At 33.7% G+C, this 72,089-nt stretch overlaps 1 protein-coding gene and 1 pseudogene across 3 annotated transcripts; one reads left to right on the top strand and one right to left on the bottom strand.

The window, feature by feature from the left end:
• Window positions 1-46,109: 46,109 nt before the first annotated feature.
• LOC149563931 (uncharacterized) lies at window positions 46,110-52,118 on the bottom strand. 3 transcript variants are annotated; one of them, XM_089827039.1, is made up of 8 exons: window positions 52,064-52,118; window positions 50,855-50,960; window positions 50,195-50,396; window positions 48,876-49,153; window positions 48,294-48,725; window positions 47,484-47,951; window positions 47,061-47,211; window positions 46,110-46,936 (listed from the first exon to the last, which is right to left on the bottom strand). In XM_089827039.1, exons 3-8 carry the CDS (start codon window positions 50,349-50,351, stop codon window positions 46,392-46,394), a joined length of 2,031 nt encoding a protein of 676 aa, XP_089683165.1. In that variant the 5' UTR covers window positions 50,352-50,396; window positions 50,855-50,960; window positions 52,064-52,118; the 3' UTR covers window positions 46,110-46,391. The 3 variants fall into 3 exon arrangements, with proteins under 3 accessions (XP_089683165.1, XP_089683166.1, XP_089683164.1); XM_089827040.1 differs by lacking the exon at window positions 50,855-50,960 and having other exon boundaries at window positions 49,281-50,396; XM_089827038.1 differs by lacking the exon at window positions 50,855-50,960.
• An 8,370-nt stretch (window positions 52,119-60,488) lies between these two features.
• Window positions 60,489-66,391, top strand: LOC149563930 (putative pectate lyase 21; annotated as a pseudogene).
• Window positions 66,392-72,089: the final 5,698 nt, after the last annotated feature.

Genomic DNA, 72,089 nt, shown 5'->3' with positions numbered 1-72,089 from the left:
CAAACAATGTCAAATGGGAAAAATGACAAAGTCTAGTTTCAAGAGCAAGACCTATCCTTCTAATGATATTTTGAAGTTGGTTCATACTAATTTATGTGGTCCTATTGGAGTGAAAAGTTATTATGGCGACAAGTACTTTATCCTATTTGTTGATGATTTCTCTAGAATGATGAGTGTGATGTTTCTCAAAAGAAAATATGATGCTTTTAAAATGTTTAAGTGGTATTTGGCTAAATTTATAAAGGAAATAAGTAAAAGTTTGAAATGATTGAGATCATAGAGAGGAGGTGAATTCATATTAGATGAGTTCAATACAATTTGCAATGATAAAGGAATCAAAAGACAAATGTTTGCACCAAGGACTCCACAACAAAATGGGATAGCTGAAATAAGAAATAGATCAATCATGGATTGTGCAAGAACACTGATGATGGAAAAGAGTCTTCACAAAATTATTGGAGATAACTTTTAAGCATTGTTTTTTATACACTCAATAAAGTTCAAGTCAAGAAAGGTACAAACAAAACCCCTTTTGAACTATGGTATGGTTATGCACCTAATGTTAATTATTTTAAAGTATTTAGAAGCAAGTGTTATATATTAAAATATTCAAGGAATGGAAAAATTGATGTAGAGTGATGAAGGTAGATTATTATGATATTCCACTAAAAGAAAGGAATACAAGTGTTTGAATACTAGTTGACTACCAAAATTGTGGAAAGTAAAAATGTTAGAGTTGATGAATTTGCATAAAAGAATGAAGAAGAATGCAAGAAGGAAGTTGAAGATTATAGAAACTTTGTATACATCTATGAAGGAGAAAAAAGTACTTTACCTAAATAAGAGAAAGAGGTCGTGAAGCATCAGAAGTCAAGCACAGTTGAGCTACAGCAGAGAAGCTTTGTCGAGCATCACCAGGATGTCGAACATTAGGCTATAAAGGTTGAATCATAGATAAAGGAGACTGGGCATCAGACAGAGGAAGCCAAGTTATAGCAAGAATTACTTGGAGAAGATGAGCAAGATGGACCAAGTGAACTACAACAAGGAGAAAGAAGATTTGAACTTATTTTAGCAAAATATGTGAGAAGACACCACAAACCTAATCAAATAATTGGAGAAAAAGATTCAGGAGTCATGACAAGAAACAAGTTGAAGAAGAATACAATTTTATTATGTGAGTTTGAGCCAAGAATAATTAAAGATGCATTGGAGAATGAATATTGGATTAAAGAAATGAATGAGGAGATAGATAAAATAGAGAAGAAGAAAAAAAGGGCATTGGTACCAAGGTCAAACAATAAGAATGTGAATGGAACCAAGTGGGTACTCAAAAAAAAAAGTTGAATGAGAAAGATGAAGCCACAAGGAACAAAACAAGATTGATTTGCAAGGGATGTGCACAAGAGGAAGGAATTGACTATGGAAAGACATTTTACCCAATTGAAAGGTTGGAAGGATTAAGAATATTACTTGCATATGTTTCTTATGAAGTGTATAATTTCACAGATATTATGTGAAATATATTACCAATCTTGTTGAAAGAAAGAGACAAAAATTGTAGATAAAAATTAGGGAGAAACATAGATCTAGAATTAAGAATGAATTTCCATTGATCATTGATTGTTAATATAATTCACAGAATATCTATGAAATTCTACATGGCATCAGAGAAAAAAGAGAAATTGCTATATTCAAAAGTGAACAAATTACAAAGAGAGATCAATCCTTATGAAGGAGATCAAAACCCTAAAAAGGTAAAACCTAGGTTGCATGATAATAATTAATAAATGAATTAATTATTATATGACTAAAGTTTAGCTTAAGAAAAATAGAGATAATAATTGATTTAATAATTAAATCAATATGATTTAATTAATAAGAAAATACAGTTTAGCTTAACCAAAGTAGAGATAATAAGTGACTTAATAATTAAATAAGAAAATATTTTATTACTCTAACACCCCCCCCCCCCCCCGCCCTTAAGATAAACTTAGGGAGTAGCTAAAAACCTAGAAACTACTACTGAAAGTAAATTTGGGCCCTAGCAATAGGGCTTGGTGAGGTACTTAAGCACAACCAAATCTCTGAAAAGAGGAGAAATGGACAAAACCACATGGAAAAAACCCTACTCCAAAAAGAGATGAAAATAATGTTGAAAATAACTAGTGAAGGACTAAAGAAGTCTTGATACTAGGGAATGTCCCTAGAAGATAGGAACAAAAGATGATCATGAAGAACACCATTGAAGCATGTAGAAGTTGCAAAACTTTGTCAAAAGTAATTTTTGATCTAAAGAACCTCCACTAAAATAGAACCTGACTAGGTAGAAAAGACTATAATCTACATGAGTTCTCTTAGAAGACACTACTTGAATCAAGAGGCAAACAAGGCAAACAACTGAACTCAAAGATATAGATGGTATAAAATACCAAAGCCTGAATAGTTGATCAATCAAACATGGAAGGTTGCATCCATAGTAAAAAATAAAAAAGAAGATTTTCTATATGGTAAATTATTCATCTCACTGAAATGCATAGGTATCTAGCCACTACATCCACCTAGTACATAGGAACAAATACTAAATGCATAGCTGACTCCATTGAACTAAGGAAGCATCAGAAACAAAAGAAGAAACCCCCCTAATATGAACAAGAGTGAGGTGATAGGTAACTAGAAAAGTGGGCCAAAAAATTTTCATGTTAAGAAACTGCAATCAAGATGCACAAAATAATGCATATGTGTGTATTGAGGTGATCAATCTCAGACATGTCATGAGGCCAATATCACAAAAGGGACACTCAATAGACAAAGGAAGATGGAAAAAAAGGAAAAACATCAACTATTAGGATTAACCATGGATAGAAATAAAAACTAAATGCAAATAACCTAGTGTTTCAGCCCCTTAATGTGATCTATTGGCTCCCAAATTAACAGTTTTTCAATAACCCAATGATAAGAACAAATACATCTAGGGGCAGCTAATTCCCATCTACAACATACCCATTTAGACACCAGGGCCAACTATAAGGCTATACTACTTCTTCTTCAAGCTCTGCAAGACCTAGGCGGGTGAACCTCAGATTCTTTCATATGGTACCAATTTCTAAAGCATACAATTTGAACCTTATAAATCAAATAAATCCTTATTTCCCCTATAATTATGCAATGATAAAGGCATGCAATAGCGGATTGAAAATCCTATGAAATCCATAAGCTAGGTGAGGTCAAATCTTTTCAGCTCTTCAACATTAAAAGGGAAAGGACTTTGATTAATGATGTTGATTATCAACAAAACCAAAGTATGAACAATAATAAGCATGCAATCTCCAAGATGATCAATCCCTTATTCACTGGGCATTAAATAAGTTAGAACATACACAAGGATACCCAAGATATACTCATTTACGTAGATATCATATCTATCCATTCACCTTACAAACATACATCTATCTTCAAAATGAAACTCATACTTATCAAATCCTCCTATGATCCCTACAATTTTGTCAATGCATTTCAAACAATTTACTCAAGTCCTTGACCCAACACTAGAACACACAATGGAATACAACTTCAAAGCCAAGTTGTAACTGGATGATATGCACCTTGTACATATATCACAAAAAATTACAAATCCATAAAGAGGAGACAAGGTTCAGATTGAAACTTTCAAAAAAGTTTTGTATTCATTTCCTTGAAACCAATACATCAAATGTATGTAAAAAACTCAAAAAATACACAATAGATGATTGTATCGTCTAAAATGCTTATAAAAAATTACAATGTTGTTCATAACAGAGAAAAATGTTGATGATTGTGATATCATAACAATGGAAAACCATCCAAATTGAAACCAACCTTGCTATATCAGAGTAGTGAAAGAGATTTTCCAAAAACCAAAACCCCTTGTGGTATCATAGTAGTTGAAAAGATTTTCAACAAAATTGGAACCTTCACTCTACTTATTGGAAATCCTTATATAGAAAAGGATTGCAACAAGCTTTATATGGGAGGACACATGTCAAAATCTTACTAAAAACAAATACAAAGATATTTCTATAATGTTATATTTAAAACTTTCTTTGCATTTGGATAAAATGGGGAAAGTAGTTGCAAAGCTGGAAGGAGGCACTTAATGCAAGAGTCTTCAACTTAATTATGGTTTTCTTCTACATCATTTGATCATGGAAATCTTCAACTACCTTTGTTAGCATAGCCTTAATATTTGTAATTGCCTCCAAAGTAGTTATCTCTTTCTTGATGGGCCGCTCAGAGTATCTGATCTCTTACTATCTTATTCTATTTGAGAATTAGATCTACCATTAAGGCTATAGAGCATCAACTCATCTCTCTTGGCATTGTTCAATGCTAATCTATACATTGTTCTATTGATTCACTTTGAAAATGAAACCCCTCATATCTTCGTAATCTTGGAAATTGGCCTTTACAATCTCATGATCATAAACATATCACAACATCGGGCTTTGTCTTTTCCAACCTTACAATCTTATGGTCACAGTTAGCAAACCTTTTGTCATGACTTTGGAAGCATCCTCTAACTACTCCTATGATCTCATGATCTTCCTTCTTGCATTTTTCTTTCTTTGATCGCGTGACTGTTGTCTTCGAGTATGCCACATGGCATCATCTAATTTTTTGGATCTGCCACATTGTTGTTTCTTGCCACATGTCATCTTATCGCACCATCAGGGCCTTTACCCTTGACTACACTTTAACCCAATAGAACATGCACCTAAAACTTTTTCATGCCACCAAAGCTCATTTCTTTGACCATGGGTTAACTAGAGTGATCATGCAAAATAAGCTTTTCGCACTCTCAAAGTTGATTCTCTTATCCTAGCATTAACTATTGTAACCATGCACCGGGTGCTTAACTAGCCCTCTTCGCATTGTCAAAGCCATTAGCCTTAACTACAAGTTCACCCTTGTGATGCTATGACTCCTCGTATTTGACACCTTGCAATTATATTTCCCTGTTGACTATGATGACCTACGATGTTGCAAACCACTCCATACTAACCATGATCATGTCTTTGCCTTAGTTTATGCCTTAACATTATTCTTGATTGTGTCCATGCAAAAAGGCTTATCTTTAAATTTTTGCAACTTTGCCAGCCCTTTTCTCAACTGTTATGCCTAAGTTGCAATGATGTGATGGCCTTGAATGTTAACTACTACTTCACATTGCAACTTCACCACTTAGACCTTGAGACAAAATTAACTACATGTGACAATGCAATGGCCTTAAATGTTAACTATCCTAAATCCATCTTGCAACTTAACCTTTAACTCAACAATTAACCCTTGTGAATGTGCGATCAGAATACTTCTGCATTTTGCTACTTAGACCTTTGGTTATCTTTAACTCTATGTGATGCCATAAAACCTAACTACCATTGTAACCATGCAATGATGCAATAAATAGTTCTTCGCCACTTTGCAACCTTAAAACCTTTGAGCCAAGATTAAGGCACAATCATGCAACTACATTGATTTGCACCTTCATGACCTTGACCCTACAGTTCTTATTAATACTTATGATGTTGCGACAACCCTCTGATTGACTGCTTTGTAGCCTCACAACTGCTAAAATAGTTAGCATTCAAAATGGGGCGATGTTGCGACCAAAGCAACTTCGCAACATTGCAACTTGAACAATTATAAAGGCATGAAATTAAGACATGAAAAATAGCCAAGGAACCTAGGGATATCAATGTATAGGCAATATTTTTCATTGATCCTTATTAATTTGTAAATCATTTCATGGACAAATTATCAGAACATGAAATATGACTATCTTCTAGGGTTTTTCATGAGGAATAACATATTTTCATAAAACCCTAAGTAGAAAAAGCACATTCCTTCCTAATTTTCACATGGTATTTCAAAACTTTTGGCTAGGTGAAAAACCATTGTTGAGGTGCTTGCTTCAAGCCATATAAACTTTTCTTCAATCTGCACACAAAGTTATCTTTACCTTTAATTTCAAATCCCTATGGTTGTGCCATATATATCTCTTCATCCAAATCACCATGAAGAAAGGTTTTTTTAACATCTAGCTGCTCCAAATGCAAATCTTTCATAGCCACAATACTTAAAATAATATGAATAGAAGTCATTTTAACAACAGGAGAGAATATCTCATCAAAATCAATGCCCTTTTTCTATGCAAATCCTTTTACAACTAACCTAGCTTTAAATAGTTTCTTACCTCCATCCTCTTCTTTCAATATATAAACCCATTTATTCTATAAAGTCTATTTACCTACATGCAACTTGCATAAATCCCAATTCTTATTTGTTAGAAAGGAGTCTGTTTTGTCTACCATTATAGACTCCCATTGAATCTTAGTATCCACCTGCACAACTTTATCATAACATTCAGGTTCACCAGCATCTATTAGTAAAATAGAGTACAAAGAAGGAGAAAATCTTTCTAGAGGTTTACTTAGCCTTATTGACCATCTAACATTCACTAAGGTGTGTGGTATTTATTGTTATGGTTGTTGTAGATCATGAGAGATAGGTAGAACATCATCTTTTGGAGTATCATCCTACACTACATAATCATCTTCTTTCTTCTCATGTTGCTACAACAGATCTTGTAAAACACTTTCTCATTGAATATGACATCCTACTTGTTACAATTTTACAATTTTCAATATCTTAAATCTTATAACCAAATTCATCAATGCCATATGCAACAAATACAAAATTCTTTGACTTAGCTTCTAGCTTGGTTCTATTTTCAGAATCTATATGAACTAATGTTTCACAACCAAAGGTTTTGAGAAAAGCATAACTCACCTTCTTACTAGTCAATGATTCCTCTGGAATACCATAGCCTAAAGGATTAGATGGACCTCTATTAATCAAATATACAACAGTATTGACAACCTCCACTCACATGTTTAAGGGCAACCCAGCATGTAACCTCATGCTCCTTGCATGCTCTATTATTGTCCTATTCATGCATTCAACCACTCCATTTTTCTATAGAGTCCTTGCAATAGTGTTTTGTCTACGAATACCATTAGTGGGGAAATAATCTTCAAATTCATGACTAAAATACTCACCACCATTATCATGTCTAAGACATTTTAATTTCTTACCAGCCTCATTTTCAACCAAGTATTTCCATTTCTTAAAAATTTGAAATACAACGTATTTTTGTCTTAGGAAATAAATCCATACTTTTCTAGTTGCATTACCTAAGATGGTCCACATGCATATGTATGCACAAGCTCTAATCTCTCACTTTTCTTTTCCTTCCCACTCTTCACAAAACTCACTCTCTTTTGTTTTCCATACACACAACTTTCATAGAAATCCATATTAACACATTTCAAACCTGGTAAAAATTTCTTTGAATGAAGTAATTTCATACCTTTCTCACTCATGTGCCCAAGTCTGTGGTGCCATAGCATTGTATCATAATCTATAGCATGTGTTTGTTTACCTTGCTCAACTATAGCAACTATTCCTAAACTTTCATTTTTCTCTAAAACAATCAAAGTAGAAGGATTAGTATGACATGTACAAAGATATAAGGTGCCTATTTTCACACCTTTTTCTACTATAGGGAACCTTTTGAAACCTTCCAAATTTTATCATTAAAAGTAACTACACAACCCTCATCACCAAGTTGCCTTGCTGAAATTAAATTCCTACTCAACCTTGGAACATGTCTTACCTTGTGCAGTAGCCACTAATTCCCATTCTGCAACTTACTCTTAACTTTTCTTTCCAACAATCTGACAGGGTTCATTATCCCCCAAACAAACAAGCCCAAAATCTCCTTAGACATAATCAATAAAATAACCTCTATGAGGTGTAGCATGAAATGAAGCACCAAAATCTAAAACCCATGAATCATCAACACTTTCTAAAGGAAGAAGCAAAGCAACCTCTTTGGATTTGTTATTTACCACATTTGCCTCCTTGTTCCCTTCTAGTTTGTCTCCATTGTTCTTTTGAGTCCAACAATCTTTCTTCTATGCCCCGGTTTACCATAGTACCAGCAATCTCTTGGTCCTCTAGATTGAGACCTCTTTCCCTTTGACTTTGTTCTTGATTTCCCATGGTTTCTAGAATTATTTACTCTCTTAGTCATTCTACCTTTTCTTTGTGTGCTTAAAGAATTTTCTAATGTAGATCCACCTGAGTTTATCCTATGAGTTTCCTCATTCAAAGTAACACCAATCACATCATCAAGTTTTAGGGTATTAGATCTAGAAACAAAATTACTCATAGCTATTACCAAGTCATTCCATCTTTGAGACAAAGAACACAAAATTAAGAGAGCCCTAATTTCTTCATCAAAATTAATACCCACGAAAGATAACTAACTAGTAATAGTATTAAACTCATTTAAATGATCCGCAAAAGATCCACCTTCTACCATCTTCATATTAAATAAATGCTTCATGAGAGATACCTTGCTTGAAGCAGAGGCATTTTCATACAATTTCTCTATGGTTTGCATCAACTTTTCCATCATTTTCCTCTCTCAGTCGTTCTAACTCTATTTTGTGTGTTCAAAGAAATTTCTAATGTAGAACGACCTGAGGTTTTCCTACAAGTTTCCTCACTCAAAATAACACCAATCACATCATCAAATTTTAGGGTATTAGATCTAGAAACAGAATTACTCACAATCATTACCAAGCCATTCTATATTTCAAGCAAAGAACACAAAATCAAGACAGCCCTAATTTCTTCATCAAAATCAATACCCACAGAAGATAACTGACTAGTGACAGAATTAAACTTGTTTAAATGATCTGCAATAGATCCACCTCCTATCATCTTCATATTAAATAAGTGCTTCATGAGAAATACCTTATTTGAAGCAGAGGGATTTTCATACAATTTTGCTAGAGTTTGTATCAACTCTTCTTTTGTGTAATGTCATTGATGGTGCTAGGCATAACTGAATACTTCCAAGTGTCTTTCTATCTAAAATCTCCCAGTCCTCATTTGTCATAACTCCTTTTTTCTTGGCTTTTCCTTCCAACAGCTTCCATAAATCCTTCTAATAAAGATAGTTCTCCATTTGCATCTTCCATAACTGAATTTTTTTCCCATTAAACTTCTCCACCTTCAACTTACCCTTGTCTGCCATCCCTCTCACTCAACTCTGAGACTTTCCTATAGAGGATAATTGAAAAAGAACCTCATTTTGATACCACCTGTTAGGATTAAGCACTAATGGAAATAACAATACATGTAAATATAAATAATATCAAAAAATAATAAATCGCATAGAAGAGAACACAAGACACCAAGATTTAAAATGGTTTACCCAATCCCTAGGCTATGTCCACCAAATAAAAAATCTAATATTATTATGATCCAATGATTACAACTTGATTACAATCTGTAATCCCTTACAACTCAATACTACCATAGGAAGCAATTTTCGCATCACACATTTTGAAAATCCCTAACCCTAAGCTCTTTTATATAATTATTTTTTTTGCTTTAGGGTTATAATTAATTACAATATGTTGGCTCAAAATTCCTAATAAAATCCCAAAGAATTATGAAGTATATATGGTACTTCCCTGATCAGTCACCACAAACTAACATCAACCCCCCTAGTACTTTAATTAGAGCAGTGCATGTATAATAAGACACAAGATATAGTGAATCCCAAGAATACAATAATCTACATGAGTGTCGTCAGATGACATTTCTTGACTCATAAGGTAAAACAAGGAAAAACTATTGAAATAAAAATATAAATGAAATATGACACTTTTTCTTAGTGTGTTTGCAAGAATGCATACAAATGATGTCTATGTTAAGTTTCAATATTTGCACCCTTTACTGAACTAGAAAATTTCAGTAATCCTTACTTAACATGGGATTCATTTCACTACATAAGACTGGACAATGAAATGAAACCTCCGGATTCTAGGTCGGCTCCTATTAGATCCTTCAGTGATAATCTCTAAAACTCAATGAAAACTTGAGGGAAAAGGGTAAGAAATTACTTAAAACAAACCTAAAACCTAAAGTTTAAACTAAGAAGGTGATACACAAGAAGTCATTATGAAGACCTGAATACACTTGATAGAGAGGATTATATAGCTCTAAGAAATACACATAAAGCACGACTTCCTGTAAAGGCTTGCACAAATGATTTATAATGAGGTTTCAATAGTGAAACTACAAAAATGAGGATGAACTAACACCTCACTTTGATTTATTTCACATAAAAACACATATTATAACCTACAAGAAAACTTACTTTTCTACACAAAGGTGTTGGAATGAGATAGAAAGATAAGGAATACTGAAAACATTCACAAGTTATCCTATCAAATCATTCGAAAATACACACAAAATTTGTAGAAAGAAAGAAGGCTTAATTATGAACACCCAAAATAACATAATCACTCTTGCTATCACTTGTATTGTATCTCCAAAAATGAATTACAAACTTTGCAAAAACAGTCCAAGACTTAGAAGTAGTCACAGAAAATCTATGCATAAAATCAGAACCCCCTACAAAGAGTTGTGAAATTCATACTTATGCACTTTCATCCAACTGCATTTTGAAAGCCATAAATGTTGAGTCAAATTTAGCCTCAAAGGCCAAACTTGAGTCTTTGAAAAGACTTCAAAAGGTGTACAAAATAGCCCCAAAAGGCATGGTCTAATAATATCATCAACTGCCCTTCATAAATGCAATCCTATCTGAAAAAAAGACTCCCAAAAGTCTTTAAAATGTAATAACTTCACTGACCAGACCAATAACTCTACCAAAATATCTTGCTTTGAGTTTTAAAGCTAAAGAAAATATCTTAATCCTTTATCACAATTCATTAGTAATTCATTTATCTAGTCAATATTAAAATATTAATTAGATAAATGAATTATAAAAGCCTTTGATACTTATATCAATTAATAATAATAATAACACATAATCCATAATTCTTTATTCATAATATATATGATTATTGTATTAATGATAGTATTAAGTGATAAGTTAAATCGCTCAATAACATTATTAATACACAATCAAATCCAGAAACAAATATATTATTATTAATACAATTGATAATATATATTACAGATAAATAAATTATAGACTATGTAATATTATTAATAAGTGACATAAGTGTCAAAGGATAAAAATATTTATTATGTTATTTATTATTATTATTATTTTAAATATTGATTAGATTAATGATATTATTAAAGCGACTCTAAAGCCATCACTTAATAATGTCATTAATATAATCAATACTTAAAAATAAAGATAATAAATAGTATAATAAACATTTTAAAGTGATAGGATTAAAACACTTGTTCTACCTTGATAAGCATAGGAAAGAATATTTGGCACTCTATATACCTTATAAAAGGTAATGTTTTGAAAGGTCATGTTTGGCATTAGTAAGGGACACCCACGGGATAGGAAAAAAAAGACTTAGGAAATATTAAAACAAAACATTTCTCACAAATGTTGACCGAAAGAAGAAGCTTCTAAGAGCATATGAAACCTAAAATGACATTAAAGCATTTCATTTTCACACTTTCATTATTTAGAGAAGGCTTTGTTGCCACCATGAGAAAAATGAAGGTTTACTAGAGCCTGTGTGATGACATTCTGTAGCTCGAATTTGGACTTTCTAGGCACTTTTTCCTATGATCTTACTGCTGCTGGAAGTAAAAGTCATTCATTTCTTCCATTTCTTCCATTTTCTTTATCTACCTCGGTTCCTATGCTAAAGTACCTCAATTCCCATGCCATCATGCCTTGATTTTCATACCAACTCACCTCAATTTCTGTACAAATGTGCCTTGATTTTTGTGTTAGTATGCACATATCGCCTCAATTTATGTGCCAACTCATCTTATTTCCATGCAAACATGCCTTGATTTATGTGCCAACATGCACTAATCAGCTCAATTTTTGTGCCTAAAATCTCAATTTCCATGAAAATACACCTCAATTTATGTGCCAACATGCACATATCACTTCAAATTTTGTGCCAAAAATCTCAATTTTTGTGCAAATGCACCTTGATTTTTGTGCCAACATGCACATATCACCTCAATTTCTATGCCAAAAATCTTGATTTTTGTGCCAAAATTTACATATCACCTCGATTTGTGTGTTGAGGCCTTGGGGAGATTTTTTTTCTTAATTACAACTGTGTCCAAATTGGGCGTGCTTTATATGAAAATAGGAGCTTTTGGGCACTCTGAGCTCAATGACAATGTCTGTTTGGGCTCAAAGTGACCTAAAAATCAGTGACCCCCAAATCCAAAAAAACACATTTTGAAGAACTAAAAACCTTTGAAAAAAAAAGCACAAATCTGAATGCCAAGCCAAACCTCTCCTAAATAGAATAGGGGCATGAAGATCTAGTGCTCTCATACCATGTTAAAGTTGATGAAAGATCAACCCCACAACTCCCAAGAATCACTTGCATGCAAACCTATCACAGAAAGAGAGAATCAAAAGCTATGGAAGCTATAATTACCAGTTCCAATAAATGAGACATTCTTGATGAGAAAAAAGAGAAATTGCTATAGTCAAAAGTGAATGAATAATTACAAAGAGATTAATCCTTATAAAGGATATCAAAACCCTAATAGGAATCTAACCTAGGTTGCATGATAATAATTAATAAAAGAATTAATTATTACATACCCAAATTTTAACTTAAGTAAACTATGATTCAATTAATGCAATGGTGACTTTTCTGAGAATGTGGAGAAGCGTTGGCTGCTAGCTGGGCTAGGGTTTTTCCCCTAGCCTGTTCTTGGTGTTTGATCTTTACTATTTTTTTCTGTTCTGTTTGGATTGCTAGCTATTGGACATAATTTGCGTCGGTGTTTTTGGAAATCTTTTGCAATCAATTTTGGATTGAGGTTTTATTGTTTGAATGGAAGGGCCTGGGATTTCTTCTCCGTTGGTGAGAACAGATGGTTCTTCTCCAACTATGCATGCAATGCGATCTGAATCATTTTATTCAGGGGAGAGCTCCAAGCTGAAAAAAGTTAATGGTTGTTTTCCACGTAGCCATGATCGCCCTATTCTGGTTATTCATCCAATGGCTATAATGGAGGACATTGATTATTGGACCAAGCATGCTTTGATATGCAAATTTCTTGGAATCCAAATTTCCCTATCCACTCTTGAGGCATGGATCCACCGCTCATGGCAGGTGGAAGGCGATATGGAGAATATGTTGGCAGGGAATAGTTATTTTTTTGTTTTATTCTCTTGCATGTCTGATCGTGATCGTGTTTTTGAAGGAGGCCCTTATTTCTACAACCATGTGGGGTTATTTGTCAAATCTTGACATTCAGGTTTTAATTCTGCTGAGGATTTCCCTTCAACAGTGCCAGTTTGGGTTCACTTGCCTCATCTTCCCTTGGAATTTTGGCGTGAAGACATCCTTCGACAAATTGCTACTTTGTTGGGGAAGCCGAATGTGATCGCACATCGATCCCTCGATAAAAAGGTTATTTCTTATGCTAGAATTTATGTTGAATTAATTTGAATAACCCATTACCAGATTCTTTGGAAATTTATCTGGGGGATTCTTCTTGGGTGCAGCAGTTAGATTATGAATCCCTCCCTTTCTGTTGCTGGATTTGTCATGAGTATGGTCATTTATAGCGTCAGTGCCCCTGTAACTCGAGTTTCAAAGGAGTGGATGGTTCTACATCTGGCAATGCTGGTGGTTTGGCAGATACTACAGGGAAAGGACAATCTCAAATGGCTAATACTACTAAGGGGATGAATCTGCAAGATGCTACAGATAAGGGTAAGGCTCAAATGTAGGATAAGGATGGATTTACCCTTGTTCGCCCTAGAGCTAAGGGACGTGGTCAAAAGAGGCCTTTGAAAGAAAGATTATCTAATTCAGGTTTTAACCACTTTGAGGTGCTGGATAGTATGGTTCTAGAGGAGGGTTTTCCTCCTCCTATCTCTTCTAATCCAGTTTGCCCAGATGAGAGATCTGTTCCTAATTATGCTTGTGGGGCATCCCAAGTTGTAGTATATCAAAACTGTGAGGTCCCTGTAGCTCCTGTAACAGAGGCTCTGGTGACTCCTACAGTGTTGGAGGATAATGATGTTGTTTTTACTGACTTGGTTAAGGATGTGCTACCATTAGGTAAGGGCAAGGGATCTCCTCTCCCCTTGGGGTTGTTGCCTCGACCCTTTAAGCGGGCTTCTTCTATTCCCCCTCTAAGGAGTGGGCACAAAACAGACCAAGAGAAGATTAAACTCACAGGAGATATATTGATTGAGTCTGGTTCAGTGAAACCTTTGGATTCTCATTTTCCCAATTCTACCCAATGATGATTATTCTCTCTTGGAATGTAAGGGGCTTGAATAGCATCCCTAGACAAAAGGCTATTCATAACTTGGTGGTTGATCATAGTCCTAATGTTTTTTGTATCCAAGAGACTAAGCTCTCTGAGGAGTCTATGGTCCAACATGCCTCTAGTATTTGGTCTCATGGCCAATGCCAGTGTGTTGGGGAACAAGTAGTGCTGGTGGTTTAGCTATATTTTGGGATCCTCAAAAAATTTCTCCTCTTGGCTGGATGTCTTCTCGCTCAGCTCTCTCTATGGTAGCTTCTGCTCTAGACTCAGGAGAGGTAATCATGGTTACTAATGTGTATGCACCTATTGATCTTGTGGGAAAGGAGGAACTTTGGGAACATATTCAATATGTTAGAAATTTTCATCCTTGGGTGTTAGCAGGGGACTTCAATTCAGTTTTAAGTCTGGAGGAGAAGCATGGTGGTTTGGCTAGATTGGGGCCTTCTTTTGCTCTTCTTCGGCAACACATATCTCTTTTGCATCTCTCTGATGTTAAGCCTTCTAATGGTCTCTATACCTGGAATAATCGCAGGACTGGTGTTGCTGCTATCTCAGAACGTCTAGATAGATTTCTTGTTTCTTGCTTCTGGGTTAGTGGCACCCTTACTATCTCTTCAAAAATCCTTGATTGGAGGGGTTTAGATCATTGGCCAATCAAATTTTCTACTATAGGGGCTTATGTTCCAAAGCATCCTCCTTTTAAGTTCCAGTTGATGTGGCTTCGTGACTCCTCTCTTCATGATTTTGTTTTTTGTTGGTGGAAAGATGGTGCTCCTGCATATGGTACTACAATGTTCTCATTTTCTAAAAGGCTTCAATATGTTAAAAGGCAGCTCAAGATATGGAATAGGGAATGCTTTGGGGACCTTCACTTTATGAAGAGGCTTGCTCAAGAAGATCTTGATGTCATCACAAGGGAGATTAGAGATCAAGGTTTCTTAGAGGATCTTGGCAAGGCTAAATCCCTTGCTTCTAGAGCTCTAGAAGAATGGGAACTTCGAGAGGAAATTTTTTGGAAGCAAAAGGCTAGAGTTGATTGGCTCCAGGAAGGTGATCGAAACACTGCCTTTTTCCATAAAACAGTGCAATCTCGTCGGAATCAGAGTACTATCTCTTCTTTGGTTAATTCTCAAGGTATCCAACTGAATTCCTTGCCAACTTTGTTCCAAGAGGCCATTTGGTACTTCTCTACCCTCTTCTCTGAGGACTCTCCTCCTGCTGATAATGAAGAAAATATTATTTTGTCCTATATTCCTTCCCTTATCACTCAAGAAATGAATGATTATCTCATGCGTCCTATCTCTTTGGAAGAGTTGGAGGAGGTGGTCTTTGGCATGCCTAAGGGGAAGGCTCCTGGTCCTGATGGCTTTCCAATTGAATTCTTTCAGGAATTTTGGGACATCATTAATCAAGATTTTTTGGAGGTGGTTAAAGAATCCTATGCTAGCAAGCAGATGCTTTGAGCTTTGAACTCTACATTCTTGACTCTTATTCCTAAGAGAGAGGGTGCTAATCAATTGGAGTTTTTTAGACCAATTGCCTTATGTAATGTGGTTTACAAATTTATTACTAAGTTGATTGCTGAGAGACTGAAAAGGTGGCTTCCCATTATTATCTCAGAAGAACAAGGTGGTTTTGTTGCTGGCAGACAAATTTTGGATGGGGTGGTTATTGCTACTGAGGCTATTCACTCTATGGCTACTTCAAGGGAGAGAGCCATGTTTGTTAAGCTAGATATGGCTAAGGCCTATGATAGAGTTAAATGGAGCTTTCTAAGGAGTATTCTTCTTTCTTTTGGATTTAGCTCTGACTGGGTGAGTTGGATTATGAGTTGTGTTACTTCTACCTCTTTTTCTGTTCTTATTAATGGTCAAAATTCTCAACTATTTGGTGCTTCTAGAGGCCTCCACCAAGGTGACCCTCTCTCCCCATATCTATTCATCATCATGGCTGAAGGCTTGGGCAGATTCATTAAGCATCAGGTGTCTCAGAATTCTATTCAAGGCTGGCGGTGGGGTAATGGCTTACCTTCTCTTTCCCATCTTCAATTTGTTGATGATTTTGCTCTTGCCGGTCTTGCTAGGATCAAGGAAGATGAAGCCTTTCGACATGCTTTGGACATTTATTTGGAAGCTTCAGGCCAGAAAGTTAATGAGCACAAATCTTTCATTTACTTTTTTAACACTCCTGATTCTATTCAGCACAGGATTGTTGGTATCCTACGGTTCCAGATAGGATCACTTCCTTTGACTTATCTTGGCATTCCTATTGTTATTTCCAAGCAGCCACATCTCTTCTGGAAAAATTTGATTACCAAGCTTCAAGATAAGGTAAATCATTGGACTCATAGATTTCTTTCTAGTATTTCCCGGGTTACTCTTCTTCAAGCTGTTATCCAAGCTCTTCCTACTTATAGAAGCATGGTTCATGCTGCACCTATTTACTTTCTCAAGGAGTTTGATGCTCTTTCTCAACAATTCCTTTGGAGTGGTAATTTGCGTAGTACTAAATAGAGTTTTGTTAATTGGGCAACTGTTTGTAGGCCTAAAAAGGAGGGTGGTCTTGGTCTTCGATCTGCTCTATTGAGTAGTCAAGCTTTGGCTGCTAAACTTTATCGGCGATGGTGCTCTAGACAACATCAACTTTGGGCTCGTATTATCACTCATAAATATTTTCATGGTGTTGATCCTTGCTCTATTTTTGTACTTCCTCTTGAAGGTCGTGGCTCAATGGTTTGGCATACTTTGAAGACAGGTGCGATGTTGGTGAAGAGGGGTCTATTTTGGATATGTAAAGGAGGTTCTCAGGATTTGTTTTGGTCTGATGCTTGGGATGGATTCCCTTACATTTTATCCATATACCCTCATCTTCAGCCTCTTTGTGACTCTTTTCTTGCCGCTGGATGGGATAAAGTAGCTCATTACAAGACTCCTTATCAATTGGGACCTGTTGTTGATTACAGATGGAAGCACTCTTCTGATTGGCCTCCTAGAGGTACAGCCATGGATTGTCAGGAGCTTTCTCAAATTCTGGCCTCTAGAGAGTGTTCTTCTTTGCTTGGTCCAGATGTTTTGGCTTGGGGTGGTACCTTGTCTTGTAAATATCATGTCTCTGCTAGGTATCAGGAGATAACTAGACAATTATTTGGGGATGCTAAGGTCCCTTGGTGGAAGCAAGTTTGGAATAAAGTTTCTTGGTCCAAGTGCAATTTTTTTATGTGGCTAGTGGCTCACAACCGTTGTCTTACCTGGGATAATCTTTGTAAACGTGGATTTTAGGGCCCCTCTTATTGTGTTTTGTGTGGCAATGGAGAGGAGTCTGTCTCCCATATGTTCTTCCATTGCTCCTATTCTACTCAGATATGGCACCTTTGGTGGAGCGCTTGGGGTTGCTCTTGTCGGCATGCTTCCTCTTTGCCTGAGTTTTGGGCCCGCTTGGGTAGTGCTCCCTCCAAGTCTTCTTCTCTCCATGCTGCTTGGATTGCTGGCCCATCTTTCATATTTTGGCATATCTAGTTGGAGAGGAATCATCACATATTCCAAGATGTTCGGCTTGGTGTTTTGCATCTTTGGTGGAAAATATCACATTCTCTTCAGGAAACTATTCTTGTGAAGTGTGAGCTTGATGGGGGTATGGATCTGGTTGATCTTGCTATCTGTAATCACCTCAATTTTCATCTTCAAGATGGGGTTGCAGCTCATAGGTTTCCTTCTATGTCCAGGTAGCTTCACCATCAGAGGAAGGGTCGGGTTAATCGGGATGGGCACTGGACTCCTCCTCCCTGTGGAGTTCTAAAAATTAACACTGATGGTTCTTCCCGTGGGAATCATGGTCCGGCTGGTATTGGCGAAGTGGCTCATTGTAGTTCTGGGGATGTTAATTTTTTCTTCTCAGTTCATAAGGGTGATTATACTAACAATCTCATGGAAGCTCAGGATATTTTATATGTTGTGGAATAGTGTTGCTTGCGGGGATGGAGTAAGATTATCTGTGAGTCTGATTCCCAGGTGGTGGTGAACATGCTTTCTTTACAAGAGCTTGAGGATGTTAGTTGGCAGCTAGCCACTGTTGTTAAGAAAATTCTTTTCTTCTCTTCCTCTTTTCAGTTCATTAGGTTAACATTTATTCCTCGTGAATGGAATAGAACTGCTGATTGTTTAGCCAAATGGGCTTCTAGTCATGATCCGGGTTGGAATATTAGGGATAGGAGGCAACTGTCCTTTGAGATGGTGCAAGAATTTGATGATCTTGTTGCTCAAGATTGAGCTTCTTGTTGAGCTCTCCTTGTTATATTCCTTTCTGTCTTAATAAATTTTTACCCCTCTTTTTGCAAAAAAACTTAAGTAAACTAGAGATAATAAGTGACTTAAAAATTAAATCAATATGATTTAATTAATAAGAAAATATTTTATTACTCTAACACAAAGGATTCAAGGTATATCAAATGGATGTCAAATGTAATGTCCCCACTATCAAGATCAGGTTGGGAGACACATAACAACTATAAAAATTGGTTTGTTCATAATAATTTTCAATTGAATATGACATCTCTTTAATAAGTTATCTCATGGGCCTGAAATGAATGAAGGAAAAATATATCGTGGGCCTCAAATTTGTAATGAGGGCTCAGTTTCCTCATGATTAGATTGACAATCTCTTTGAGGTTTAGATCATTCATTATGATTGTTATTGTTTCTTAACTTTTTTATAGCTTCAAATAGTATTTTATTGGAAATTTCAATTCTTTCATTAGTTTGTTCCATAAAGCTTTTTAATTATTGGGCTAGTTGTTTCACCACTATTCTTCAGATGTGTAAACTAACCAAAATTCCACAAGATGGCGGGATTATGCTCTAATACCACTGTAATGTCCCCAATATCAAGGCTATTTTGGGACACACATAACAACTACAAAAATTGGTTTGTTCATAATAATTTTCAATCGAATATGACATCTATTTAATAAGTTATCTGAATAGCTAACATTCATAATGAATTTTCTCCACCAAGTTACACTTGGATCATTCCATGACATCCCTATGAATGCCCTCCACCAAGTTATACTTGGATCATTCTTGACCAAGTTATACTTAGATCGTTCCATGACATTCCTATGAATGCCCTCCACCAAGTTATACTTGGATCATTCTCCACCAAGTGCACTTGGATCATTTTATGACATTCAAATGAACATCCTCCACCAAGAATTATACTTGGATCTTATATGACATTTAGAACCAATGTCCTCCACCAGGGTCTATACTTGGATCATAAATTCTATATATTTCTATTGAATCTTTATTATCATTATGCATTCTTATTATATTGGTTTAATAAAAAAAATTATTCTATTGTAATTTATATATGTGTAAACATTTCTTAATATTATTAAGAGAATTTATTTTACCTTTGTGGGGTTTGATGTCATATACCTTGTGAGTGATCTTTGTACCTACGTGACCACTAGTTAGGGACTCTTCACCAAAAAAACTCCTTTTCCTTCTTCTATGAGGCACTTCACTTTAATTTCTTAGATGTGGAGGGTATGAAGTGGTGTCCTTGTCTTCTACTAGCGGTACCTTAACTCTATGCTTGGGAGCATTCACCCCCTTCCAATCTCATGCTCCTTTAATTTATCCTTCACCTGTAAATGATGTCCTTTGCCTTTGAATTTGGGTCTAATTTACCTCAGTCTACGTGCATTAAATTCTCTTTCCCCCCTTGATTGTAGTCATCCTCTCCCCTCTTATATTCATGGGTTTAGGTGGCGTGACCCTAGAAGGGTCTTTCCATGTAGGGGGTCCACTTATTAGCAGTGTTTTAAAGATAATTTGTAGTTAGTTTATTATTATAAGATATTTGTTATTATTAGATTTAGATATTATATAACATAGTAATTAGTATTTGTATGTTAGGATGATTACATAACTTATTGATTTAGATTACTATCATTTAATTTGTAGACAATTGATTAATCAATTGTACCCTAAAAAATAAATAATCCAAGATATGTATTTATAAATTGTCTGTGTATTAACTAATAATTTATGGAGTAATCTATTGTTCATACATTAATTTGGGCTCATGACAATCCACCCTTCTCGAATTTTCTTGTTCTCAAGAAAAACAAATTTTCTACTTTAGATCTAGTGACTCTTCCTCTTAAGATTCTTATGTGATTTAAAAAGCATTATCCATATCCTCTTGAGTACTGATTGCTAATGTCCTATGTTCTTGTTTATCAAATCTTCCCCCTTTTTTGTGGGCTTTCTTCATTGTATGTTATTTTATTCATTTGTCCTCTCTTACATTAATGAGTATGTTCTCAAGGCTCTTTGCATTTGAAACATAATCATTTCTTTAGTAGATCATCTCTCTTTGGGAATTTATGACCAACATTCCATGGATCATGACATAGCTGACATTTCATCTTCCATCTATATCCCTTTATGGTCAAAATTTATTTTGATATTCTTAGGTCTCTCATCTATCCTATTAGATTCAACTTTCTTTTCTTTTTGGATGACCTCCTCTAAGTTATGGGACTCAAGAAGTTTTACATGGGTTTTGATGAAAACTTTAAGTCCTTCTATAAATAGATGAGTGAGTTGACTTCGAGATAGATTTGGAACCATTACTGATAGGTCTTGAAACTGGTTAGCAAATTCTTCCACTATCTCTAATTTTTTGAGGTGAGTTAACTTGTAGAAGTACCATTCAAAATCTTTTTGATCAAACCTGCTCATCAATTTTTGAGTGAATTCATTATAGATGGTAATTCTTTTGAGTCCTAGGGAACTTTGTCCATAGTGCCACCATTTGTGGGTTGATCCCCTTAAATGAAGTATGGAAAACTTAATAGCACCATGTTCTATCATAGGACTGTATGATAGATATGTATCTAATTTTTGCACCCATGATTGTGCAGTCGTCCCCTGACCCATCATAACAGGGTAGTTTTACTTTACTTACTTTTTCTTGAAGTTCTTTATCCACGTGATTCTTCTTTTTATTTTCCATAATTTTGGTTCTATAGTATTGTTCAAAGGAAATAATTTGTCTAATATTTGGATCCAAAATTGCATATATTTGTGCAATTTCTTCCACACTATTTCTATCACAGGTTCTTCTCTTGAAATGAATGAAGGAAAAGTGTCTCGTGGGCCTGAAATTTGTAATGAGGGCTCAATTTCCTCATGATTAGAATGAAAATCTCTTTGAGGGTTAGATCATTCATTATGATTGTTATTGTTTCTTAACTTTTGCATAGCTTCAAGTAGTATTTTATTAGAGCTTTCAATTCTTTCATTAGTTTGCTCCATAAAGCTTTTTAGTTCTTGGGCTAGTTGTTTCACCGTTGTTCTTCAAATGTGTAAACTAACCAAAATTCCATAAGATGGTAGGATTATGCTTTGATACCACTATAATGTCCCCACTATCAAGGTTGGTTCGGGACACACATAAAAATTGCAAAAAATGGTTTGTTCATAATAATTTTCAATTGAATATGACATATCTAAATAACTAACATTCATAATGAATGTTCTCCACCAAGTTACACTTGGATCATTCCATGACATCCCTATGAATGCCCTCCACCAAGTTATACTTGGATCATTCTTGACCAAGTTATACTTGGATCATTCTATGACATTCCTATGAATGCCCTCCACCAAGTTATACTTGGATCATTCTCCACCAAGTGCACTTGGATCATTTTATGACATTCAAATGAATGTCCTCCACCAAGAATTATACTTGGATCTTATATGACATTTAGAACCAATGTCCTCCACCAAGGTCTATACTTGGATCATGAATTCTATATATTTCTATTGAATCTTTATTATCATTATACATTCTTATTATATTGGTTTAATAAAAATTTTATTCTATTGTAATTTATATATGCATAAAATTTTCTTAATATTATTAAGAGAACTTACTTTACCTTTGTGGGGTCCAATGTCATATACCTTGTGAGTGGTCTTTGTACCTACGTGACCACTAGTTGGGGACTCTTTACCGAAATAACTCATTTTCCTTCTGCTACAAGGCACTTCACTTTAATGTCCTAGATGTGGAGGGTATGAGGTGGAATCCTTGTCTTCTACCAGTGGTACCTTAGCTCTGTGCTTGGGAGTATTCACCCCTTCCAATCTCGTGCTCCTTTAATTTATCCTTCACTTGTAAAGGATGTCCTTTGCCTTTGACTTTGGGTCAAATTTACCTTAGTCAATGTGCATTAAATTCTCTTTCCCCCTTTGATTGTACTCATCCTCTCCCCTCTTATATTCATGGGTGGAGGTGACATGACCCTAGAAGGGTCTTTCCACATATGGGGTCCGCTTATTAGCAGTGTTTTAAAGATAATTTGTGCTTAGTTTATTATTATAAGATATTTTTTATTATTAGATTTAGATATTATATAACATAGTAGTTAGTATTTGTATGTTAGGATGATTACATAACTTATTGATTTAGATTACTATCATTTAATTTATAGACAATTGATTAATCAATTGTACCCTAAAAAATAAATAATCCAAGATATGTATTTATAAATTGTCTTTGTATTAACTAATAATCTATGGAGTAATCTATTGTTCATACATTAATTTGGGCTCATGACATCAAATCTACATGTGTGAATGGAATCTTGGAGGAAGTCTACATTGAACAACTTGAAGGATTTGTTGAACCTAGCAAGAAGAACATGGTATGTAAGTTGCACAAAGCATTGTATGGTTTGAAATGAGCGTAATGAAAGATTACATGAAAATTAGGTGAAAATTGGTTTTGCAAGAACTATTCATAATAGTAATCCATATTTGAAAAGTGAATCTGAGGATAACTAATTTACCCCCCACACCCCTCCCCCCATCGTTATTCTAATTATTCTAAAATTTGGTATTAGAGAAAGAAATAAACATATATTATGATAATACAAGTGCAATAAACATATCCAAGAATTATGTGATGCACACAAAGACAAAGCATATTAAGATCAAGTATCATTGCTTAAGGGAGTTACTACAAGACAAAGAAGTAAGACTTGGAATATGCGAATACAAAGGAACAAATGGTTGGTATATTCACTAAGGCACTAGCCAAGGATTCATTTGTGTATCTAAGAGGTAAGTTAGGGGTCATTCCCCTATCTAAAGAAAACTAAGAAGGGATTCAACAATGCATCAATTGTTATGATTAAAATATGTTATAGATTGATGTAGGAGGTTGCACTTTAGGAGTTTCCTAAAGCTATAAAAAGAAGGACAATAGTAGTGGATAGAGTTGCAAGTAGGCACATGGTGATACAGTCAAGGACAAAGATAAACAAAGATGAAAGAGAGGGAGATAATTCAAAGATCAATCAATATAGAGGACAAATACATCATGTAAAGGTCTTTGACATTGTTGTCAAAAAGGGAGATATGAATGTCAAATTACCATCCAATATCTAAAGAGGATGAGAGATATGTCAAAGAGGGAGCCAATACAATTGTTATTAAAATGAAGAATCTCAATTGGTATTATAGAGGGAGAAGTTCAAAGAGGAAGCATATCAAAGATTGTAGGGATGAGAATCAGAATGAAAATAATGATATTAATGAAGATTTGATATAGACTACAGAGGGAGTTGAAAGTAAAAATCCAAAGAAATTTTTTGCCATTGCATGGTAATTAAATGTGTTCCCATCAACGCAAAGGAGGGAGATTGTTGGAACTACAATTGGAACAATTATTATGTTGTCATTGATGTCAAACCTTATTGGTTAGACATTTTCTAATAGTGTAAAGTGCCATATTATTTTATTGATGAAGAGGATTTGAAAAGAGAGATAGCAAGATGAACTAGTATATTGGTTGAGAAAAGAGAAGTATGATGGAAATACAAACAAAACTTGATCAGTTAGTATTTTACAAGATAATATGTTGTTTGATCATTGTATTAAGTGAAGGACAAAGATGAGTTGAAGTGTAGAAGAGATGATTGATAGAAGCCAAAAAGTTAAGTAAAACATGTGCTTGACCAAGAAATAGGTTACTAAGTCAATGAAGAAGATAAGTATTATTGAGAAGAAGATTAAGGAACTTAAGTATTAGATGAGTGATGGTAATGATTGAGTAAGATGAAGGGAAACTAAAGGTAATGACTTAGCATAGTGATGGCCAAGTAAGCCAGTGTAAGCCGACTAAGACATATCAATAGTGACCAAGCTACCCAATGATGATCGAGATCAAGAACATAGTGATGACCAAGTATCAGCATATTAACAGTTTGAGAAAGAATCAAGATTTGAGGTCGACACAGTTGAATTTACAAAATAGTCAAAATGTGTTAAAGATGAAAATTGATGAGCTAGCATATTTAATGCATAAATTAATTTTGTTAAGTGCTCTAAGGTGAAGATTCAATGATAAGTTTCCAAAAGTTTTGAGGAAAGAAGAAGGACGAAATGATGGATAGATTCAATGAACCTGATGAAACCCTAAGATCTACGGTTATGTTTAAATGGAAAAAGATTAAAATTCTTTATTTAAGAAGGCGTATGAGATGTTTTACAATTTTTGTTGGACTGGCAAAATTGTGAAGGATAAGTGGAAGAATAAGAGTTGTGGAGGAAAACTGAGAAGTTGGTGAAAGAAAGATTGCTTGAGTTGTTGCCAAGAAGATCAGAGATGGAGAATGTGATGAAGTCTAGAAAATGAACCAAGATTGAGTCGAATGGAGATCAAAACATGCAAAGTGAGTTGTAATTTATTAGATCAACCTAGATATTACTTTCTAACCATTGTGACAGTAAAATCCTTTAATCAAGGTTGACCTAACAATCATATTATAAATCCTTTAATCAAGGTAACATTCTGATGTAATATTTTGAAGACCTCTAACAAGGCCACTCCTAATAGGGTGATTATATCCTTTAACAAGGTCACACTTAACAGTTTTTTTTGTAACCTTTAACATGGTTGGCTCTTAACCAAGCCCACTTCAGAAGAGTGAAAAAGTGGTAGCATGTTGCTTGGTGGTTTTCTAAAATTGGGTTTCCACGTTAAATTTTGATGTCCTACTTGTGTGAATGTTGTTTTCATGTGTCCTACTATTTATTGTTATATATTTCTATAATTTGGATAACACTACAACAGAGAGCTATGTGTTGATATGAATAAGTTGATTTACTATTGATTTTATATATGAATTTGGTGGTTTTATGAGTTTGATTAAGTTATTTGAAGTTTTTAAAAGTTGAATTGGTACATCTAGACATAAGGATAACTTATTCACCTCCCCTCTTACTTATTCTAATCATTCTAATAGTCTTTATACCATAGTTAGCCCACAGGACCAAGGGGAAATAGGCTAAAAATAATATTATATTGTAAATGCTAGAAAGGAGAGATTACATGTACAAGAGCCAAAACCCTTCCCTTGCTTTATAGTGAACTAATGATTTTGCATTATGGAGTTTGTTATTTTGAACACCACAACAGTGTATATTTTGGGTAAATTATGTATGGTTTAAAGAATATGTCCATCACACAAGTTATTTTAAACTATGTGACCATGTTTATTTTCAAATTTATATAAGCTAGACATTTTTCATTATCTTATAGACTAGTCAGTCTACAATACCTCTATTTCCAACTATGTAACATTATTTTGTAGAATGTGAGCTTATTTTTCAATGTCTATAAGTTGTTCATTTTGCAATGTCTACCAATTCCAACTATGTGACTCTTTTGTGCAAACCATGCTTATTTTTCAATATCTATGAGTTGGTAGTATTGTATTATCTATATATCAATGTACAAATTAAACTATTATAATTAAATCTACACATTATTATATAAGTTTCTCTTCAAATATGAAAATATACAACAAATTAATGTTTTGATATTATGGAAACTAAGGGTGCCTTTTGTTAGAATGTGAGATTGACGCTATCATTAGTGTTGTCATTAATGGTTGTCATTGATGTCAACATATCATATGCATAGATGTAGATTATTTATTTTGATGATTCAATAAAGTGTGTACTAGATGTTGTTCCTTAAAGATTTATCTTCATCAGTGTCAGTATTAACCCCACTTATTATGCAACATTATATGGTTTATTTGTCTGGGTTTAGTCCTATCTGGAAGTGGTCATTGTACTTTGGTTAATGTATTTGAATTTTAACCAATAGATCCTATTAGTTGGTTTTGAAGATTTTGGTGATGGTGTAGTGTATTTTTATAAAGTGAAGTATGTTTTATTGAATGATGTGGTCCACATTTCATTCCTTAGACCCACAAAGAAGTTTTGGTGTGACTTATTGTTGGAAATATAAGAGGAGTAACTGAGGGGAGGGGTGAATTATTTACCACTAAAATATATCCCATATCCCTTAGATGTCAGAAAAAAACATAAACTTCATTGATAATATTGTTGCTCGGAAAACACATAGGCACTCGATTAATACTGATAATCTGTTGTAACTCGGTAACTACTTAACATACAAATCTTATGATATTATATGTGATTAACCTTACTTAAATTAGTTTCATACACATGAAATAAATAGCATGAACACAAGTGACACCAAGATTTAATATGGAAACCCAATTTGGAAAAAAAAAACAATTGCAACTAGTTACTGATTTTCACTCTTTTGAAGTGAGCCCTATTAGGAGCCAACCTTGTTAAGAGTTACAAAACACACTATTACATGTGATCTTGTTAGAGGATTTAATCACCCTATTAGGATTGGCCTTGTTAGAGGTTTTTAGACACTTCAATCTAGAAATGCCATTTTGTTAGAGGATTTACAAATAGTTGTTAAGCCAACTCGGTTAAGAGATTTAGATCACTGCTACAATGGTTAAAAAGTAACAATAACATGGCCTGATTTTTTATGCAACTGAATTGTTGATTACAAGCCTCAATTATGTCTTGTATACTTGATCTTTTCTGATCGAATGTCTCTTTGCAACTCCACAAGGATATTCTTTTTATCCTTCTAATTCACTTCCTCTAACCATCTTCTATTCTTCCATGCACTTCCACACATTCAATCCTCAACTTGACCTTATACTTATACCTTATTGACCTTATACTTATACCTTATGTGTTGTCAAGTTGGCTTGAATACAACTTAGAATAATTAATAATTCATCTCCTCAGTTGGCTAGAACCAACAAAAAAATCCATTAAGCTTAATATGCCAAAACAAGAAAATCCTTCATTAATTGGCCCTTCTCAGTAGACACTAACTCAAAAATGATTTTTCTATGCTAACCAAGTGAACTTGGTTAACATTGCATCTTCAAAAACTTTCTTTGGTAACTATGTGAGCTCGATTACATTGGTTCCATCCGACTTTTCCTTCATTAACTGAGTGAGCTCGGTTAACACTCAACATCTACGAATTTCTCTTCGACGCCCAAGTGAACTAGGTAGGCACTGACTTTTGAACTTGGCAAACTCTGGAATGCTTGGCAGACATAGGAAACTATCTTCATCACCCAAGTGAGCTTGGCATATAGTAATTGTAAAATATACAACATTTTGTGTAACATCAAATACAATACACAATTAACCTATTGTATTCAACAATCTCCCTCTTTGGCGTTGATGGCAACACGACAAGTCATAATAAAATGAAATTTTTAGAGCAAAATAAGAGTAAGGAAAATATCCTTAGTTTCATTCTAATTCTAATCCATGAGAACTCCTTCTATTAGTGTGAACTCTCTATGCCTTCACTTTCTCCCTCTGTCAACAAACTTTGTCTTCAACATCTTCTTCTAATAGCAAAACTATGCCTCTTTGATATCAGACCAAGTTCTTCTTCTTTGACATCTCTGCAAATTCTCCCTCATCACAAAATTCTCCCTCTTTATAGAATTTTTTTCAATATGACATCAAACTAAAAACTCTCCCTCTTTAACATCTCATGCCAAAGACATTATTCAGTGAATATCAATGTACCTCATGTACTGATTCATATGCAATCTGCCCTTTTTCAATAATGCATCAACTGACTGATCTTCCACATGTTCTAGTTGATGCATCACTAAACTTCATTTAATGAGCTTCAGATACGGGAATAACCCCTAACTTACCTCTTAGATACAAAAATGTATCCTTAGGTAATGGCTTAGTGAATATGTCTACAATTTGTTCTTTAGTATTCACATATTCCAATCTTATCTCTTTAGCTTGCACCAATTCTCTTAGAAAATGATATTTTATAGCAATGTTCTTGGTCTTGGTATGCATCACGGGATTCTTTGATATATTAATTGCACTAGTGTTATCACAGAAGATAACCACTAGATCCTTGATCTCTACCTTCATACCTACCAATAGTTGTTTGAACCAAACAACATTGGAGAAAGTAACTGTTGTTGCCACATACTCTACTTCTATTGTAGACTGAGAAATACAATTCTGCTTCATACTTGTCCAAGGCACAAGTCTTTTACCAAGAAAGAATGCTCCACCACTTGTGTTCTTCCTGTCATCAATACTTCCTACCCAATCAGCATTTGTGAAGGATTTCAAATCCAAATTACCTCCTTCTTGTACCATAATCCATAGTCTTCAATACCTTTCAGATACCTCATGATTCTCTTGATTTCCATCGTGTGATTTTCCTTAGGATTTGTTGAGAATCTTGCCACCATACTGACTACTAATGCAATATCAGGCATTGTGTGCACTACATATTGCAGTTTTCCAATCATTGATCTATATGTGGTCTAATCTACTTCCTTGGAATCATCATTTTTGGAAAGCTTATGTCTAGTGGACATAGGTGTTCCAACTGGTCTTGAATCTTCCATTCCAAACTTCTTTAGTGTCTCCTTGATATATTTTGATTGAGTAGTGTAGATACCATCTTTTTTCTATTGAATCTATAATCCAACAAAGAATTTTATCTCTTCAAACATGGACATCTCAAATTCTTTACTCATCTCTTCTAAAAACGCTTTGCATAAATCATCATTTCTAGTGAACAATTTGTCATCCACAAAGATTTATGCCAATACAATCTTCTTGTCTGGTCCTTCTTTGATATAAAGGCTGTTATTATCATTTGTTCTTTGAAAACCAATATTCATTAAATAGTTATGAAGTCTTTCATACCAAGCTCTAGGAGATTTCTTGAGACCATACAATGCTTTGTGCAATTTACAAACCATATCCCTTTTTCTAGTATCTACAAAACCTTTAGGTTGTTCTATGTAAACTTCTTCTTCAAGAATGCAGATTTCACATCTATTTGATAAACTTTAAATCCTCTACTTGCAGTATAAGCAAGTAGAGCTCTAACACCTTCTAATCTTGCAATAGGAGAAAACATTTCACCATAATCAATACCTTCTTCTTGAGAATAACCTTTGCATAATAACCTTGCTTTGTTTCTGAAAACTTCTCCATCTTCATTCAACTTATTTCTGAAAACCTACTTTGTGCCAATTACATTTTTATCCTTGGGTCTAAGAACAAGATTCCAGGTCTTATTCCTCTCTATCTTTTCTATCTCTTCATTCATAGCTTCAATCCAACTTTCATTATCCAAAGCATCTTTAACTGATCTAGGTTCAAATTAGTAAGCAAGCATGTACCTTTCAATTTGTTTCTTGTCATTGTGCCATCTAACTTGTCTCCAATGATTTGATCAAGTGCATGGTGCCTTCTGACATATCTTTCTAACATAGGTACTTTTGATTTAGAATTTGTTCCACTAACCTCGCCATGATCTTCTATATCTAGCTCAGGTCCCACTATTTGTGACTCGAGTCCTTCAGACTTGGTTTCCTCTGGCTGCAACTCGGTAGCCTCTGATTGTGACTCAAGTGCTTCTGGAGATTTTGGGGACTCAGGAGGTGAAGTCTCTTGACTTCCAACTAGATTTGGAAATGTATCAAGTACATACTAAATAAACCTTCTATAATCTACAAGTTCTTCGTTGCTCTCTTCCTCACTCTTTTCTGCAAACTCATCAATTCTCACTTGTGCACTTTCTATGATCTTATGAGTGGATAAATTCAAACATTTATATGCTTTACTTCTACTGGAGTATCCTAGGAATATACCTTCATCACCTTTGACATCAAATTTTCCTTTTCTAGTCTCTTTCAGAATATAACATTTGCTACCAAATATTTTCAAGTAACTTACATTAGGTTTGTAGCTATACCATAGTTCATAAAGAGTTTAAGTTGAATCTTTCTTCAGTTGTACTCTATTCAAGGTATAAATTGCAGTACTGATTACTTCCTTCCAGTATTTGATTGCAACATTCTTTTCTATCATCATAGATATTGCACAATCCATGATGAATCTATTCCTTCTCTCAACTATACCATTATGTTGTGGTGTACCAGGGGTTGATACTTATATTTTGATTCCTCTCTCAGTGCAAAATTCATTGAATTCATTAGAGGTGAATTCACCACCTCTATCTAACCTCAAACACTTTAGATTCTTTCTAGTTTCTTTTTCTACTCTTGCCAGGTACCACTTAAAATTTTGAAAATCTTATGACTTCTCTTTCAGATACATTACAGTCATCATTCTAGAATAATCATCAACAAAAAGAATAAAATACTTATCTCCATTATAGATCTCTATTCCAATAGGTCCACATATTTTTTTATGAACCAACACCAAGACTTCTTCAGAATGATAGTTCTTGCTTTTGAAACTTGTCTTGCCCATCTTACCAATTTGACAATTTTTGCATAGGCCCATATTAGGTTTCTTCAAACTATGAATACCTCTCACTATTTTATTTTATTTTATCTTGATTAGATTATCAAAATTCACATGACATAACCTTTTATGCCATAACCATATTTCTTCTACTTGAGCAATAAAACATAAACTTTCATTGAGATCTAGGTAGAATAGATTACCTTTGGTTTGTTTACTAGACCCAACTAGATTTCCTTTTCCATCCAGTAGCTTGGCTTTCCCATTCATGAATTATACCTTGAATCTAATGTTATTCAACTATGTCACACTCAATAGATTATGCTTTAGTCCTTCAACCCAATAAGCATTATCACATCTAAGTTCATTGGTTAGTGAGATACAACCTTTTCCCTTTATGCAACATGGTTCATTGTTTCCAAATCTCACACTTCCACCATCATAATGTTTCATATGTTCAAACTTTGTTTTGTCACCAGTCATATGATGTGATCAACCACTATCAATAATCCATGTATCATTTTTGCTAATATGATAGATAAGTGTCATTTTATCACCTCCATCGTCAGATTCATCTTTTACAGCAATATATATCATTTCATCATCTTCACTACTATCTAAATCTTTAGCCATAAAACAAGATTTCTTACCTTTGTCCTTTTAGTCCTTGAAGTTCTTGAAATCCTTCTTGCCTTTTTATTTTTTGTGCTTCTTTCCATATTTTTCTTCTATGTTTGGACATCTTGCAGCAATGTCTCCAACTTCTTCACAAGAGAAACAGATCAAAGGGATTTTACCTTTGTACTTTCCTTTACCTTTGGGATACCTTCTTGCAAGTAATGCTTCAATGGTTTCAAGATCACTATCAGAAATGTCTTCCTCTTCACTTTTAGATTTCTTTCTATTTTACCTTTTAGCTTTCTTCTTGAGTGATACCTTGGTTTTAAATGCAGGTTCAAGATTGCTAGAACTACGAATATAATTATCATAGTTATCTAGTTCAAATGAAGTCAATCTTCCAACTAGAGCATCCAAATTTATCTTGTTATTTGGATCACATCCCATTCCTTGAATAGTGAACACTCTGATTGCACAAATAGGAAGAAGGGTACTGATTATATTTCTTACCACTTTCACATCTTTAATTGTTCCTCCAGAGGCTTTGATAGCACTAACACTAGTTTTGATTCTCTCAACATATTTTGGAATGTTTTCATCCTCTCTCATTTTCATCTGATCAAACTAACCTCTCAAGCTTTTTGCCTTGGCTCTTTTCACATTATCATCACCTGCATAGATATCCTTTAGTTTGGTCCACATGTCATGAACAGTAGCACATCATTTGACCTCATCAAATTCAATATAGTTAAGAGCTAATACAATGTCAATCATCATGATGTTATGATTTTTCTTTTTAGCAATATGTTCCACTGTCAATGTTCCAGTAGGATATTTGTAAGCATTTTCCAAATATTTCAAACTTGAATTACTGATGGTTTCCAATTGCAACTTCATAAGTCCTTTCCATGCCTCAAATTTATCTCTATTCAACTTGGAAATCTCTCTTCTATAAGACATCCTGATCTTTAGCTTAGGTCCTTGAAACCTTTTCTACAAGCACCAAGAAGCTCTGATACCAATTATTGGAAAAAAAGAGGAGTAACTGATAAGGGAGGGGTGAATCGGTTACCACTAAAAAATCCCAGATCCCTTAGATTTCAAAACAAAACATAAACTTCACTAAAAATATTATTGCTTGGCAAACACATAGGCACTCGATAAATATTGATAATCTGTTGTAACTCGATAACTACTTAACATGCAAATCTTATGATATTATTTGTAATTAATCTTACTTAACTTAGTTGCATACACATGAAAGAAATAACATGAACACAAGTGATAGCAAGATTTAATGTGGAAACCCAATTTGAGAAAAACCACCAATTGCAACTAGTTATTGATTTTCACTCTTCTGAAGTGAGACCTATTAGGAGCCAACCCTGTTAAAGGTTACAAAACACACTGTTAAGTGTGACCCTATTAGAGGATTTAATCACCCTGTTAGGAGTGGCCTTGTTAGAGGTCGTTAGACACTTCATTAGAAATGTCACCTTGTTAAAGGATTTACAAATAGTTGTTAAGCCAACTCGGTTAAGAGATTTAGATCACTGCTACAATGGTTAGAGAGTAACAATGATATGACCCGATTTCTTATGCAACTGAATTGATGATTACAGATCTCAATTCTAGCTTGTATACTTGATCCTTTTTTATCCAATGTATCTTTGTAGCTCCATAAGGATATTCTTCTTATCCTTCTAATTTGCTTCCTCTAAGCATCTTCTATTCTTCCATACACTTCCACACATTCAATCCTCAACTTGACCTTATACTTATACCTTATGCATTATCAAGTTAGCTTGAATAAAACTTAAAATAATTAATAATTCATCTCCTCAGTCGGCTAGAACCAATAAACAAATCCATTAAGCTTAATATGCTAAAACAAAAAAATCCTTCGTTAGTCGACCCTTCTTGGTAAACACTAACTTAGAAATGATTTTCCTATGTTAACCAAGTGAACTCGGTTAACACTGCATCTTCACAAATTTTCTTTGGTAACCGAGTGAGTTTGGTTACCTTTGGTTCTATCCAAATTTTCCTCCATTAAGCAAGTGAGCTCGGTTAACACTCAACTTCTGCGAATTTCTCTTTGACACCCGAGTGAACTCATTAGTCACTAACTTCTGAAGTTGGAAAACTCTAGAATGCTCGACAAACATAGGAAACTATCTTCTTCACTCGAATGAGCTCGACATACACTGACTGGAAAAGGTATGACAATTTGTGTAACATCAAAGACAATACACAATTAACCAATTGTATTCAACACTTATTTCAAATTGGATGAGGCCAACCTAGTTATTGGCATGAGATGATATAAGAGAGAAATAATTTCATTTTTCATATATTTGTGTGTGAGTAATATGTGAAGTGAATGTGAATCAAATAAGGCAAACATATGTACTAATGTTCATGCAAGTTGGTGCAACTGATGCTAGACTATATATTATTTTTTGTGTTGTTGAGTATTAGTGGCATTGATTTTAATGGTGGATTCAATTTTGTTTCATATATTCTAGAAATAAGCCTACTTGTATTGGTAGTGAACATACTTAAACCAAAAGTTAACCTTTCTTATTTCTAGGTAGTTAGTTGGATCGATAGTGAACCAACCAAAAGTGAGCAAATTGACAATGATCCCTTTGTAAAAATTGCCTTAACTAGTGTCACATTATTTGATTTTCATTTCATGAGAATTATTTTCTTTGTTTTTTTTCTCATCTCGACCTTTCACGTAAATTCTAGTGTTCATGGCATTGATGTTAAATATGATTTTTATATTCATATTTGTTAAAAGTTTATGATTGCTTTAAGCGTTTACCAAGTTTACAAAAGTTAAATAACTTATTTTAATATAACTCATCCTCCTCACCTAATTTATTCAATTTTTTCAACAATTGGTATCAAATATTTGATTCTTTGGAGAGAGATTAATCGGTTGAGGTAGATCAGATGGCACAAAAATTGAACATATCTAAGTTTGGTGGGTTTGACTATAGTTCATGGAAAGAGAAGATGAGAGGAAAGGTGATCTAAATCAGTTATACTACCTGGAAGAATGTGGAAATTTAAATATCATGTTCCTCATAATAGTATTAATACTCAAGATGAAAGTCTACTCTATAAGGAGAATGGGTAAGCAAAGCATGCAATTTTTAGTGCTTTATCAAAAAAAAGTTATTTCTTTAAAGACTATCTACGAAGTTTGGAAAAAATTGAAAGAGATTTATGAAGACAATAATAGAGTTAAGTTATCTAAGAAGGTAACAACCGAGTGTCATTATGAGAATCTAAGAATGAAAGAAGGTGAAGATGTTAGAATTTATTTTCAGAGGGTTGATAATGCAATGATTGAAGTCAAGAATCAAGGATGCAATATCACTAATGAAGATCTTGATATCCTTAAAGGAGATCTACAATGACAATATTTTATTTATTGGGGATGTTTATAATCCAAAGAGATTTGCCAAAGAAAAGTTGCTTAGTGCACTGACTGGCTTGAGAAGAAGAAATTCAGAAAAGAAATGAATGGATATAATACATCATTTAGGGCCACAAAGACAGAGGAAGATCCAAATGATGAGGATTAATATGAGATGGAAGTGAATTTTGCAAGGAAGTTGAAGAAAGGTACCGACAAATACAAAGCAATGTTACCCCTTAAATGCTCTAGATGTGGAAAGATTGGTCAAAGCTACTAGGTATTCAAAGAAAGGACCTATGTAGAAGTTTAATAAGTTCAATAAGAAGGATTTCTATATCAATGATGATTCTAGTATATCATATGATGAATCTAAATAAGATGATTGCTTATTCTATGTTGAGGAAGAAAATCCTAGATATTTCTAACATTTGCTTGAAATCTAATGATGATACTAAGACTGAATTATTTGTTTGAAGAAACAAGAATGAATGGTTGATTGATAGTGGTTGTTCAAATCATATGATTGATGATAAAAGAAAATTTGTGGAACTTGAGAAACATGATAGTAGTCCTATTTGATTTGTTAGAATTGGCTCTATTAATTTTGATGGAAAGCATACATTGAAAAGGTTCACTATGTGAAGGGTGTGTGCCATATATTTTGAGTGTTAGATAGATATGTGAAATGAATTTGATATTGTGTTTAAGAATGAGGGTTGTGAGATTCCAAAGAGGTCTGCAATAGTGATTGCAATTGGCAAAAGAACAGGAAGATATATGTATCAAATTGAAGGAGCTACAAAAGGATGTCTACTATCTCATACTAATGATTGTTGACTTTGGCGTCAAAGGATGTATCATATCAATTTTGAAAACTTGGTAAGAGTAAGTTCATCATGTGTTGTACGAGATTTACCTAGACTATGTAAGCTGGATACTATTATATATTAAGGATGTCAGGAAGGAAAGCAGAGAAGAGACTTATCTAAAGAAAAATATCATAAATACCAATTTGTTGGATCTTGTGCACACTGACCTATGTGATCCTACCAAAACAAGAAGTTCACAAGGTAAGATATTTTATACTTTCCATTGATAATTATTCTAGATTATTTTGGGTTGCATTTGAAGAGAAAAATTAGAATAATTTGAGAAAATTTAGATATTTAAAACAAGAGTTGAGAGTGAAAGTGGCAGGAAGATTAAATGTTTGAGATATAATAAGGAGAAGAGTTTACTTCTAATGAAGCTAACAATTTATGTGAGAAACATTTCCAATGGCTAGAGCACCACAATAGAATGGTGTAGTGAAAATGATGAATGAGAAAATATAGAATGCAACAAGGAAAATGATTAAAAATCATTATCACAAACCTTGAGGGGAGCTCTAATCATTTTGTCAACTAGACAAACTTCATTAGATAGAAAACAATCAAACTTGGGAACTTATACCAATACCAAGTTACAAGAATGTACTTGGTACGAGATGGATTTTTTAGAACAAGCTAGATGAAAATAGAAAGATAATAATAATTTAGGCAAGATTGGTCTATAAGGGTTATACTCATATTAAAGGTATTGATGTTGATGAAACTTATGCTCTTGTGTCTCAGACGAAGGTTATTTGAATATTCTTAGCATTTTCAGCATTTAAAGATTTCAAGGTTTATTAGAAGGATGTTAAGTCAACATTCTTGAATAGAAAATTGAAGGAAGAAGTATACACTGAACAACCGAAGGAATTTAAGTTCGAAGAATATTCTAATATTATGTGCAGATTGAAGAATATTCTAATATTTTTTATTTTATTTTTAAAAAATCTTCTAGATCCCCCCTCCCCATTCCCCTGTGCTTGCCCAAGAATCATAGCTTCTTGATGCCATCCCTTCTCTTATTTCAAACCAAGATAATCAACACCTGTTGGCCCCTTTCACCATTTCAGAGCTCCATAAGGCAATTTTTTCTATGTCAGCTCATAAGGTTCCCGACCCAGACGGTTTCACCCCTCTCTTTTACCAAAAATGTTGGGACTTTATATGCTTAGAATTGCTAGCAGCAGTAGAAGAGTACAGAAAAAGTGGTGCCATGCTTAAACATTTTAATACCACCAACATTGCCCTTATCCCAAAGTCCAAAGATCCCTCCTCATTTGCGGATTTTTGTTAAATATGCCTCTGCAATACTATCTACAAGATCATCACAAAGGCAATATACTTCAAAGTGCAAGTTTTGATTGAGAAGATCATTTCCCCAAAGCAAGGTGGATTTGTTCCCTATAAAGATACTATGGAGGCGGCATTGGTTGCTCACAAAACCCTCCATTCCATTAATGCACATAAAATTACAACTACTATTATCAAACTTGACATGACAAAAGAATATGACAAATTAAACTGGGATTTTCTCTTCAAAGTGCTACAGAGGTTCGATTTTTCTCTCAAATGGTGTAAATGGATTAGAGCATGCATCTCTGGGGCTTCCTTCCCTATCATCATTAATAGTTCCCCAGATGGGTTTTTTCGCTCTTCATAAGGATTTCGATAGGGAGATCCCCTCTCCCCTTGTCTATTTATCATAATGGCTAAGGCATTTAGCAGAATTATCAAAACTAGAAAAGAGAAAAATTTGTGGCAAGGTATCTAAATTGCTGGCACATCTATTTCAATCACTCACTCTATTTTTGTTGATGACTCATTACTATTTGGCAGGTCTAATCTGCAAGAGATTAAATAGATTAAAGCAGTCTTGAACCTATACACATCCATTTCAGCGCAATGCATTAACGCTAAAAAATCAAAGGTGTTTATCCTCAATACTCCCAAGAAATTAGCAGCCAGCATAATATCTATTCTTGGTGTAGATGCTTAAAATCGTCCCAAAGGCTATACTAATTGATTTAATATCTCCCTTGACACTATAATTAATTATTTGTTAATTAATTATATTTTTCATGTTCCTCTACTTATTTAATTAAATAGGTTCACTTCCCTAATGTATTTAAATTTAATTTGAATTCTTCCCCTCTGATGTGTTAAATCTATTTAATGCATAGTGCTTTATAAATCCCCTTTTAAATAAATTTCAATTTTTTTAAGTCTCTCCATTTTATTAAATTCTTTAATCATGTGATTAAGTTAAATCTTATTTAATTTAATCCTAATCTCACCTAAAACCTAGCCTACACCCATCACTCATATCCTTCTAAAGCCTACCCATTAATTAATCCCACTTAATTATCCTAAACACCTTTTAGCTCCTAAGTGTTTGCTCACACATGTGTGAGAAACTCAAGATCCAATAAAGCTTCCATTTTATTATTTTATTCACACCTCTTACACACTTTTCCCCCTTTCCTTTCTCCAAGGTTTCTCACACATGTGAACAAACCTTGAGCCATCACTTTCATCCAAAAGACTTATGTTGACCTTTGCATGGCTTGTCCCCTTAATCCATGTGTTTCCCTTGTGGCACCTATGTGGATGCCACATAGATTCCACCTCCCCAAGGCCTATCTCAAACCTATAAATAGAGCCCTTGTGTTAAGCATTTTACATCTCCCTCATTTGCATTGTTATCATGCTAGTTTAGAGTTACAGCTTTCTTAGTAATTTGCAGGTTGCTACTAACCCTTTGGTAGTTGTTTACTTCTTGCATTGCTTTGATTATTCATGATAGTATTGCACTCTTATATTTGCTTCTTACATCCACTTTCATTATCCATTAAGTGCTCTCAAGAATGGTTCCTTCCATAGCCATCTTTTGAAGCATTCTTCATCATTTAGCTTAGTTGCATGTTCATTATTGTGTTTTCATATCATTGGGATTCGTAGTTGTGTTTGGGAGAGCACACTCACATCCCACAATCTAAAGCACACTAACAAGGCCTCTTATGGGTGCCCTTGTTGAGTTGCTTTGAGGTTGTGTGGGCACTCTTTCTTTTCATTTGTATTAAGTTGTAAAAACTCAAGCATAGAATTAGTTGTATTTTGCTTTCTTTTGAATCTTTGATATGCACATGCTACTAACGTTTTCTTATTCATGCATGTTCCCGACAAGTTAAGTTTTCACGTATACACTTGGCTTTACTCCTGATGTTCTTCCATCCTCATATCTTGGTATCCCATTCTTCATGGGTTCTTAGAAAGCTGCATATTGGAATCCAATAGTGGAAAGGATCAAGAGCAGAATCTTAGCATGGAAAGTTTGATGGTTGTTGTTGTTAAGAAGAATTCTTCTCATTAAATCTATCCTTGCAACCATCCCAAACTATTTCCTTTCCATTCTCCAAGCTCCTAGTTCTATCATTAACCAATTAGCAAAAATAATTAGAGCATTTTTGTGGTCCAACAACATGACTGGTACAAAAAAGATTCCACTAATCACCCTCCAAGAGATGGCTCTCCCATATGATGAAGGTGGCATAGGGCTTCATGACTTGTCATTCCGAAATAAAGCTTTTGGTGGCAAGTTAATTTAGCATATGCTTTCTAGGCCCCACAATATATGGTGTAAAATTCTACAGGAGAAATACCTAGACTCTCATGATCCCACACAGATCATCACAGCTCTGGATCCACCTAAGGTTCAGTGATTTGGGACTTTATGGTTTCTTCGAGGGATATCATCACCAAGTTCATCTCATGGGAGGTTCACAATGGAAATAGAGTGGACCTTTGGGATGATTCCTGGAATGGGCTCCCATCGCTCAACTGCAATGAAAAACTATCAGAAATTGTTGCTTTAGTTAAAAACCAATGGGGTAATTCATTAGCCAATTGTATCTTTGTTGTTGATTGATATACTGGTAAAGTTACATGGAAGGATACTGCAAATCTAACTATCCCCCCAGGCCCAAAAATTTCTCCTAAAAGATATCCTCATGAAGAGGGTTGTTTATCTATCCAACAAGGAAGATGTATTATTTTGGGCTCCCTCACTAGATGGCAACTACATGGTCAAAAGGGGTTACAAGGCTCTTCAACACATGGCTAATATCAAAACCAAACATAGAGCTTATTCCCTCTATTGGAACAAAGTCCTCCTCCCCAAAGTTGGCTTCTTTGCTTGGTTGGCACTGAGAAAAAGGATATTAACCAGTACTAGATTGTGTCATCTTGACATTGCACAACCATTCCAGTGTGTTCTCTGTAATTTAGAGATGGAATTTGTGGATCACTTATTTCTGCATTGCTCATTTGCTAGGAAATGTTGGACTTTTGTTATGAAAAAAATTGACGTTTCTTTTCCCTTGCCTCTATCCCTTTGGGATCTGTTCCAATCATGGCCAACTCTCTTTTCAAGATCTTTATTCTCCTCTATTTGGATTTGTGCACCAGTAGCTATCTTGTGGTCAATTTGGTGGGAGAGAAATAAACATATCTTCAGACAACAATCTTTGCCAATCGAATCTGTCCTAACCTTGCTTGACAAATCTCTTTCCAAAATGGTCAATGTTGCTACTCAAAAACTTGAAGGTAAGCATGCTTTTACAACTTGGGATTCAAAAATCATTTAGGTGTGGAAGGGCCTTAAGTTCCCATCTCTCCCCTTTCCTATCAGTCAACACTCTAAGGTTTCTCTAAGACAATCCATCAAATGGTCCCCTCCTCTTAAGGCCCAGTTTAAAATAAACTTTGATGGGGTGTCTAGAGGCAACCCAAGGAGATCGGGGATTGGCATATGCATTAGAAATTATATAGGAGATGTGATGGCATTAAAATCTCCCCTTGCTCCCCTTGACACAAATAACAATGCTAAAGCACTAGCTCTATTACAAGGTTTGGTTATTGGCAAAAAACTCGGTCTTGAACATGTTCATATTGAAGGTGATTCTTCTATCATCATAAATGCATGCATCTCGAAGAAGCTATTGGACAAAAAGCTATCTTATTTCTTCAATCAAATTTGGTCACTGTTGACTTCATTCAAAGAATGCACATATCACATACATACAGAGAAGGAAACAAGCTTGCAAACTACTTTGCTAATTTGGGATGTGATAATGTCATCATCGACACTTCTCCCAATGACACTTCTCCCTCCTCTCCCTTGGCTGGGTATTATCCATCCCTCTTCGAGATTATTTACTCCAAGCGAGTTCAACTTTAAACTTCTTCTAAGGCTGTAAGACTCATATAAAGCATTGGATTCATGGAAGATTGTAAATTCTTTGGCATCACAATCCGTTGTACCTCACTGATGCCTTTATTGTCATAATTTGTATGATGTCTTTGCACTTCATCTCAAGCAGTATTTTCCATGATGTGTTGTTTATTACCCAGGTCAAAGTGAAAAACTTGGCTAAGTATATGTCCTCTTCGACTGTTGTGGTAATAGTGATTTGTGTTGCTGAGGGTCTTTTTTTCCACCACTGACGCTAACATATGAAGATCGGTTGGGAGCTACTTTTGACCCACAAGGCTATGTTGATGAACTTTTCTTCAATGATACAAGTAAAGTTCATTTTTAGCAGGATTCCCTTTAGTTGCAATCCTTCATTGTAATGTTCTTGATATAGGGGCATGTTTATGATGCTAACAAGTGTTGATGGACCCTTGGACAGTGGCATGTGTCGTATGAACACTTCCTTCTAATTTTACTTTATGCACTTCATATTTGAGCAAGGATTTGGGGTTTTCTTTTCTCATTCTTTCTCCATTGAGCTCTTGAATCAAATTTTATTTTATTTTAATATATTTGTGGTGTGCCACATTCACCTAAAAAAAAATTAAAAAAGCATTGTATAGATTGAAGCAATCGCCTAGGGCCTAGTATGGAAGATTGGATTGGTATCTGATTGGACAAGGATTTTAGAAAAGGATATGCTCACAATAATTTGAATTAAGGAATTTATTTAGATCATATTTTGATTGTTGTGGGCTATGTTAAGGAGATTTAAAAGGAATTTGAGATGTCTATGATTGGAGAGTTAAATTTCTTTCTTAGATTTCAAGTAAATCAAAATAATAAAGGAATTTTCATTTCTCAGTCCAAGTATTTGAGAGCGATGATTTTATTTGTTATATGCATGTGAGTAATATGTGAAGTGAATACAAATCTAACAAGGGAATATGTGTATTAATGTTCATGTGAGTTAGTTCAACCAGTAGCAAACTGTTAATATCATTTATGTGTTGTTGAGTATTGTTGATAGTGATTTCGGTGGTAGATTCAATCGTATTTCTTATATTTTGTTACTAAGCCTATTTGTATTGGTAGTGAGTCTATTTGTAGCAACAATCATTCTTTCTTATTTCTGAGTAGTTAGCACAATCGATACGAAGCCAACTAGTAGTGAGCAAACTAGTAGTGGGCCCTTTGTAAAAATCACCTTGACCAATAATTTTCCCATCATGGGTTTCCACATTTATTTCAGTTTTCATTGTATTAATGTTGACTTTTCATGTTCATATTTATTATTAGTTTCTGACTGGTTTAAGTATTTACCAGCTTAACAAAAAAAAAAATTTAATGTGTGAATATAACTAATTCTCCTCCTCCATGTCTCTCAGTTATTCAACTTGTTCAACACCTTCTTGAAACATAGAGCAGTAATGTATTAGGGATAGAAAAAAAAAAAACCCATGTATATATAGTGGTAGCAAAGAAGATGCTTGCAAGTCAAACAAGTTAGAATTATAACCATGTCTCAAATTACTAATAATCACAAATAGACGGTACTCTTCCTCATGATTCAAAGAATTCTATTTCATGATACAACCAAACCCGTGAGAATGGAGTATTTACATATTTGTGAAAATTAGTCTTAGAATGTATTTTTTTATCGAGGGAAGTTCATAGTGTAGGTTTATATCATAGCTAAAAACCTTTACGTTTGACAAGCAAAGCCTCTATCTACAACATGAGATCATATAAATGGACTACTAATTTAGGCTCTCAGACCCTGCAGTGAGACCCTACAGTGTGACCATTGAAATTTCAATGTAGGAAACATAAAACATGGCATAAAGGATTACCAAAATCAAAGATCTATTAATGGCCTGTGAAAAGGTTGTCTTTGATTTCAATCATCCAACATTCAAATTTTTTATACAAGCAGGCAAATTATGTTTCAACGTCAGTTTAAATTGAGCTTATCTTCAACAAAAAAACAATTATTTTCAAGGTTGTAGCTATGGTTTGCATTGTCTGGATTCTCAAATAATTTGGAAATTTGTGCCGTTTAAGAAAATGGATGAGTATTAATTTTGAAATTTTAAATTGTGTTTATGAAATTACAAAATTTTCAAATTAATGAAATCAAGAGTCTGATTGATATATGCTTGACAATAGGTTCAATTTCTTTAAGTATATATGTATTTGAATGTTTTTTTAAGTTTTGTTGTTACCGTATCCAATATTAAAGATTAATATTATAAAGGAATTTGGCTACTCAATCTGAAAAGATATACAAAATATAGTTACCTCCTAAATTAACAAAATATAACTGTCAAAATTGCATTCTTTTGCAAAGCTTCAGAATATTTCTCTTAGGGTTGATGTAACTTGCATGTTCTTTTAACCAATTGAATATGTAGACCAGACTAACTACCAATTGACTAAAAAATATTTTGCAAATAATTTTTTTTATTAAAAAATAAAATAAAATGATGTATCAATAGAAAGGGAACAAAAAAAACTTAAAATGAAAATTAAACAAATGTATAAAAATATATGGATCATTGTCCCATAAGATCAAAATACTCAAAGAACTCCAAATCCCACATTGTTCTTATATCTTAGACAAATTCCTAATTGTTTTATAGAGAAAGCTTATCCAACTTGCAACCAAAAGAACAAACCAAGGCTAATTAAGAACTCAAGAATACCAAATCTTATCATCCAATTTGCAAACAAAAAGAACAAATCAAGGCTAGAGCCAAAAATCAAAAAGTAACCAAGTTTCTCTAAAATACACTATCCAAATTTCTCTATATTAATGTGAAACATAAATATATAGAGGGAGATTAGAAATAAAGTTCAAACCAATTCATTCCTTGGAAATAAATTACAAAACTCAACCAAAACATCATTTATCTCCTCCAAATTTTCCAAACATAGGTTTCTTAAGACTCTTCTCACTTGCCCATCATTACTTGAAGATTCGAACAAGTGACTCCTAAAAACCTAGAAATAATAGCCAAACACATTAGCTCCACCAGTGGCCCCAATATGAACGTGGTCTTCTTAAAGTTTGATCTTTATGATCTGCATAGTTTGTAGTCGAAAACAACAAAAAATTTGAAAAAAAATCACTATGTTTTTCATGAATCTCGGAAAAATAAAGTTTATTTCCTAACACTACGTACTACTAAAATCCAATCCATTTGACTGTCGCATTTGAACGCTCCACTTCCGACTCGGATGAAAAAGACTAACTTACGACTAAGATGAATGAGAGGCCAGCAAGGACATTAAAATAAACCTTCTTCCGAGAAAGTAGGTAACTGAAATATCTACCAAGACATATAAAAAAAACACCCTGAGAATACAAAAAATTTATAGAAAGAACAAACGAAACTAAAAATTGTATTTCGATACGGACAAAAACTGCGTATATCACTCATCCACTGCTCTTCCATGAATTGCCCAAGCCCCCAAGAGAAATTTCACTCCCTGAAAATGCGAAGTTTCATAGAAAGATCAAAAGAAACTAAAACTAGCAACAGTGAAAAATTGCTTATATTTAGTACTCTAATCCCATTGTGCTCTTTATCAAAACCTCAATTACTTTTTAGTAGAACTGTCCCCTTTTTTAAGAAATAACAAGGCATTAAAAGACCAATTAGTTGCCTGATGATTCTTTGAAATCTAAATATAGGTTGTATATATGTTGGATTTTTGTATCCTCGTAACTTGTCGCATACCTAAGCATTGCCATTTTGGCTCCTGCATAGACATTGCCTACAAACAGTAGCTAAAATAGCATTGCCATTTTGGCTCCTGCATAGACATGCCAACAAAAAGTAGCTAAAATATCCGAGTGACGTGAAATACTATGCAAGGCGTTGTTCCTCAGATCACAACGTAGATCATTCTAGTGTACTTCCTGCTTTGTTTGCTCCAGTACCGCATGGCTCAAGTAAGAATGCAAAGTTGGAATTGACAATAATCAACCAAGCCCATTATCAAGAAACTATCTCAGGCCTCAAAACTTGAAAGAACTCCCAGACATTAACATGCAAGAGATCTCTATACAGGTGTAAAATGTACGCTTACACAAGCCCATTCTTACCATTCAAAATACGTGTAAATTTTCCTCTTTGGCAGAAAAGAAACTGAGATGCGGAATAATTACTGATTCAGATTATTGTAAAATTATATCTGCTATGAATGTCATACAGTGATGGGAGTAGAAAATAAGCAGAATAGAGACTGGAGTTGCAAAATAATCATTGATTCAAATTATTGTATAATTATGTTTTACTAATGCTAAGAGTAATGGAGTTAAATATCAAGAGCAAGCAGCTTTAATTTCTCAGCCACACAGTAGTTGGACGTTAATGCATACTCGGATGAGAGAAAATCTTAAACAGCGCCCAATAGGGTTGAGGGTATTCACAATGTCCCCAGACGTACCCAGTAGTTGAACATCCCCAAAACAGGGGTCATATCCTAGCTACCAGGTCCACATTCATGGCAGAAACCATAAGGATTCATCCACAAAAAGGTGGACAGTTTCAAATGGCAGAGAGTGCAATTGCAGAATTGTCCGCTGTATGGATTTTTTGTATAATGTCCATCCAGAGTGAAGGATGTACAGGAAGCATTTACATGTCAAACTAAAATAATAACAATAAGAATACAACAGAAAAAAAAAAAATATTTGGGAAATTAAATAAAGAACAAGTAACCTGAAACAACATGGGCGGACAACATTCACTGACAACCTTCTATTCAAGTCTTGCCAATAATTATAAGCTAATACCAGTTTCATATATAGAAACATCACTCCATCCACTCAATCATCCTTGCAGACATGGGCACATTTCTTTGTGATTGCAAAAATTCCAAAATGTATTAACACGTATCCTTCTGTAGCCTTTCTACAAGGCTACATTAGATTTTACATTGCATATATAACCCTAGAGGTAGTTTCTCTCTTCTGCAATGCCCTATGTTAAAAGAGAGGAAAATAAATTTAGCTTTTGGTGCCTAATGCCAAAATGAACTGACCAGAAGTCATCTCCAGTTGAAACTTTGATAAATCCAAATAACAAATTCATATACTTTTACCAAATAGTAGCATCTTGCTATGATAACATTAACTTCCACAGGGACCTGCTAAACTTGAAAGTAGCTCCAATCATCAAAATCCACATTAATGCCGAAATAGCTCCTAAGAAGAAAACAAAAATGAATCCACTCCTTGATTTTCTGACCGTGTTTCTTTGGGAGATTTCAGATTTATTTGATTCGAACCCAACAGTATGCTTTACAGGCCCATTGGTTATAAATGAACCTTGCATGATTTCATAGGCTACATCAGAAGAACAGCTGCAAAGTGAATCATTGGTTGCACTCTCTCCCTTGGTTTCTGTACTCTTAGGGCATGTACAGGTAACTGTTAATGCGGTAACATGAGCATTCGCAGCCCTAACATGTATTGAACTAAAGCTTCGTTGTTTACTCAATGAACCATTTTTGGAAGGATATTCAGCAGCTGATGCCGGAAGCGTTGGAACGGATCCCAGCATATTTACAACTCTTGATACTAGACCAGATGTGGATTCATCATTGCCCTTCTGATGGGGCATACAATCATTTATGGGCTGCATCCCTGCTGTATATCCATCACCTATACAAAAAAACCACCAGGCTAAGATAGACAGAAGAGTGAAATCAACTAAAGATGAGTTAAGAAGCATCAATTATAATCTTTGATTCCAAACTGTACACTCATATGCGACATGAAATTCTACCTGTAGGAAGCACTGAATTCCATCCATTATCTACCTCTCCAGTGCCAAACACTTCCATAGTTTTATTCATCCTTTGTTGTTGTGTTGAAAATTGGGTAGCTAAATTATCTTCTATTTGTGCCGAATATGAGCCTATATTATTATCAGAGGCCTGTTTAGAAATACAACACTTAGTAATAAAGATAATAGGGTAAAAGAAGAGAACAAATACTACTAAAGAAGTTATCAATTTTCTGGGTTCAGGGTTCTGGTGACCAGTTTGAAGCTGGGAACATCGTTCCTTGGAACCCCAAGAGCATGTTTCCCATCATTTTCTAAACATTTCAACAACAGTTGAGAGATCCAAAAAACAAGAACATGCAGCCGATGAAGACAATCTGCATGTATGACCCACTTCTGCTACCAATCCATATAAGAGCTTACCTCCTGAAGCATGTTGTACCCATGAGCTCTAGCATAATTTCTTTCAGGCACCACTGTCTCATCAAGCAGTGAACCCCCAGTGAGATCCTCAATTCCATTCCAGGATGGTGATGCATTGTAGAAACCATAGAGGTTGTCTAGAGCATCAAAGTACATGACTGATTCATTATAATTTTCTAAACCAGAATCTAGTCCACTTGGGAAATCATTCATCAAGTCGTTCATCTCTAAGAAATCCCCTTCATCAAGAGCATGTGACGATGATTGAATATTTGACAGGAATAATTCTCCTCTCTGCTCATTGCTTTCTGTGCCTTGTTGTGGAGCCATCAAGCAAGCTTCATTTGTATTCCTCCCATCAAAAATTAAGCTGATATCTTCAAGTTCAGAAAACAATGAATTTGCCTCCTCCTCCTGTGCCAATGATGCAGGTGCTTGCAGGGGAATTTCGCTTGGCATAATGTCATCCTGCTTCCACAAACAGAAGTCAGTTCAGCAAAGTACGCAGGATAAGTGTTGACCATAGTCCATACGCCAAAGCCAAGCATATAGCATGTCCAGAAATTTTCAAATATCCATGCATAATTTATCAAATCCCACCAACTTCCAAAAAATTAAAAAACAAAATTTCATGCAAAGAAATCTATAAAGCATCTGCTCTCTACATTATTCGACCCAAATATCTACAAGCATATTTTTAGGAAGCTGTACTATAACCAAGTGAAATTAAAGAAAAATAAATATATCCCAAAGCTATTGAGAGATACGTAAAAGTTCAAACCACAACCATGCACCACCATAGACATTTACCGTAATATTAATGCAGCCATTTAGATGCAAGTGATTGCCCTCCTCTGGATCAAAAATGCAATCCACCAAATATCTTTGAAGGTCATCATCTGGTACTCCAGTATCTCCTGGAAAAAAAGATTCTTGCTCTGTATGTTTTAGTGAATCATCTACCTCTTTTGTTGGTGAAGCCACTTCACCTGTGAGTACCAAAGAGCCATCTTCTTCCAGAGCTTGCTCAGAGAGTATATCCTCATTGTCAACTTCCCTGTCACTATTTGAAGATTGTTTGACAGCTGAAGTGCGATCTTCTCCTTCCAGGAAAATCACTCCATCATTACCATCATCATTAGTATCATCCCACTCTTCCTCTCTAAATGGAGCCCCATATTGCTCCCCATTCTTTGGACCTGGTCCACTCTTCTGGAATACTCGACAGAGAGCAAAAGAATCCTACAGTCAACAAACAATAATGAAATGTCAGTAATTTGTACAACTATATATTGCAAGCTCTATCTATTAAAATACTAAATGGCAAAAAATTCTCTCATCTCTGAGACAAACAGCATTGCTTATTCATCGTAGATCATATATTTTCCTAACCTGAATTACATTTGAATCTTTTATATCCCTGTCTTCAAGCCTATACTCATGCATCACCCAGTTTGTCCTTTCGCCGCGTGGAGCACGTCCTGTGTAAAATACTAGAGTTTTTTTCATACCCACTGTTCGAGAATTTGAAGAAATTGTACGATCTTTCCCAGTGGCCTTCCAGTAACCTTTTATAGTTGCTCTATTTGTCCGCGAACCATTAGGATATTTTCTGTCTTTAGGGCTGAAAAAGTACCATTCCAAGTCTCTACTCCGCAGATGAGATTTACCTGTCACGGAATACCCATTATAAGTAACCACATAAAAACTTAACAAGTTAATTTTCACAAAAGACCACAGTAAGTTTACATTAACTATCACAAACAAGAAGAACCTACAGATATTAACATAACAAACCCTTATTGAGATGCAACAGCTTCTGGATTAAATTGTCTAATATGCTTGCATCAACATTTCGAATTACACTCTGTGGTCATTAGGAGAAAATGGATGAAGTTAAAGACCTGAACTGATTACAATGTTACAGCTCCCAAAATGTAAGGTGCTTGAAGGACAAAGGCAAAGGTCATAAAGAGACAAAATAAGATCATTATCAAATAGAAAAAGAGCATGCTACCTCAAACAATGCTCTAGAATTACCCAACAACGGGAGTCACAAAAGGCCAAAATTTTGAGAGTTGAATAAATCACAGGAAGTGTCACCAGTCAGCATTAACATAAAACACAGGCATATATGGATATTCACTAGTCTAACATCAAATAACACATACCATGAGAATTCCAACAAATAAGTGATCAACTGACACACACACGCATACCCCTAAGCATCTATAACCCTTCAATTACTTAATCTCTATTATTACCATGTTTTCAAAATATAAATTCATCAAATGATATTTGTATTCAAAAACATTTCAGCCAATGTATAAATCAAATCCTAACAACTATTTATAATAATTTTCATGCTTTCTAATACATAGTACCATATTTTATTTTCTGAAATGATTGAATACCTCAGAGATTATAAAAAACGCAAAGTCTTCTTTCAAATTAAAACTAAACGTTTCACACCTTTAATGTGCTATAAACAAATCCCATGTGAATTTTTCAAGAGATAAAATAATTTAACTTTTGATCTGCTACAAACATATTAAATGAATTCTTTAGGGGATGGAACGATTTTTAAAAACAGTAACTGATATATAAGAGATACTAGCACACGTTCAAGACCAAGAAGCTGTGCACTAAACAGAGAATAATGCCAATATATAATACCAATCAACATAAAGTATAACTGATTAAAATTTTACCAGGCAAATCCCAAGGCTCGCACTTGTATATGTCAACTTCTGCAATCACATCAAGCTTAAGCGGACGGCTACAAATTCTTCTTTTCAGATAATAGACAACAAGCTCCTCATCGGTGGGGTGAAAACGGAATCCAGGTAATAAAGAAACTCGCCCCATTTGATTGATAGTCAAAAATGACAGAAAGTTATTATATGCACTTTCCTGCAAAATAATAAATTTTCAGAAACTCCAGTTTAGAAGTAGCATTCTTTGGTTTCCAAAGCTGTAGCCAATATTTTACAAGACAAGAAGAACACTTGTCAAACAAGAATTCCTAAACTGACAATGCTAAATGTTTGCTTATTCTCAGTCAAAATCAGTACATAACCTACAACTTCTGCAAAATAAAAGAAAATACAATAGATGATTCAAGCACAACCCCTCCCTATAAAAAAGCCACCAAACAGTCCAAAAACTGGACTGCACAATTTCATTCCTTGAATAGCACTCATTAACATAACTTGTGAAATTTCCACATCACAAGAAAACAATTAAATGCTATGCCTGCTTTCCATCCATTAAAAATGCTAAATTTCTGACTCTACAATAAAAATTAAAATTTACATGATGACTAACTTATTCAAAACTAATGACTAACTTATTCAAAACTAGATGCTTACAAGAAATTCCAAACACTCAGCTCCACTTATAAATAATTTACATGATCTTGCTTGGGTTCTGACATCAAGTTCAAAATCCTCGGTGCCACATGATCTCACTTTGAATCTGAATTTGCGTTAGAAATTACAGGAAGAAAACAACAAATATCAGGGCAAACAAGCTGAAATCTACTACAACCTAGATAAAAATCCCTAATACACTCGACAAAGACTTACATATAAGCATATTTGGAATATTAACGTAAATATCACACATCTGCTAACCTTCTGAACCCAAAATTCAAAGGTCTGAACCCAAAATTCAAATGCAAATAGTACATACCCACAATAGTGATCCTTTATTTAGAAACCCCAAAACAACATTTACATAATTCTGCCTTAAAAGTTTACGAATACCGTAACAGCTAACTGGAAAACTTGTAAAACCCTGACAAACATGAAAGGTAATAAAACCATTGGGGACTTTCGTAGCAGAGCCCCAGCTTCAAATCCCCAGAAGACATGTCCAAATTGAGTACTACGTCACTAGAAGCCAGATGCAAGCTCTGGGAGAATTTGATCAAACAAATACCTCACACGAAAACCTCTCAGCCTGGCCGAGATTTGACAGAAAGCAGATCAATCAATAAGTTCAAAAACTAAAAATGAACAACGATCATGAAACCCCATAATGAAATCAGAATTTGAACACATTTTCCAATACAAGACGCGAAGAACGGCCCGAACTATAGTTTAAAAATAAAACACTTAACACAGTTCTATCCAAAAGCTTTATTATTTATCAATTTCCTTGCAAGATCATAAAGTGCATTCAAAACCAAAAGATAAAACCACAATTGGGAATCTTTGGTGACGCGATCTCGTCTTTATTCCGAAATCAAGCATTCAATTTGCACAAAGCAATCAACGTATTTCAGACATAACGAGCTATATTTAGGCTCAACCCCTTGCTCAGACACTCAAACCCTTAAAAAGATGAGCATCAAACTTCAAGCCATTATCCCCTTGAAGGACTCAACCCACACATTGAACAAACAGCTAAAATCATAAACCAAACCCCCGCCAAGAAGACAAAGAAAAACACGAAATAGGGCTCAAATTGGCCCATTCCGCTATATCAGAAAGAGCCGAAAAAACCACCAGAAAACATATCATCGGCCAAATCAAGTCGCAGGCAAGAGTGAAGTGAAACAGGAGAAATTACCATACCTGAAAGAGGAAATGCGTCCTTGGTCTGTCCACAGACCTCTACACGAAAAATAGTAAACGTGCAAATCCGCTCAGTTGGTATAAAAAGCCCAAGACCCTGCCGTAGTCAACTGTTAACTCTAACTTGACCATTGAAGTAACCCTGGATTTAGCCGCCTCTGAACCTTCTCATGCGCTTCCTTGTAATTTTATGATCGTGTCCAACTCCTCTGCTAAGCCTGTGGTCTTATGGAGGGGCTTTCTAAAATTTATCTGCTGCTCGAAGTTCCCAATGGTATTGTCAAGCATGAGGAGGGGTAATTTTCACAATTCATGTTGAGTAAGCTGAATTTGTGGGCTCATTTGTGAGAGAATCTTTGAATTTGTGGGCTCATTCGTGAGAATCTTTGTTTGTTCTTTCATCTAACATCATAATGAAATATATCATTTAGGTTGTTTACTATATTTTCATAATAATTATAGATGATGATGGATTACTATGATCAAAGACGTAATGTTAAAAAAATTTACAACATTTAGATACTGATGGATCACAATATATGATCCAAAACATAATGCGAAAAATTCTCAACTAGCTGAATCCAGTAACAACACTTTCTATAATGTGAATGTTTAAACAAAAGCTCATTTTTAACTAGTAACTAGTCATTTTCACAGTTACTCAAATGTCCATGCCATCCCAAACATTGACAAAAACAAATTCCACACATGAAGATCCCAAATGTTGTTAAATCGAAGTAGCCAACACTTTACTATGATGTGAGTTTTTAAACAAAATTTTATTTTTAACCTATAACTAGTCTTTTTTCTTGACTCTTTGTTATTCAAATAGTTGTGTGATGGGAAACATTGTTAAAACAAATTTGAGACAATCCTATCTCAAACTATACATTAACTTTTAAAATAAATAACACTTAATTAAAAAATAATGATTGAGAATTAACAAGATCACTCAAATGTATTTTTTTTAAAAATCACACATTTGAATCCATTAACAACACTTACTATGATATGGATTCTTAAAAAACACTCATTTTTAACCTACAGCTAGACTCCTGTGTCAATGTGATATCAAACATTAATAAATCTAAATCCACTCAATCTAATTTAAAACTACATTGACTATGAAAGTAAATACTTCTTAATTATGCTAAAAACATTGAAGTTACAATAAAAGGATAACATAATTTTAATCTATGAATTTAGGAGATATGTTTTTATACCCATGTGTGAGCAATTATGTAAGCAAAAATAGTCTTTTTTATCTTAAATATATATTTTTTTAATTATTATTATTTATTTATTTTTATTACTCTTTTTTTTATAATTTGGTGTAAAGTAATTTTATGTTACTTTTTCATTTTTAACTTGTGATTTTTAATTCTTTCATTTTGATGATAAATCATTTAATGTGATTGAAAATATTGATACTACAAATTTCGACAAAGTATCAGCTATAAACTACATTGACTATCAAAATATTATTGAATAAATAATATTAAACTATTAATATATAAATAAAAATACAATAAAAAAATCACTCTTAACTAGGTTGCCTTACTGCCACGTATGGATTTTGGGTGGGGATATTCTCTACAAGATGGAATGGCCATGACTTCGGTGATGGCGCCAGTGCGAAGAAATGGAGTGAAAGAGTAATGTCTTTGTTTTGAAAAAAAATTTGCCAAACGCCATGGATATAAATGGCTTGAAATTTTGGAAGGGTATGTGATTTACTGAGTATGAAGGTTGAACAGTATGAAATTGTAACAATCAGAGAAATTTTGAAACTTGGAAGAAGTTTCTCTTCATATTGTAATTGGAATTTTGACCATCGATATTATAAGTTGTAAAATATCGATGTTTTAAACATGTATATATTGTGACAATGTTGGATTTTCTTACTGATTCTTTCCCAATTGAACATTTTTTGAATCAGATTTTTTTAATAAAATATATTCAGTGGCTAGTCCACTTTTCCAAAAAAAAAAAAAAAAATCACTCTTAACTAAAAAATTAATAATGAAAAATTTGCAACTGTGATTTGCTTCGCTTCACATTTTGTCGTAGGCAATATACTATTGCAACTGACCATTATTATTTTGAATTTCAATTTAGTTTTTATTGTATAAAATATTTAAACTATTTTATTGTAGTTTGATTGGCTAATACATTTAAGTCTTATATGAGCAGATTTCTAGGAAACACTACATGTATTATGAGCTAATATTCTAGGATATATATATGTATATAAAAATATATGTAAACCTTAAATTTTTATAGAAAAAAACATTTTACTTTAAGATTTTATTTTCTCTTCTCCTAAAACTATATAAGTTTTCTATATAACTAAATCTTTCAATATTTCATATTAAATACATGTATTACAATCATTCTATAAAAAAATGTTTCAAATGTCCTATAAGAAATTTTTAGTGTTATATAAAAACTATATAAATATTTTGAATACTGTTATACATTAGTTTTATATTAATTGTTTCTACTTTTTAATTTTAATATTACATACTCATTTCATTTAATTAAACTTTTATCATAAGTTTTATTACATAAATTCTCCTTCAGTTTTTAAATCTATTTACTAATTTAATAAGTTATAAATTATTACGACTTCATGTAAGGAGTGATGATGTAGGAAATTTGTGCTCTAAAGACCTATTGACTTTTTTAGCAAAAATTAAAAATAAAGTATTTATAGTATTAAAATTTTAAAAGGTAAGAGTCAATTTGCTACACATAATAATAACTAATCACAACAAATAATAATAAATAGGCTTATTACCTATCAAAAATATTTAATTTTTAATTTTTAAAATAGAATACAAAAAAATAATATATTCTAATTAATCCAAATATTTTTTTTAACTACTATTTAATAAAAAGTGGTTCTTATAGTACTCAAGAACAAGTAGTGACAAATGCCACATAGTACTGGTCTTTAGTTTTCATATAAATCTAATTTTAATTTAATAAATTTATTATAGTATGTTTTAAAAATTATTTATAAATATAATTATTGATATAATATTAAAAAAATTATAACACGAAAAATAGTAATATTTTCATAATAATAATATAAAAGAATGTTTCTTGAATAATTAAATAATATAAATCAATTTTTTGTATTTTTGAATGACAAAAATTAAATTATAAGAAAATACAATATTAAAATATGAAAATCTAAATCAACTCACTTCCATTCAAAAGTAGTGTTAAAATGTGTTAGTTTTAAATCATCATATCGGACCAATATAAGAGGTAAATGAGTTCACCAATCAAATTGTAGAAAACTATTTTCTAAAAATTGTAAAGTTAAACACCTTATATGAAATGTAATAGTTTGACAATGAAATTTTTTTTTTAAATAAATCACTAGTTCAAGTATAAAATTCAAAAAGTATCAAAATAGTACTTAGCACATAGTGGCTAAGTACTTGCCTTTAGTTGCATAATTAGCTATAGTTTTGATTGATAAGTATATTTACAATAAATTAATTAAATAATTCTTTATTGTTGATAGGTTGAACTAGGTTAAATATATAATTTTTAATTATGAAAAAATAAGAATAATAATTAATTCTAATGCTAATTTATATGTAAAGCGTGTTTTTACATTTTTTATTTTAATTAATAAAAAAATATAAAATTTAAATAACAAATATCCATAACATATATATAATTTTCATATATTTGATATTGAAATGTGAAAATTAAAAGGACAACAAATAAATGATATTAATTATTATTTACAATAATAAAATTTGTGATTAAAATAAACTAGAGTACAATACAACATATTCTTTTATTTTTTAAAATACATAAAATAGATATTTAATTGATGTTTGTGAAGAAAGCACAAAGAACACTTGACACAACAAGCAGATGAAGTACATTATTCTACAATTTTGTTAGATTATTTTAGAGAGGATTAAACATGTAAAATCAAAGAAAGAAGAGATTTTCTTGGAAAGTAGATAAAGTAGGTGCAAAATTTACTCAACAATTTTGTTAGATTATTTTAGACACGTTAAAAATGCAAAATTAAAGAATAAAAGAACATTGGAAAAAATCAATTTTACAAATTCTTGTAAGTGTTTCATAATTTAGAAATATAAGAGTATTTTAGGCAAACAATATTGAAAAAAATCATAAGAATATTATATTTTAAATTTAATGATTACATTTTAAAATAATTTAGTTTGATTGTTAAATTTTAATATTTTAGAATTATAACATAGCAAATTATATAGCCTTTATAGAAGTTCTTTTAAGCAATTAAACATATCATATAAAATGAAATTAGAAAATTAACTTAACAAGAAAACATTAAATGCAAAGTAAGACTAAACAAAAATTGAATTAATAATAATTCTTTTAAAAAATCATAATTGAAAATTGAACTTTAGTAATAAAATAATAATTTAAAAGATTATAATTACTTAGAAATTTTAAATTTTTAAAAATAATAATAATTAAAAAATTAAAACAACGATAAAAATGGGAAAAAAAAAAAAAAACTCATCCTTTTAGTTTTATCGAATAATTTTTATTTAACATTAAATTTTGTTGTTGTATTCATTAAGTGAAGATTCATATCTAAGTCGACTCTAGCAAAAAAGAGGTTGAAATAAAATGAAAATAGAATTAAAGAAGTAAAACAATTGGCATGAGGCAAATCAAAAGGGGACAACCCACGCATAAAGATAAGGTGCGCAAGGAATGTGAGGGAAATTTGAAGTTTGTAAGAGATATCGTAAAGATGTTTTTGGGGGTATGGGAAGAAAGATTAAAAAAGCTTTAGAGCATTTATGTGTCTTGGATTGTAAGTGGACAAATTGCATAAAGTGAGTTGACATAAATAATTTCTTATTGCCAGGCTCTCTTGACTTTTGTTTATTCATTGCAAAGACGTCAAAAGATGAGGGAGTGTTTCTTTGCTCAAGCATTATCGGTAGAATAAACCTTAAATCAACCATGCAACACATAAAACATTTACACAACAATAATAAGAAGGTGAGAACCACAATGTGAGAATGATGCCCACAAATATTTGTACTCTTCTACAATATGCTCGGTTAGGAGCCTACAGAGTTAAGGGTTAAAAAGCACTGTCAAATGTTACTTGGTTAAGGGATTTCCCTAAAGACCTATTAAAGTCTTATACCCTACTAGGACTAACATAGTTAGAGGATTTTAGACACTCTTTTGAGAATGCCACCCTATTAAAGGATTTACAATAAACCTATTAGGCTGACCCGATTAAGGGATTTATTTTCACAATTGTTAGAAAGTAAAAACTAATAAATGATTTGTAGTTGGCACTAACTCTACTTAATTAGATCCAATAAATTTCTTTAATATCAACATACCATATTTGATCCTCTATTCTGATCCTTACTTGATTCTATGTCTTCCTCTTTGATTGCAACTTCCTTCTTTCCTCCATTTTCCTTCGCAACAACACTTAGCCACAATATTCAACTATGACAACAATCATATTCTTGTCTTCTCCTTAAGCAAAAAATCTTTAATTACAAACCCTAAACCTAGATCCAACAATCCAAATCAAACATAACAAATCTTTGTCGTGTCATCCTTCTAATTCATAAGTCATTTTGACCTTTGTAGAAACTTCTTGAAGAATCCTCCTTAATCATATTTCCTCAATCTTTGTGTCATCACCTTTTTCCTTACGACTCATCCATATAATTGTCTAATATAATTCACCATTTTCAATATTAATTCAAACTTTCGAATCACACCTCAAATCTTCATCAACTATTATTTTCTCACTGACAAGTCTTTCTTGTCTCTGATAAGTCTTCCTTTATATTGATAAGATTTATGCTCTGGGTTATCAATAAGACTAAGGTCTTCCAATAAGATTCTTAGTTTACTGATAAGATACTTCATGTTCTTTACTAACTTCTAGCTAATCAAATTACCTTCTCCTATACACATCAAAAGGTGTCATCTTCATCATATCTTCATGAATAATCATCATCAATAAAATCAATAAAATCCTTTTAATATACTGATAAAAAATTAAGTCATTCAATATTCCATCATTGTTTGTCTTAATTATTTCTCGATAAGATTCCTATCAACATAACTCTTCCTCAAGTGATGGCCCTGGACCCCTATCATGGGTGTGTTATCCCCTAACTCCCATAGAAGAATTATGAGGGGAAATTGTATTGAAAGAAGTGGGAAAGATTTAACCTCTGAGTCTGATTAGACTCCACATAACAATTGTATTGTCTTAAAATGGATGCACTTTCCTTTTAAGACTTTTTAACACTCATTCCATAATGACTTCCTAGACCATGGATGGACCTATGCATGGTGCTCTCTTTTTCCATATTTCCTTCCACCTTCTTCCTGGGATCTTATGCCCTCCACTAGAACTTTTTGAGGTTCTCTTGTCCCCTTCTTTGGACTTGGTTGACCCAGGTTGACCTTGACTTAGAGAATGCATGGCCTAGAGCCTAAAAATCCATGGGGTTTAGTTAGGTAACTCTCACTCTCTAGTCAGCTTGTATTGTTTTCCTGCCTTAAAATTCGTATATAAGGAGATTTTGAGGATTCATTTTCATAAGATCATCTCATAACATACTTCTAGAAGAGCCAAAATTCTTCCTTTATAGTTTCCATTCAAGGATTTCAATCATTCATAGCCTTTTTTAAGCATCCAAGAAAGAGGGGATTTAACAAGCATTGAAGGATGCTTTGTGGGCATTTCCTCTTTGAGATCTAGCACATTACTGGCCATAAAGGGAGGGGATATATATTGAAGCATTCCATCATCTTATACATTGATTCACAGTTGCATCCATGGCACCATGATGGGATTATGGTAGATCCATTGTGAATTGTGGAGATACCCTACATTCACATATCGAATTCAAGGTCTTTAACACTTTACAAGGAAAAATCCTTACTGACAAGGGTTTTATAAGCAAGTTGAATCCTAAAATTTATCTTGTTTTAGTCATTTACATTTATATTTATCATTTCAAGGTTGATTCCTCAATCTAGGGCTTGACCAAGGCAAGCCTTCCAAACAATAAAAACCCTTCATTTTTTATGTGGAGGAGCAGGATAGTGGTATTGCAATTACAGATCTAGAAATAACCCCCTGAGAGCTTTCTGGAGAGGTTGGTTTGACTTTGTTATAATGCCTCTAGTACACGATGACCTCGCAAAAACCTAACTAGTCAAGTTACAACCAGGTCGAATTTAACCCTGTTGCTTTTCCAAAAAATTAGTTTCGAGATTTTTTTGATTTTGTCATTTTATTCAAGAATCCATAATCAAATATTTGGAAATAGGCTTGGATATGCACTTATTGGAGGTAAAATACATATTCTAATGTGTGTTTCAAGGGGAGTCTCTCATACTTTAGTTTATTTCATATCTTTTATCTCATATATTTTTTTTAATTAGGTTGATTGTGTACACTTAGCATCTAGATTTATATTATTCTATCAATTAATTCAAATTTGCATACACATTATCACACATAGGTCAAAGAGTGTATTTTCTTATATTGCATTCTTATTACAATTCAAATTTAGAATTGGTACCCTTTCTCTTTCAGGTCTTGCTAATCTAATTTTTGTTATAAGAGGAATCATATTTGGGAATTATCTTGTAATGCCCCACCTCAAGATCCTTGGAACAAGGATAAATATAAGCTAAGATTTTTTTAAAAAAATTAAAACAAGTATGGATTTACACAACAATCAACATATGAGGATCACAAAAATCACACCAGAAGACTAACCAAACATGACCAACTGAAGGATAAAAACCAAAGATGACAACAAAACATAAAATCTCCAATCTGTCGAAGCATGGTGTAAGAATTTTCCTAAGGAAATAATTCAATGTCAAGATCAAGAAGCTCAATAGATAGCACAAGAGAGACAAATGATGATCAAATGAGAATGGGTATCAGATGATTGGATGAATACATCATAGAAGAGCCTTGTCACTAGTACATTTGACCCCATTTGTAGACCAAAATTTTTTACCATCTATTAAAATGGTGTCAAATTGGTTAGAATAGGCAAGGAAAAATATCTTCTTCTTTTTTAAATCCATGCCCATGTTGGTCAAAATTTCAACCAACATGGGCTTGTTATGTTAAAATCAAAAAAGTTTTATTTTGTGTGGGTTACAATCGACGCCCAACAGCATCCCACAAAGCCACATGAACTAACACTAATAGCAGGAAGAAAATGGTGTTTGAATGTAGATGTGAATTGCCTAGCACAAATGTTAAACAAGCAAGCCGATCTGGGTCCTATTGCCCTCTAAAACCCTTGCAGAGATTACACCAATTTGCAAGACATATTGGCATTTAGAAACATAGGGATATGCACCCACATTTCGTAGAAGATTGATGCCTAACGGAAGGGTTTTAGGCACTTGTTTTCTAGGTTTAGTTGGTCCATTTGGAGGAGGAGGATTTGTGAGGGGTGCAGGAGGAAAAATGGGCAAGTGTGTATCATATGCTCATGTGGATTCAAATTTGAGGGCCTTGGCAAGTCAGGCTGAAGGTTTTGGTAGATTCTCTGTTGGTGGCTTGCATGGATCTCTCTACCATGTCACTTCTTTAGCTGGTAAGATATGTTTTTGCTTCAATTTAAGTTGCTTGGGTTAGTTTTGAGATATTTCTACTTTTTCATCAGTTGGGTACACCATGTTTCTATACTTATGTACATTTGACGCAATCGAATTTCCTTTTGTGGTAGTTTTTGTTTTTGTTGATTTGGGTTTCTCAGATTTAATGATATTAGTTTACAACTTTACATAGAGGAGGTCGCCTTTAAAGGTTGGTCCTCTTTTTGTCTATACTCCTCTCCTAGGTGTGCTCACATGGCTTGGCTCTATTTTGTTCTAGATAGTGTCGCAAGGATTCTAGGATTTTCACAAATAGAGATATTGTTTTAGGCAAGATTAAGGTTTTGGGGGGCAATTCAAAACTAATTGTTCTAGTTATTAAAAGGTTTAGCATCTTTTGGCAGATGGAAGTTTAACCATTGTTTTGAGGTGGGCATTTGTATTCTTGCTAATCTTTTAAGGCCTTTGGTTCTTAATGGTGGACCTTGCCTGATGAATAGTTGTTTCATTGTTGTTTATTAATGTTTTAATGTTTTCTTCTTTAACCTGGACCTGTTGTGGTCTCTTATTAAAGGTTTCGGGCCCCTCCAAAATCTATTTTACCTCTAATCAAAAGCATTTATTATAATAAGTTAACTATCTTTTCCCTTTTCATGATGTAGCATATTAGTTCTTGCTGAATAATAATTAAGGTTTTTGTAGGAGACATTTTTTAAACTAAGAAAATATTGCTACTTGCTGAAGTAAAATTCTGGCTAGGCTTTAGCTTCCAAAAGATTGTTTACCAGCCATAGTAATTCACAAGGGATTAGATTCAGCCCTGTCTCTCAGGCTAGCCAGTTGCAATTGACACGAAAATTTTGATTAGTCTATCCTTTGAAGAAAAGCTACACAAGAATCTCAATTAGAAAAAGAAAGGTAGAGTCTAAAAATGTTATGTTGTTGGTTGCTTGATTCTTGGGTTGAAGCAATTGAGTTGTTAATGCTGTTGAAGTGTACAAATCACTATTGATTTAAAGAAATACCAACTCAATCTAATTTGGAAATAGGAAGGATAAATATTATAGATTGTAAATATTTGATATCATTATATTGGGCAATTGACAAGCTACTAGTGTTCAGGGATCTACCATTAGAATAATAGAGTGCTATAAGAAATGGAAAATAGTTTTAGATCATACTAAGTGTGATGATAAAGAGTTGAAGAAAAGAAAAAGGTTTTGAATCACACTTATGAGAAAAGAAAAACACATCTTGGATGCAACTGAATTTCTATTTGAGATGGTTTTAGTTTTGTTCGTTTGGGTTTAATGTAATGTGATTCGAGTATGATTGAATTTACTATGGGCAATTCTAGTTACTGGGCATTTGAGTTTCTTAGACTCGAATTTTATATTGTACATCGGGTGCGATAAAATTAATGTTATTATATAATTATAGATTTCTATCTTTTGAGTTTCTCAGATCTTGTATTATTGTAACTTTGGACACATTAAATGGTTCAAATACAGAATATTCAAGGTTGAACCCTGATCAATATATCGATTGAGCATTTAAAGGTCCGGTTCGTACCATGTAGGGTTTAATCTGATGATCAATTTGGAGAATTATCCAGAACCCTACCAATCTGCCCACATTAATATTCTATTTCTCGTTGTGATAATGTTGGTTTTGGGGCATTTGGGATTTTGTGTATCTTATGTTAAATACCTTGAGCACAACTGAATTTTTTTGCACTTATTAAGGCCATGTTAGCTACAGCGCCACTTATTATAAAATCTTAATTTATGCCTTCTCATTTTTGGTTGAATGATTATGCTTTGGAGTATTCCAAGCATTGTCAATCTACCTATATAAGTTATAAGGATTTCTCAGAGCTCACACTTTTGCAATTCTACCACAATTGAATGAACTGCAAATGAAACCTCCAACTTGAATCAAAACCTTCCAATCTACCTACATCATGAGCTACCTATGATAATTTCACTTTTAAGCTGTTTGGGCTTCTCGTATCTTGTGATAATTGTACATTGGACACAAGTAATTGGTGTAGTTACACTTTTATTTCCGTTTCAGCCTAGCTAGCATGCTAAATTGTAAAACCCTAGGTTTTATACCTTCAAAATTTCATTCTGATGATCATTCTTGTGAGTAGATCATCTATTTGCAATCCTCCTACATTATGCAATACCATTTACATATTGCTTTTGTCTAATTTTTTGGCTTTCTCAGGTGTTATAATATTGTACTTCAAGTAGAATTAGTTCCGCTGTCACACTTTTTTTTGGGCTTGAGCCTAGCTAGCATGATAATATAACTTATCAACCCCATATTTTACCATCTAGGTTTCAATTCAATCCAATGGCTTATATTGGTTGCTTAGTAAACTACATTATATAAACTTATTGTTAGAGTTTGTAGTTGTAGTAGACATTTTTCATACCTGCAATGACTTCATCAACATACTAGTTGTATGGTAGCAATGTCTCTTTTCAGTGATGTTTGGTTTCTTCTCATGATCAAGCATTCTGAGACTGTGAAGATTCTCCAATTCTGAACTATATTCTTTAAGTAGAGTTATGCCTCTTGAAGTCATTAAAGAGCTCTTAGCAATGGACTATAGGTCTTATGTGTGTGTGTTCGATGAGCTCTGAGGTGACCTTTCATGCATGACTATTTGGAATACATGCTTCATCATTGTATAACTACTAAAAGATTAAGTGGTCATCATCGCATGACTCTTGTCATTTTCTTCTGACATCTGTTTCTATTCATCTCTCAAGCATTTACGTCATCATAGTCCTTCATTCGTCGATAGTGTTCATTGCAATGATCTCTAGTTTCATTTTTTTTCTTCTTCGTGCCATGTATTTTAATATGCTACATCTTGTGTAGCGTTTCCTATCTATTAACCATTAAAGTTGTGGCTTTGTGCATTCGAAGAGTCTTGTTGGTATTTAAAGAATTCGATAGGTCTTCAATATCACTAGTTATCGATAAGTGTTGTCTTCAGATGTGCCACAATGTTTTTTTTTTTGCCACTGTGTCTATTCAGAAAGAGTGCCTTAATTTATTGTTTATGATCAGATGGTTTAAACATCAAACATTAAACTTGATTCCTAGACTAAAAGTGTTAAATAGTCAAAGTTGACTTTTTTTTCCCAAGCTTAATTTTCTCTTAGTTTGTGATGTTTAAGGGTGGTTGTTTATGATTCAACATGTAGGAAAAGGGTTGTCGATTCTTCTGCCATGTTTAATGGAATTCTGATCGGTTCTTGTTTGATTGGAAGTTTTTGGAATCAATAATTTTGGGTATGATAGCTCTTGCTCTGACAACCGTGTTGATGGTTGCTATAAGAAGAGTTCTGCTAATTCTGAAGGTTGCTTTGAGAGTCCTACAGATTTCATATTTCAAGAGTTTATTGTTTTTACTGCAGGGATTATCATGATGTGTGTAGCATCAGTACTTGCCATTAAAGTTTACAGTATGCAACATTCTTGAGGTGTGCTGTTCTTGAAGTTTTAGATAGTCTAATATTGTAAAAAGAGTGTAATCTATTTGTGCATGAATGCTTGGAAATTTGTGAGCTTTGTACTGAGACTCATTATTATTATTATTTAATAAAGGAGTATTGTTTGGTCTGGATGGGATTTTCCCTCAAGTAGGAGGGCTTTCCCAGGATATCTCTGGTGTTATGGTGTTTTTGATATATCTGTTATTTGTTAATGCTATTCTGGTTCATAAAATTTATCAATTATGTCCTTGCCTCTCATAAAATTGCTCCTACTTTTTCTTTGTTGTATCCTAGTATGAAGCTATTGACATTCTAACTACATTAAGACCAACATCAAATATGAAAGAATAACTTTGTATAACTAAAGCTCCAAATGTGATGTGAGAACAAAAGACATTCCATTTAAGATAACTTCAGATGCTAGCCAATGAGACAATGATATCAACAAACTAAGATTCTAATTTATGTCCATCTATCTACTTGATTTGATTGAAGAGTATGCCATTTAATTGTTCTTGCACGCTACTGAATGCAAAAAATTCTTAATGGATTGGAATAAATGCTTGTTTTTTCTGATTATGGCTACAAAAATTGAGCTCTTACTTATTTAATGTTGTTGACTATTATTAAAGGGTATTCAACTTGTACAAACACCTTAGTATTATGAATGATTGCTATATTCTACTACTGTCTTACTATATCTTGAAGTTGGATCTTAATATTTTTGTCTTTGAGCCACTGATGCTTTCTTCCTCAAGACAGGTGTTGTTATTAAGCTGGGATTTAACTCTATTAGTGGGTCATGCTCTTATTTTGGTTTAATTTGAACTCTAATTATGCTATTGGATTAACCTGAGGTGCATGCTTTTTGTCAAGCAAGCCTATCCATTTTGCTAGATTGAACTAGAGCCTTTGTATCAAAAAATATTCAAATCTAGGCTCTAACCATGTTATGGGAGAAATGAATGGTTTTGGACTAGATTGACTTGCAACCCTTTTATTAGTCCACACTCCTAACCACACTATAACCTTGTTATTGAGCAAGAGTGAGCCATGTTAGTTTTTTGTATGAGAATACTTTGGGAGATGAGGTAGTTGGAGTGCCAAATAAGTGGGCCTTAATGGTAAGGAGTGTTAAGATGTGCTAAGTTTATGGATTTGTTTTGGACCTTTGGTGATATATCTTTTCTACCATAATCTAAATCCTTGTAGACTTTTTAGTAGCTTTTAGATCTTTATTTTATTTTTTAGTCGTAAAAATTGCATGCTAAAAACAATTTCAGCCTGAAAATATGAAGGAAGCATGTGTATTTTTATCAACAAATGTTTTCTTGATGACAAGATGTTTCAATGTAAACTATTATAAGTAATGCATGTCTTAAATTTTCTAAATTGCCAATTCTTAGGTTCCAACATCTCCACATATTTCTGTTCATCTTATTTCACCCATTATTAAATAGATAAAACATGAATTTTTTAGCATTTGTACATGAAAGATTTTGTTATTTGCTGAAAGTCCAATAGTTTGATGGTCCAATGTGCCAGAAAAACAAAATATTGTGAATTTCTATTTTAGGATTCATTGGTTTGTAAATGATAAATTCATAGATTAGCAAAGATTGCTTTGGGGCAAGTGTAAATATAGCCTCAAAATGTTTTCACCAATTTTAGTCAACCAGCACGATTTTACATGCACCCAATGATTGTAAGTGAAGTCTTTTGAACATTACAATATCAAAATTTTATTGCATATGGAAATAAAATATTGAGGCTATAATATATGTTTGACAAAATGCTTGTTAGTTGGATAGATAGTGGCCCTGGAACCCTTCGTGAAGGTTGTAGACAAAAGGAACCTCTGTGGATTGTTTTTGAAGTGTCAAGAACAATTAATCTTTTGTCTTATTTGAGAGTTTCCTCATACAAGACAATTGATGGACGTGGGCATCGAATAAAGCTGGTAGGCAAGGGCTTACAGTTAAAAGAGTGTGAACATATCATTATAAACAATTTAGAATTTAAAGGTGGCTAAGGGCCTGATGTTGATGGAATTCAAATAAAGCCAAATTCACGACATATATGGATAGATTGTTGCAGCCTTAGTGATTATTATGATGGACTTATTGATATCACATGCCAAAGTATTGATATAACTATCTCAAGGTAAAGTAACATTTTTTTAGTTTGGTTTGATTCAAGTAGTGCTTTAAAGGGCTATTAGCTGCCATAGGACCTTGAAAATAACATATATATTAATAGTCTTAATTATGTAACAAGCATATATAACTGCATTTCTACTATGCCTCTAGTTAATTCGTAGATGCTTGTCTTGGACTGGACAAACCTATAACTAGATCTTTGTTTGAGAAAATATTTGCTCTTATCATGATCTAGCTTGCTTCCAAAATACCCTGGGATATAATTATTATTTAGTCTTCTTACAATCATAATTGATTCCTACTTTTAGTAGCCTATATGCTATATGCTGATATGATGAGTATAGAAAAAAATAAGGTATTATCCTCTAGCTTGGGTCTTGTTTGAATTTTTCTATTTAAAGCTGAGTTTCCACATTTTACATTTGTTAGTCAATACATATTAATGATTTAATACATTGATTATTGTGTAAAAATAAACTATTTACAAGGAAAAAAGAAAAAACTCGTTGGATTTTTTTCTTTTTCTTGATTGGCACACATCTTACTGGAATTTGGTAGCCATTAGAATTTTTATCTTGTTCTATGCCTTCACATATATTTCACAAACTGTGTTGAGAAATTTCATTTGAAATAACAAATAGATGGGATTGGCCTGTAGCAACACCTGTCAAAATTAAACTAGAAGATGTGAAATTGGTGGCATGAAATTACTTGTATTATTACTTAGAATGATTTACATTTCTTTTTCAAAGTACACCTTGACTTATAACATTAAATTAGAGTAGGCGATGGATTTTTTATTTTTGATTGATAGTTGGGTTTTCAAAGATTGATCTATTAACTTTTTTAGGGAAAAGTGGCAATTCTTGCTTTTTGAGATAACCAATTTCGCTATTTGGGGTGGGAGGGGGTTTAATAGACTTTAGCAATGAATTGTTTGAAATTAGGAAGAAAACTTCACACTAATTTGTGCATTTGGCATATTGTTCTATTTTCTTAAAAACTGTATACCTTTAGGACCACAACTATTCTTTGAGCTGAAACTATTTTTTAAACAGTCAATTCATCCCCTACTATTAATTTCTTTTGCATACAGTTCTTTCTCTTGTGGGAGCTAACTCATCATTCCCATATTTACTAAGTAAAGGATGTGACAGATTCCAAAATATGTTCTTATTATAGTTCTCATTAATATATAACTGGTGAGTTTCAACTTTCACATGACTAATACGTAACATTGGTAGTGTCTTCTCAAGAAAATTTTCACAGACATGTCATTGAGTCTCGGTGAGGATTTGTGGATTTGGGTCCAGGTTAGGCTCAATGAGTCAGCAGCCTTGACTTGCAGAGTTGGCAGATTTTGACTGCAGACATTAGTGAGTCTTGCTAGTCAGATGCAGTCAAAATTGTGAAAAATGAGAAATCCATCTTGAAGTAAGAACAAAAAAACAATATTTTTATCTTACATATATTTTTCAATTGCCTAGTTTGTGCTTAGTTTTGGTGCCAAAGCTAAGTCTGAAGTAGCAATGGCTTGCCAAGTCTATGCTGAGTCCAAGTTTTGACACTATTATTCAAATAGTTTTTTTTTGTGATATTTCAACTGCATGTAATATTTATTGTTTGTGTCATCTTTTAGTAACCTATTTCCCATGAGAATTGATTTGTTTAAATAAGGCATAATGTGTCAGGTTATTGGGTTTCTCAGCGAGAATTAGTTCGTACAATGTACCCAATACAAGCCACACAATGTTACAAAATTATGTACTACCAATGGCATATTCCCTAGAAGTGGAGAGCATGTTGGAGTAGTCTCCTATAGGTGTCAAACATGCTGGTTGGTTGCTATCTCGAGAGCCTGGCAGTAAAAACCATGGTAGTTGCCTCTATAATTGCATAATAACAATAAAATTAATAAGATTACTTTCCCAAAATGAATGGGTTTATACCTATGTGAATTTTTAAAAAGTGGTCTTTTCTTTTTTCAGTAGATTGTCCTTTATTCGTAAGAAAATGATATACCTGGATAAGTAGGCATATTGATATATCTTCATGATATTCAGGCATTCGAGTGTTATGTGTTTGTAGAATATTTTGTTGACATATTGAATGGTAAGTGCAGAAGATATTTGTTAGAGAAAGCTAGATGAAAAGTGAAATCCTCAAGGTAGTTACATCATTAAAAGAACTTACTACAGGAATGTTATAAACTACAGTACAAATTGCCTGAACCTGTTTAGTTATCCTATTTTGAATATGAGTTTTTTGATTGCATTTTGATCCAAAGCTGTGTAAAAGTAAACATTTTCTATTGATAAAATGTTCAACTGAGCATCTAATACCATCTTCATCTATAGATATGGGATATCTTGAGTTGGATGTGAAACTGTTTATGGATGTGAAATTGTTTATTGTGAATATATTCCCCATATTTGTGCAGGTTATCTCTAATACTTCAGCTAGTTGTAATTTGCCACTATTTATCTATACTAATAAAATGTATTTATTTGTAGACAAATCAAGTGTGATTGCAACTTTTTGGAAGCCAAGATAATAATGGATTATAGTCTTTTATTAGGTCTTGGTGCAGGAGCACCTAGGCTAACCTCTACTAGTTAGTCAATTTTGGCTTGTACTTGACTCTAGCCAAGTTAAGAAGTTAGTGTAATTTGGTTGAGGACCTTAGAAGGTCTTGTTTTATGTTGGCTAGGTGAATTAGTCACTAAGACTAAGGTCACACAAATAGCCTTTGTTAGTTGTCATTTAATTTCTTAATGTTAGGAGTTAGGGAGATTGAGTCATTAATATGTCTTAGGCCTAAGAATGGTTAATGGTTATTTTATAAATATGATGATCATGAATGATCTTGGATCCTCAGAATATGTGAGGATAAGAAGCCTATAATATAGGATTAAGGCATCTATCAAAGTTGCCAAGTGTTGTAAGAATGTTGTCATAACAACATTTTGCACTTATTGCAAATATTCCATGCAACATGGATAGCCTTGGATTCCTTTGATTGTGGGAGGTTATTTTCGACCAAATGGGACCTAGAATGGTGGAGAAGACACCTAATGGAGTTATGGCTCGAATATCCAAGCATTGGTTGTATATTTTGTAAAAAAGTTTTGAGTTAATGAAGTGCTGGAAAAACTCTGTTTTTGAAGTGATATTTCGGTTTTTGAAGGAACAGTCATACTTGAAGCCAAAAACGTGTTGATACAGTGGTTGAGGCGTGTTCTATAGTCATTTTGAAGACTTTTTCATTTTATGTGTTAAGGGTTTAGAGTAGATTTATCATAGTTTTCAAGTTGTTTTAGTTCAGGCCTTTCTTTTGGTCACACTGTGACAGATTTTGTAAAAATGGCTCCCACATGAGTTTCAACCATGGAAACACTGAATAAGTGGTTGAATATTCAAGTGGGGCCTCTGTACATATTTTATCTAAACTTAGGAATCATCATGAGCAAGGGAGCTAGCTTTATGATCAGGCCCTAGGCGAGTTTGACATACCCGGTTAGAGGCTTGACAGGGGGAAATCAAATCATTTCATGTGGGGAATGGGAAGTACAGCACGTCCCCAGAAATTTTTATGGTAGTTTTTCATGTTATTCATCCATCCTAAGCATTGGGAAGTCGTACCAGTCCATTAGGATAGGTCTTGAGCATTTTTCATCAATCCTAGACAAACTGTCCTAGAAACTAGGCCTTTTAGCCCTGTTTCTCCTTGATATTAGGAAGGAGGCGTACGGTCACTTTGAGACCCAGAACCCTTAATGAAGTTTTAAAACTTCCAAAAGGGTATCCAAATAAAGTTTTATTTTTCTGATTTGTTTGGGAAAAGTTTACTAAAAAGGGGAAAAACGGACTGGTAAAGGCTACTAGAAATAGGCTTATTTTTAAGATCTCTTTTGATGAAATCTTGAATCTGATAAACCCATGAGCCAAGAACCTTCCCAAATCAGTCAAATGGGATGGAATATGAATGAATTCAATGTGAAGAAGATCCCCACAATGAAGTTTGAAATTTGTGAGGTTTTAGTGGATTTGGCACTTAGATCCATCTAAGTGAAAGTGAGAAAGAGAACCAAAATTAAGGTGTGGATCATCCAAGGTGGAGTTTTTGAGGTGTGACTCTTGTAGTAAAGAGTGAATAGGATTTAGTTAATGATCTAATCCTATTAGGAGATCCTATAGAAGCATAGGATACTAGGAGATAAGAGAAATCTCTTGGTGGGAGTGGAAAACTAAGCCTAGGAGTTTTATCTTACACCATATTGGTATCAGAGCTTGGTTGATCAAGCTTGTGGGTAATGCATCAATCTTCTGAATTAGTAGGAGAGAATACACCAGCCCAAGCCATGGTGACTAATGCTGAACTAGCAAAGAAGGTTGAGGAACAAGAAGAGGATAACAAATTGTTAAGACAAAGAATAGCTCAAATGGAGCAGCTCTTGGGTGAAGTCCAAGACAAAGCTGATAGGGTCAAAGAGAAGATTGACCTTAAAGAAGAAGCTGAAGCAAAGGAGAAGGAATTAGAGTTGGAAGAAGAAGCACCAACTCTTGATCCTGTTCTTCCTGAAGAGCCATTCTTGAAAGCATTGAAGGCACTGAGTGGCAAGGCTTTAGAAGGTGTTCCACTTTTTAGTGGACAAATGGATCCAGATTCAGTTGTGGATTGGATAGATAGCATTGAGAACCATTTTGAATGTGATGGTATCTCTGAAGCACAAAAGGTAATGGTGGCCAAGTCTAGACTAAGAGGTTCAGCTCTTACTTGGTGGAAGTTTGTACAAACCGAGAGGGAAAAGGATGGTAAAGGTCCTATTGTGACATGGAAGGGTATGGTATCCAAAGTCAAGCAAACATATCTTCCTGATGACTATGAAGTTCAAATGCATAGAAGGAGACAAAATCTTAGGCAAAAAGATTTGGATGTCCAAGCATATACTGAGGAGTTTCAAAAATTTTGTTTGAGGTCCAAGGTGGTTGAAGATGAGAGCATCAAGCTAGCAAGGTATTTGAATGGCCTCAAATGGTCTATTCAAGAAGAGATGAGCCTAGTGAACTTCAAATCCATTAGGAAATGCTATCAAATGGCCTTGAAGATAGAGGAAAAGAGCAAGAGAAAGCAAGATAGCTCCAAAGGTAAAGGCAAAGGAAAAGATACCAAAGGTCAAAGAGGTGGCTATGGTGGAAGAATTTCTGATTCTAGAGCTCAAGGTGAGGTAAAATTCAGTGAGCAGCAAGAAGGAAGCTCAAGTAGAGGTGGTAGAGGAAGGAATTCTAACTCTAACTTTAGAGGAAGAAGTGGTGGTTCTTCACAAAGAGGAAGAGGCAATTATTTTTCCAATATGAAGTGCTACCATTGCAATCAAATGGGGCACCCTGCCTATAGATGCCCTGAGAAAGGTGGCTCATCACAAGGAGGTGATAAGAGAGCTAACCTTGTTCATGAAGACACTAATGTAGCAGATAAACATTCTGAGATTCCATTAAATTCAGAGGAAGGGGAGAACCTCATGATGAGGAGAACTCTAATCAAGGAACCGGTGAAGGAGGAGCCAAGCCAAAGAAGATCTTTGTTTAGAATCAAATGCAAGATAATGGGAAAAGTATGTAAGATCATTATTGATTCAGGCTCTACTGATAATATAGTGTCAGAAGAAGCAGTCAGCAAGCTCAAATTGAAAAGGATATCCCATA

The sequence above is a fragment of the Cupressus sempervirens genome, chromosome 4 (genome assembly GCF_028749045.1).
Source record: "Cupressus sempervirens isolate cs-2001-9-10 chromosome 4, ASM2874904v1, whole genome shotgun sequence".
Taxonomy (NCBI): Eukaryota; Viridiplantae; Streptophyta; class Pinopsida; order Cupressales; family Cupressaceae; genus Cupressus; species Cupressus sempervirens.
Note: the sequence above shows the minus strand (reverse complement) of the source record. Positions and strands in the feature narration are given on the sequence as shown.

Excerpts from the sequence above, each read along its gene's own strand:
- LOC149563931 (XM_089827039.1), bottom strand. The coding sequence starts at position 50,351 with ATGGGGCGAGTTTCTTTATTACCTGGATTCCGTTTTCACCCCACCGAT. Across the intron at positions 47,952-48,293 it reads ATGGCTGCATTAATATTACG|GATGACATTATGCCAAGCGA; the intron begins GTAAATGTCTAT and ends TTGTGGAAGCAG. Across the intron at positions 47,212-47,483 it reads GGTACAACATGCTTCAGGAG|GCCTCTGATAATAATATAGG; the intron begins GTAAGCTCTTAT and ends ATTTCTAAACAG.